This window comes from Mustela lutreola, chromosome 16, assembly GCF_030435805.1.
Source record: "Mustela lutreola isolate mMusLut2 chromosome 16, mMusLut2.pri, whole genome shotgun sequence".
Taxonomy (NCBI): Eukaryota; Metazoa; Chordata; class Mammalia; order Carnivora; family Mustelidae; genus Mustela; species Mustela lutreola.
Window position 1 is genome coordinate 46967987 of NC_081305.1, and position 66705 is coordinate 47034691.

Genomic DNA, 66705 nt, shown 5'->3' on the forward strand with positions numbered 1-66705 from the left:
ATCCCCTCATAAGGTGAGCTGCAGATGCTCTCATTAAACATTCTGTTCTTGGGCTGCTTGGCTGGCTCAGTCAATGGAGTACACAACTCTTGATCTCAAGCATATGACTTTAGGTCCCACATTGAGTGTAAAGAGGACTTAAAAACAAAATCTTGGGATTTTGCCTTCGGCTCAGGTCATGATCCCAGCGTCCTGGGATCAAGTCCCACATCGGGCTCCTTGCTGAGCAGGGAGCCTGCTTCTCTCTCTGCCTCTGCCTGCCATTCTGTCTGCCTGTGCTCACTCTCTCTCCCTCTCAATCTGACAAATAAATAAATAAATCTTTAAAAAAAAAAAAAATCTTTAGGGGTGCCTGGTGGCTCAGTGAGTTAAGCCTCTGCCTTTAGCTAAGGTCATGGTCTCAGGGTCCTGGGATGGAGCCCCGCATCAGGCTCTCTGCTCTGCCGGAGCCTGCTTCCCCGCCCCCTACACACACACCTCTCTCTGCTTGCCTCTCTGCCTTCTTGTGATCTCTCTCTTAGTCAAATAAATAAATAAAATCTTTAAATAAAATAAAATCTTTAGGGACACCTGTGTGGCCCAGTCAGTTAAGTGTCTGCCTTTGGCTCAGGTCATGATCCCTCAGGCTCCCTGCTCAGTGGAGAGCCTGCTTTTCCCTCTCCCTCTGCTGTTCTCTCACTCTGTCAAATAAATAAATAAAATCTTTAAAATATAAAAATAATAAAATCTTTAAAAACAAAATAAAATTCTGTTCTTCATCACTGGGACAAAGTACAGCCCCAAGGTCCATGCACTGGTCCCCTCTACCAAGTCAAAGTTCTGGATGTCCTGGTGGCCCCACTCCATGCTGCCTAGGCTCTGGCTCAGATGGGGCTTCCCAGTCACAGTCATTAATCCACTCCACGTTCCTTTCAACACACCATTCATTACCGTGTCACATTCTCTGCTCAGCGGGGAGGCTGCTTCCCCCTCTCTGTCTGCCTCTCTGCCTACTTGTGACCTGTCAAATAAATAAATAAAATCTTTTAAAAAATAAAACAAAAAGGGGCGCCTGGGTGGCTCAGTGGATTAAGCCGCTGCCTTCGGCTCAGGTCATGATCTCAGTGTCCTGGGATCGAGCCCCGCATCGGGCTCTTTGCTCAGCGGGAGCCTGCTTCCTCCTCTCTCTCTGCCTGACTCTCCGCCTACTTGTGATCTTTCTCTCTGTCAAATAAATTAATAAAATCTTTAAAAAAAAAAATAAATAAAATAAAATAAAATAAAATAAAACAAAAAATAGTGTCAGTCTCTCATCTGATTCAGATTCTACATTAAGTGGTGTAGGTACCTAAATGGGAGAAGCTCCCCAGCAACCCTGGGATCCCAAGATACACCCATGGTAGCCACTCCCAGGAGAACCCAGAGCTGGCCTAAGCACTGGGGCAGAAGAGTTGCCTCAGGTGCAACAGGTCCAGCCAGCAGGTGGCACTCACTTCCTGCCTGTAATCTGAGGTCACGTCTGGGAATACATCAGTCAGGTGTACACAGGTGTGTACAGTAGGCAGATGGGAGATGTGTGGGCATCTGGGTTCCAGAGTAAAACCTTTGGGCCAATTTAAACACTAACAGATCTCCTAGGCTAGCCCTCCCTCTCCCCACTCCTGCAGAAAGAGGGTAGGCTCAGGTAAGGCCTTTCTGCAACAGGAATCCATGGCCACAGACCACTCACCTGAGGAGCTGTGTATCTGGAATTAGGCCAACCCACTCCCCCAAATCCACATCCTTACCCAAATAGGACACATTCCCAAAGGCTGCCTTCTGCAGGGCACTGGGTGGCCCCCAGTCTTCCCTCATAGAATCTGGGGCCTTTTCTCCAAAATGCCACCACTGTCTGGGATAAGCCATGCCCACATAAGCCACTTTCTTCTGAAAGTCAAAGAGGCATGGCAGAAGTCAAATAGAAATGAGTAAACAGAGGGGGTACAAGGCAGAGAGAGCAGGGGAGGAGACAAGAAGAAAGGAAGAGTTGGCACCCAGTTTTGCCCAAGAGAAACCTGCAGCCATGAGGATGCCCCTTGCTAGGAGCTGCGAGGCCTGGTATGCGGCCTCTCCAGTTCATCCACCATGGGCTGAAGTCTCTCTTCTCTCTCCCTAGCCACTCAGTGGGGACACATCATTTCAGAGAACAGGACAGGGTGACAATTAGCATCCAAGGCCCCAGAGGAACAGAGCTGGGAGGTGTGTGGCCAGATACTGCTCCCACCCAAAACTACTCTATCATTGTTTCTCTGAAGGCTCATCTGGGGTCAGCCTTTTCTGCTGCCTTAAGCCCAGCAGAAAGATGAGAGGACCAGAAGCCGAGCAAAACCCCTTTTCCTCACTGAATGTCCACACAGTTCTAAGAGTCCCACACTCAACAGAAGGAGAGCTCATTGTAGTGAGCACAGGCACAGGAACACTCAGGGGCCTGGCTTCCTCAAGGACTTCCACTAAGAAACTTGGTACACTTTCCTCCAAAGGACCCAAAACACAAAAAAATATCACACCTGAGAATTCATCAAGGCTTTTAAAGCCATGTATTTGAGAAGTTCACTGGAAATAATAAATTATTTGCTGACAAAAAACCATTTGAGGAATATAATGAAATGGGAAAATTCAGGCTATTGCAACTTCAACACAAGCAAAGGGAGCCATCAGGAAGCCCTCTCCCCAGCCAAGTGCTGAGTCCCTGGAGCTCCCAACCACCACCCCCACCACCACCCCTTGGGGCCTCTCTTCTCCTTGAAAAGCTCTCGATAGCAGCTGGTGATGTAGACTCTGAGGCTGTACTCCAGGTTGGGGTCACTGTCACTAATGATCTGCAGGCCAGCATCCAAGCATGCCAAAACCACGGCCAAGTGCCTGGCCATGAGCCGCCGAAAGACAGGTGAGATGTCCTCGCCCTCCTCTCCAGCAGTATGCTCCTGCTCCAGTCCCATCAGTTCCTCGCTGGACAGGTCTGTGCTGGGGCTCTGCAGCAGCTCCACCACATCTGCCTGTCACCTGTCTGAAACCCATACTGTGGGCCAGTGCCGTGATGTCCCTTAGGGTCTGCGGTAGAGTGTCCCCGTGCAGCTTGCCGGCATCCCGCCAATGCACTCAGGCCGCGGCTTCCTTCGCCTACCCAGTGTCCATGGCAGACCTGCTCCTAGGACTCAGAGATGTCGTAGACAGTGTCTAGAATGCTGTATTCTTGCCAGATGTCAAGGTCACTGAGTGCTGGTGGTCCCTGCCTCACACCCGCAACACCAACAGGCGGAAGACCCTGCGCAGGCAACAGGCCTTGAAGGTGGCAACAGCGTCCTGGTTCATGGGCCAGACAAGGGCCCTGGTTTTCTTGGGCATGTACCCCACATACACGTGTTCCGAAAGGTCGTCCAGGCTCCCAGGGTGGCCAGGGGCACTGTCCAGGATGAGCAGTGCTTTGTGCGGGAGGCCGTAATGGGCACAGTACCTCTCTATGGCTGGCCGGAAGTGCACAAACCACTCTTGGAAGAGGCTCATGGTCACCCAGACTCCCTTGTGTGAGCGCCATGCCACAGGCAGGTTGGGCTTGGGGCAGCCCTTGAGGGTATGCAGGTTCTCTGAGGGGTACACCAGCAGTGGCTTCGGCTGGAAGTCGCCAGCCACATTGCCAACAAGCAGCAGCATCAGAGCTCGGGCAGCTTTGCATCCCGGATGACTTCTCCTCCAGAGAAAGAAGCATCCTAGCAGGCAGTTGCTTCCAGAGAAGTCCAGTCTTATCCATGCTGAACAACAGCCAGGGTGTGCAGCCGCCCTCCCAGATCACTCTTCGCAACAGGGCGGGCTACCTGCACACAACTGCCACAGTCGTGCCCACAGCCTCGCCACCCACTCCACGTTGTCCATCACCAGACTGCAGCTGCGTGTCAATCTGGGCCGCCTGCAGGTTGGCCGACCAGACACTCACTCGGATCTTCTCCTTGTTGTCAAGAATGGTAGCCACAGTGGAGGTGGACAGTCCCAGCACCTCCCCTATTCTACTAAGCTTCTCTCTGGCTTCAAAGCACTGCCAACACCTCAAGCTGAGGGTTGACAGCCTTGCAGTCCCACTTGGTGCCTTGGCACAGGGTTGCACTGGGTGGCATCTCCAGAGCGATCTTCCAGCCAGAGTGGTCTGAAGACCACCTTGACCAGTGGAGGAGGCTCCATCTGCATCACCCTCTACAAACACAGCTAAAGAATATGCATGTTCCTGCCCTGGGCCTGCCGATTTCAATGCCACTGCTGCCCTGGCTCTGACCTGCTATAAAATGGGGAAAAGACATTGACTGGTGAGAAATGAGACAGGCTTGGATGAAACCTGTTAAAGACCATTGATAAACCTCCCTCATTTGGCCACAGAACTCACGTCCCACTGGATGAATTCCAGCCCCAGTGGACTAAATGAACTTCAGCCTCAGTAATGCAGCAAGCCTCTGAAAACCCACTCCCACTTTACAATACCTCCCAATGGCCATACTGTTTGAAGTCACCTACTTCAGCCCCAGGTCCAACGTAACACAATATACAAGCTGATGTCAGACCAAAGGCAGAAATCAAAAATTCACAGGTTGGGGGAGAAGTGCCTCAAAACATTGTGGCTGGGTACAGGAATTTATAACAATTGCTCATAAAACTGAACTCTGAGTTTTCAGGCAGCCGAGGAGGAAAACAAGAAGCTGTCCAGTTACAAGAAAACACATTTTCATGGCTCTGAGCTTGCAATGACCCTGATCAATGTAATTAAGGATAGCAACTCAGTTTTTTCTTTGTGTTGTTTTGTCTGTTTTGCTAGAGGTAACAGCTGACCTTTCAACAACACAGAATTAGGGGACACTACCCCCCCAACCAAGCAGTTCAAGATCCACTTCTAACTCTTGACTACTAATAACTTACTGATGACTGGAAGGCTTACTGATAACATAAGCAGTCAATTAACACATACTTCATATGTTATATGTATTATATACTGTATTTTTACAATAAAGCTAGAAAAAATAAAATGTTATTAAAAGCACAAAGAAAATACATTACGGGTGCCTGGGTGGCTCGATCCTGGGAACAAGCCCCACACTGGGTTCCCTACTCAGTGGAGAGCCTGCTTCTCCTCCTGCCCTTCACCCCACTCATTCTCTTTTGCTCTCGCTCTCACTCTCTCTCAAATAAATAATCTTTTAAAAGGAAAAAATACATTACAGTATTATATTTATTAAAAAAAAAAAAAATCCAGGGTGCCTGGGTGGCTGTCAGTTAAGTGTCTGCCTTCAGCTCAGGTGATGTTCCCAGGGTCCAGGGTCCTGGGATGGAGTCCCACATCAGGCTCCCTGCTCAGTGGGGAGTCTGCTTCTCCCTTTGCCTCTGACCCTGCTTGGGTGCTCTCTCTCTCTCACTCTCTCTCAAATAAATAAAATCTTCAAAAAAAAAAAATCCATATACAAGTGGACTCATAAAGTTCAAGCCCGTGCTATTTAAGGATCAACCGTACATGGACATGGTGAAATAACCCAGACAGGCCCCTGCAGAACCGGGGAGGGTCCCAGAGGCAGCCAGGGAAGCCTAATTCCTGCATATCCTTCCACAAGGCAGACCATGCACCCTGTTTTAGAAAAAGCATTTCTCGGAGCTCAACTTTGTACTACTTTCTCAATGGAATTTCACAGTGAAGCACCCTGGTTATTCCCCCAAGAGTTCCCAACATACCACTAACTCACAGAAAACATTGCTGAGCCCACCTTGGGTAGATCTGGACAGGGAAACTATAAGAGTTCCCATGCTTTGCAGTCTCTCAGGAAGCTCCAAGAATGACAGTCAAGGGGCAGAGAGGGCCAGGGTGTGGCCCACTCACCTGACAGGAGACCCTGGCCACGCATGCTCCTTGCCTGATCTGCCCTCCTTCCCATGTATGCTCAGTCAACGTCTATAAGCAATTCCCTCTCTCCTCCTGGGGAAGTCCCTGCGTTACCCGCTGGGACCACAAACATTCAAGTACCCTGTGACACAAAGGGGGAGTGGTAGGCAAGATGTGGCATCTATGACTTTGGAGGACTCATAGCTCACCTGAGCTCCATCCGTGAAGGGTTTGGCCAGCTCTGCAGGTCTCCAGACCACTGGTCCTCAGGACAGGCCTCAGCCCGTGCTGAGGGGAAAGGAGAAGGTTAGTGTCCTAAGCCCCACCCTAAGGGCACAGGGGTCAGGCACCCAGGCCAATCAATCAGTCAGGCAGTTAGCATGTACCTCAGTGCTGGTCTGGGCTTCTGGGCTGGATGAGACAAGGGCCTGCCCTCCAAATCCCACAGAACACCCTGCCCTGGCCCGCATGCAGCTCCCACTTTGGTCCACATACACACACATACCTCAGGAGTACACCCAGAGCCCCTGAAACCCAAGTCACTGAAATGCCAAGGAAAGGACCATGAGAACCTTCCTCTGGCTGCAGCAAGAAATTCAGTAAAGGATTGACTCAGCAGGCCTGGGTTGTCCAAACCCTACACGTTCCAAAAGTTTGGTGCTTGACCTGCTCCTAAGAGGTAACCTCTAAGCCCTTGGATATTCTGCCTGTTAAAGGTGTCTTTGTTTACCTCAGGACTTGGGCCAAAGCAGATAGTTCATGCTAACAGTGTGACTTACAGTGGTGACCACGGGTCACAGGGTACCAGTTTGACCTCTGGGAGCAGTTGAGATTTGAGTAACTGAAGTCAGTATGCTCCATGCTTATATGACTGACCCTCAATAAAAACCCTTCCCACCAGAGCTCAGGTAAGCATCCCTGATTGCTACATTGTCACATAGCATTGCTGTGAGAATTAAGCAGTGTCCACACGACTACCCTGGCAAACGACATGGAAGCTCACAGCCACTGTCTCCCAGACTATACACCTTTTCCCACCACTGATTTTAATACGTATCTTTTCACTGTAACCAACCATTATGAGTATAACGACCTTGCTGAAATCTGTAACTCCTTCCAGCAAATCATTAAGTCTAAGGGTGGTCTTGGGGAATCCCCCCACACACACACACACCCTCGAGGCCACTTGCTACTGAGGAAACTGTCCCCACGTCTGGCTGGCTGTAAGCCAGCCTCAACCCCCCTCCCCATCTCTGCCCTCAAGAAAACACCTGGCACTGGGAACTTGGTTAAGAGAAGAGCGAGCCCACCCACACAAGTGTACAGTAACTCAAGCTAGACCGGATAAAGGTAGGAGAGTTGCTCCTGAGGTTAGGGGGCATGGACATGCCACGTTTCAGTGACCTGAGAGAACCCCCCAGCACCCAAGCAGAAGTGCAAGCAGGAACTAGCAGAGGGTGAGTGCCCAGGGAGAGTCTGAGCAAGTGAAGGATGCCATCTGCCAGGCACCAGCAAAAGTGATGGGGTGGGGGGGGAGACTGGAAGGGCAGATGGAAGCTAGGGTCAGCTCTACTGCAGCCAGCCTGGGCCAGGCACAGGGATAGGAATTTTGGAGGCAAGGCCTTCCAGCAACAGCTATCCCTGTAGCTGGAAGGCCTTCCTTCCCCCATGGCAGACTCCTACCAACTTTGAGAGGCTCCGCTCAAACATGATGTGGGAAACAAGAGCAGAAGAAAAATTATTAAATGTCCTTATCCATTCACAAGCCCTTGAAACAGACACAGTGACATTCCTCTAGGGACTCAACTGCCTCCACCTTAACACTTTGCAAAGGGTAAAGGGCAATTATAGCCTGATGAGCCCCCTACCCTCAACCAGGACCCTATAAATCTATTTTAACAATTCCTTTGGAAACTTTACCTCTAACCCCTCCAAGGTACATGTTGACAATCATTCCCAAGCATATGGCCCACTGATACACATCTAAGGGTCTCACAACAAAGGTTTTATTACTGGTAATGAATCACCTTTTTCCCAACAATAACCAGCCCCTCAAGGTCCTGGAAACCTTGCCTCCAAAATTCCTCAGAGACTTAGGCCAACCCTGATCCCCTCCCAACTTGCATGCATATAATGGACCACTCCTCACAACCCCTGGGCAGCAGCTCTTTCTGCCCATGGCTTCTGTGCCCATGGCTTCTGTTCCCGTGCCTTAATAAACCACCATTTTGGGGCGCCTGGGTGGCTCAGGTCATGATCTCCGGGTCCTGAGATCTAGCCCCGCACTGGGCTCTCTGCTCAGCAGGGAGCCTGCTTCCCTTCCTCTCTCTCTGCCTGCCTCCCTGCCTGCTTGTGATCTATCTGTCAAATGGGGGGGGGGGGGGGGGGAACAACTTAAAAATCTTTTTAAAAAAATAAAAAATAAACCACCATTTTGCACCAAAGACATCTCAAGAATTCTTCCTGGGTCATTGGCTCTGGACCTCACCCCACCGAACCTCACCTATATTCTAAGGCTTCACCAAACCAATTAGTCAAGATCAAAAAATGGCAGTGGGAAACAGGAAGTAATCCGCCACAGTCCTCACACAACACGATCCCGCTGTTAATACTTTAGAACAACCCAGGCGCCTGGGTGGCTCGGTGGGTTAAAGCCTCTGCCTTCAGCTGGGGTCATGATCCTGGGATCCTGGGATCCTGGGATCAAGCCCCGCATTGGGCTCTCTGCTCGGCGGGGAGCCTGCCTCCCCCTCTCTCTGTGCCTGCCTCTCTGCCTACTTGTGATTTCTGTCTGTCAAATAAATAAATAAAATCTTAAAAAAAAAAAACAAAACTTTAGAACAACCTCTGCGGAGCATGTGTGCGCGCGCGCAGGGAGAAGCTACAGTTACAAATGTTCAGAAATGGGTCCTGAAACACAAGTTCCCAGTGGGCATGATGTGAGCAATAACTGGAGGACGTCCGCTTTTTCTTCAAGAATCTCCACCTGCGGTCTGACCTTCTTCGGCAACCGCTACTTGCTACCACGGCCTTCACGAACCAACAGGCTGTTTCCACCGCCAGCGCCTGTTCTCAGACGGGGCGGGGCGGCCGGGGCTCCCCAGACACACACACCCAACAGCCCACCACCGGGCTCCGCACCGCGAGGCGCCCCAGGAGGTGATGGCTACAACACAACACTCGGCACAACACTGGGGTGGCCGGAGCGCTCGTTCTGGGCGGACGCACACGGAGTGGCAGCAGGGAGGAAACAGAAGCTGGGGCTGTGGCCATCCTAAGACTCCCCACAGGAAGGGAGCCCAGCTCTGAAGGAGCACCGCGGGCAGGAAGCCCGGGAAACTCGGCTCCGGGGGACAGCGGCGCCCAGCCGCGGCTGGAACCCAGCCTAGAACCAATTCCGGGTGCCGTGCGAGGCCTCCGAGCCGCCCTTCCTCGAGGACTAGAAATGGGCGACGCTCCTCGGCGCCAACGACCCCGCCGCCCTCCACCAGGCGGCACACCCTGCCCAAAGGCGTTTTCAGCTCTTCTGGCTGCCTAGGTCTTAACTCACCAACCCCCCACCAAGCCACACAGGCCGGCCCCGCCGCGCAAGGACCCCGCGCAAGTACCGTGAGACCACCCCGGCTGGGAATCGGAAGTGCCTAGCCCCGCCAATAATTGCTTCGGGCGCCTGTCCCCTTCGCCCCCCGGGTCTAGCTCAGGGAGAGGAGCTGGCTCAGGGAGAGGCTGGGCTGCAGCCAGTGCACTAGGAATTAACCCTGAGGTAATCCAGCTCTTAGAGGAGTGGAGAGTATTTTCCAAAGAGCACCAGAACTGGGAGACCATCACAGTCACAAAAGGCTCAACCTCAAAGGCTAGAGGGAAGCCAAGACAACTAGAGCACAGAAACTCAGGGAGGAAAACATCTCCAAAAAAGGAAGTGATCCCCAGTATCAAAATCTACAGAGAATCAAAGTGCTCAGGCACAGGGAAGGTACCAGAGACCTGGGTCAACAGAGGCCATGAAGATGGCATGTAAAGTGACAAAAGGTCATGTTGAGAGCAGGAAACCCTCACCTACAGTTGGCAAGGAAGGCTCACAATGGTGTAGGGAGTAAGAAGTCAGGTTTGGAAAATGGGAGAGGCAGGTCTCAGTTCTGGCCTCTGACACAGCTGCCCTGGCAGGCTGTGCAGGGCAAAGACCATACTACAGGATGTGTCCCTGTCATGGGTGGGCACTCCCTGGGCCCTGCAGTTCATCTCCCTATCAGAGAACACCATTCTATTCCCCAAGCCTGGCATCACTACACAAAGAATACAACATGAGCTATGAGAACCCTGGGGAAGAAGTAGCAGTATCTGACCTCCAGAAACAAAACATCGTTACAGAGAGATCATGTGAGGTTAAGCCCAAGCCCCAAATCATACAGGACAGCCAGAGGTCTGACCTTCATGACCTGTGCCCTTAGCCACCTCCTCACCCTCTGTGGGCCCCACGTGGGACAAGGGCAGGTTTCCTGCCAAATCCCTTGGTGCCACTGCCATGGGCCCTCCTGAGGATGCACCTGCCCGGGCCTGTCGCCTCTTTTCCCGGTGCAGCTCCCGGAGGCGGGCAAGGGCACAGTGGACATCCCGAGACACCCGGAGGCTGCGTTCCCGGTTTGGATCGTTCTCCAGGAGGACCCGTAAACCAGCAGCAAAGTGTGACAGGGCCTGGCCCAGGTGCTCAGGGCTCAGAGCACCCACATCAGTATCTTCAGTCCCCACACCCACTACAGCCTCTGTGAAATCTGGCTCTCGTTTTCCGGACACCGAGCCTTTCCCTGCCTGCCATGGCAACCCAGAGCCACAAATGTCCCCACCATCATCTGCATCCTGGGGGAGGCCATGGGGTGGGGTCTCCCCATGGGCCTTCAAGAGGTTGGCAACATCGGCCTCGGCTGCATCTCCAAGGCCCACATGGCTGGCTAGTGCGACAATGCTGCGGCGGAGCTGAGGCACAGTCTCCAGCTCAGGAGCGCCAGGAGGCACACACTCGGGCCACAGCTTCCTCCAAGCACTGTTCATGGTGGCGGGCTGCAACTCTGCCCAGGCTCTGGCTATATTGTCTACAGCAGTCACAACAGTATAGCTGCGCCAGAACTCCCGCACGGAGGGTCGGTCTTCACCAGATGTCTCCTGGACCAGCTGGCTAAGCATACGGCGCAGGTAATAGGCCTTGAATGTGGCAATGATACCCTGGTTCATGGGCTGGATCAGGGCTGATGTGTTCTTGGGCAGGAACTCAACTCGCACATGGGGTGAGAGGCCACCCAGGTGAGCAGGGTGGCAGGGTGCGCCGTCCAAGACCAACAGGGCACGGTGTGGGAGGCCGTGGCTGGCACAGTAGCTCTCCACAGCAGGACAGAAGCAGCTAGTAAACCACTCCTGGAAGATGCTGGGTGTCAGCCAGTCGTTGCGGTTAGAGCGCCAGACCACCGGAAGGCTGGCCTTGGAGCAGCCCTTGAGGGCACGTGGGTTCTCTGAGGGGTACACCAGCAGCGGCTTCAGCTTGAAATCACCAGCTGCATTGCCACCAAGCAGCAGGGTCAGGTGGTCCTTAGAGGCCTTGAGGCCAGGCCCAGCTGCCCCTTCCAGGGCCAACAACATGCGCTCTGGGAGCCGCTTCCAGAACAGGCCAGTCTCATCCACATTGAACACCTGGCGTGGTGAGTAGCAGCCCTCCTCTAGAATGGTGCGCAGCACTGGGGGGTAGTGGGCAGCAGCCTGGGTGTCAGCCACAGATGGCTCATCTGTCAAAAGCACATTGTGGCGAGCCTTGAATCGGGCAAACCAGCCATTACTGGCCCCAAAGGTCTCAGCCCGAGTGCCATTACCCTGCTCATGCTGCAGCTGCACGAAGAGCCGTCGGGCCTTGTCCTGGATAAGCAGCGTGCTGATAGGCAGGTTCTGTCGCTTTTGCTCCTCGATCCAGAGGCTCAGCAAGCGTTCCATATGGCCCATCACCACACCCCGGCAGCGGGTCAGCTGTGTGGCACTTACCGGTGTGGCTGCCTGAGAATTGGCCCGGATCTTGTCCTTGTTGACACGGATCGAGGCAACAGTAGAAGTGGCCAGCCCTAAGGCCCGGGCAATCTGAGTCAGCTTCTCACCTTCCTCAAACCTCCGAAGCACCTCTAATTTCACATGCAAGGTGATGGACTTTCGGTCCCGCTTGGCAGTGTGGCAGAGGCCAATCCCACCGAGGGATGCCTTCCCCGATACTTGCAGCCGGGGAGTTGTCTTCATTCCGCCTCCCTGGAACACACACCTTGATGAGGTCTCTCCCCAGTGCCTATCCACAGTTGCTACCAGTGTGCCCACGATGGCAGCCCCTTGGCCTCTCCTGCCATACCTGCCTCTGCCTGTAAGACAAGGACACATTGGCATTAATGTGTAAGTACATGGAAGTGCCAACCACCAGCTGGCCCTCCCATGTTCTGACAAAGAGCACCCAGCCCTGCTGACCACTGCCTCAGAGGCATGCCCAATCCCTTCTTTTCCTACTGCTGAAAACAATGCACACTCAATTCCATCCATTCTTTGCATCTAGAGTAGCCTGTCACTTAGTTTTAGCTTATGAGATCAAGACAAGTCGGCTAGGAGACTTTGCTCTCTTCCCCCAGCAAACCTCCTGCAACCACGATACAGTTTAGAAACCCACTTGCCACACACCGATGAGCAAACAAGCTACCCATTTCCATGCTTCCCACCCAAAGACATCAAACATCAGTGTGGGGCTGAATAATGGCTCCTTAGGACGTCCAAGTACTAATCCTTATGAGTAAATTACCTAATATGGGGGGGGGCACCTGGGTGGCACAGTGGGTTAAGCCTCTGCCTTCAGCTCAGGTCACGATCTCTTATGGGATCCAGCTCCACATCAGGCTCTCTGCTCAGCAAGGAGCCTGCTTCCCCACCCTCTCCCATGAACTCTGCCAAATAAATAAATAAAATCTTTTTAAAAATTACCTAATATGGCAAAAGGGACACTGTGAGTGTGATTAAGACAATAATCTTGAGATCAGGTGATTATCCTGGCTTATTTAAATGGACCCTAAATGTAATCAGAGGGCTCCTTGCAAGAGGAGGCAAAAGATTTCATTCAGAAAGCGGCAATGTGACCACTAAAGCCTAGAGCCTCCAGAAGGAAACAGCCCTGCTGGTAACTTGATTTTAGCCCACTGAGACCCAACTCAGATTTCCGACCTCCAAGATAATACATTTGTGTTTTATTATTATTATTATTATTATTTTATTTGTTTGACAGAGATCACGAGTAGGCAGAGAGGCAGACAGGGGGTGGGGGGGTAGCAGGTTCCCTGCTGAGCAGAGGACCCCGGGATCATGACCCGAGCCGAAGGCAGAGGCTTTAACCCACTGAGCCACCCAGGCGCCCCACATTTGTGTTATTTTATTTTTTTTTTTTTATATTTTATTTATTTATTTGACAGAGAGAGGTCACAGTAGGAGAGAGAAAGGAAAGAGATCACAGAGAGAGAGGAAGGGAAGCAGGCCCCCTGCTGAGCAGAGAGCCCGATGTGGGACTCAATCCCAGGACCCTGAGATCATGACCTGAGCCGAAGGCAGCGGCTTAACCTACTGAGCCACCCAGGCGCCCCATTTGTGTTATTTTCAACCACTCTTTTTTCAGTAATAGGTTACAGCAGTCATAGAAAACTAATACAGGAGGAAACCAATGTAATTCGTGCCACCCCAGAGAATATCTGGGGATAGAGGAGGAAGGTGGTTCTCCACACAGCAGCCACAAAGATTCAGTAAGCACTAAGATCCTGTCCCCACTCTGCTCAGCGCTCTCCCAATTCTGAGTAAAACCCACAATCCTCACCAGATTCCTCAAGCACTTCAACGCCTCCTCCTTTACCTGGCTCGCTCCTACCCACATCCTTGGGGCAGACTAAGGGTGCTCCTGTTTCCTTCCGCCCAGGGCTCAGGCTCTTCACTGTTATCTGCATAGCTTGTTCCCTCTCCTACAAATCTCTGCTCAAATGTAACCTAATCAAAAAGGCCCTCCCTACATACATTTTATTATACATCTGTCACATGCTGCCCGAAGGCAGGAGTTGTGTCGGCTGAGCTCTCTTGTGTCTCCAGGCCCAGGAATAGTGCATTCAGAAGGCGCTTGATGATGAAATTATTAAACTTCAAATACGTTATTATTAATTTTAAAGTACATTGGTGGGAAACAGTTTTCATCTTGTCTCTACTGCATTATGAGCCACGTGAAAGTAGCGCCTGATCAGTTAAAGAAAAAAAAAATTTTTTTTGAAGGCGCGCCTGTCAAAGCATAAACAAATGAGTGAAGGTCTCTTTTCACAGCGCCTACGGCAGCTGTCGGTATCACATCAATTCTTTCAGAGACTCGTGGACCGCGCATCTTGAAACAAGATGGCATAGGCCCAGGACCCTGGAGCCTGGGAGGCAGGGAAAGGTGGGTGGGCATGGGAAAGGCTCCTCTTGCCTGGAAGCCGTCCCCGAATTCTGAAACCCTCACGTTCCTCTGTTCTTCCTCCAACATCCACGCCTTCCTCTGCTCACCCACGATTCTAAATTAATTCACCCGTATGTTCATTCATCCATTCCCTCCCTCCCGCGCTCAAGAGGAAGTCTCCAAGCGGGCAGCCCGGGGAGGCTCGCGGCCCGACATCTGGGTGGGAGAGAGGGTTTGTCCCCGTGAGACTACAATTCCCATAGAGCAGCGGGGCTGCCGGAAGCACCGATTGGCCCCCACCCCGCGCTCGTCCCGGACTGAAAGTGCCAAGGCCTCTCTCCGTTCTCTTCCCGCCGCTCGGGACCAAGAGAAACACACAACCCGCGCACAACCCGCGCCACTGCCACCGAAACCCGGGCCCCCGCGCAGCCGACCGCCCTCACCTCCGGACCGCGACGTGGGCCGGCTGCTTCAGCTGGTCCGCTGGGGGTGCGACTCTTCCCTGTGTCCTGCCTTACAGGGCCCCTTTCCTGAGGCAGCCGAGCTCAACCTCCATGTTCTCGGCGGAGGCGGAAGATTGCCGGGGACTGTCGGGATTGGAGGAGTCGGCGTGGGGCCCGCCCCTGACGGCGCGCGGAACCCTGCGCCAGGCGCTCCCAGGACCGCCGGGAAATGTAGTTCGGAGACGAGGACGCTGCGCCTAGAGGCCAGCAGGGGGCGGCAGAAGCTGCCTCTGCCCAAAGCTGGCTTTCTGCCTCATTTCTCTCTAATTTTTCCCTCCCACGACTTTCTGTGTCTTTCCAACATCCTCCCTACTTCCTTCCATTTCCAGCTCTGTTTTTTCTTTTCTCTTTCTCTTTCCTCGGTTTGTCCCCCATCCTGGAGAATTAATTCTGCTCAGACTGTCAACTTAAAAATAAACTCAGTGCGCATGGAAGAGTTAATTACCTCGGGGAGGAAACTCGCAGGATAGCACAGGCAGTTCCAGGAAGATGAGAAAGAACAAGAAGGGTGAAAGAAATGAGGAGCACTTGGGGGTCGCGGGCCCGGGTGTCTCAGTTCCCGCTCAGTGCCCTGGGGGTAATACAACTCTAACCCCAAGCATGTGCGGCCTGGATCCCAATCAAAAGGTACTTCAGAGGGAAAGAATTCCTTCATTTAGGGAGTCAGATGAGCCCAAGCTGGCTTGGTAGACAATGCTGGGAAACACAGAGAGGGCTCCCAATCACCTTTTTTTGTCCTACTGATAGGGTACGTGATCAAAGAAGCCAGACTGATACAAAGCAAAGGTCAAGCAAAGCTTTATTTCGCGCCAAGCACACAGAATCAAACCGGCCGTTTGGGGCCACCTCTTACAGAGCCTCACAGACTAACCTTTATATAGCAAAGGCCATATGGTTGAGCCTGGCCACACACAGGTAGCCCATGAGATTGTAACACACAGAGAAAGTTGAATAGTCCTGCTAGGTCACACACGGGTGGCCAATTGAATTACAATTCACCCTATAGTAGCTATTTGAACTAGCCTTGGTCAGAATTGGCACCCAAGGGGCGCCTGGGTGGCTCAGTGGGTTAAAGCCTCTGCCTTCGGCTTGGGTCATGATCTCAGGGTCCTGGGATCGAGCCCCACATCGGGCTCTCTCTCAGTGGGGAGCTGCTTCCTCCTCTCTCTCTGCCTACTTGTGATCTGTCAAACAAATAAATAAAATCTTTAAAAAAAAAAAAAAAAGGAATTGACACCCAAAAGACAGGGCCCACATTCTTTCGGGAGATAGTGATTGGATGTCTCCACGTGGCCGGACTCATCCTTGCATTCGGGCTCTGTTATCTCCACCTGACCTGACCTGCCCTTATATTTGAGCTCTGTTATCAGGGACTGGTAGACCATATGTTGTTAGTGCATAAACAAAAAAATGACTATTTAATCCGAGATGGAATCGCTCAGGCTAAGTAGGCCCTTACACTACTGTTCAGTTCGGGTGAGTTTTCCTAAAAGTCGACCTCCAGCTCCCTCCTTGCTGTCCCCCTTCTCTAGGTCTTCGCAAAACTCTCCACCCATCTTTGCTGTCTCTCAAATGCCTGCCCTTTCTCTCCCCTTGCCTCTGTACACCCGTCCCTTGAATCTCGATAGCTGCACATCTTGTCTTTGTGAATCTCCTTCCAGATCGATCCCTTCCTGACCCTCCGCCTTGCTAACTTCTCGGACATCCTGTCCACCCGGCCTGACTCTTGGATCCTCTGGCTTCTTATCTCATTCTCTAGGTCTCTGAGAGTAGAAACCCCTCTCTGTTGATCTTTCCTCTCAGGGTCTCCTTCCCTGGATCTGTTCAGTTGCTTTCACTGTCTCTCCTCCCAGCTCTCTCTGCTCCTGAGCCCTACAGGCTCTGGGCCTCTCCCGCCCCTAAGTCTTTGTGTCAGCCTCTCCTCACCTCTCCTCATCGGCTTTCCTACTCCAGGCGGCACCCCCAGCCCCATCCCACCTCACTTCTCCCTCCGCCCCACCTCAGAAGCCCTCCGCGTCCCCACCCGGTTACCATGGCGCATCCTAGCCCCGCCCCCCTGTTCCCAGGCACAAAGGAACGCCGCGGGGCGCTGGCGCACGCGGAGGGCCCAGCCGACTACACTTCCCAGAAAGCACCCGGCCGAGCCTCTTCGCCATTTACAGTCCGGCTGGGAGCTGCAGGAGGCGCCCCCTTTTTCGGCGAACAGTTGCCATGGAGACATGGGCTGACGGCGTCCTAGTGAGAGCGGTGATTGGTGCAGCCCCCTGCTAATCCCTGGAAGGCCCGTAAAGAACTGAGGAAAACGTGGTGGGGGGCATGCGCGGTTGGGAAGACGGCGATGCTGTCCGTTGCCGCCTGAGAAGCCCGCGCAAGTAGACGGGGCATGGACGCCTGGATCTGAGGGGGCGAGCGAGGGAAGAGACGGCCGGGCGTGTGATCTGGTCGTTGCGAACAACGCTACCCCGGGGAACGGGAGGAGGGTGGGAAAGGAGGCGAGTGTGGGGGAAGGGCAAGGTGGCACTCGGGCTGATGCGTGGAGCATTCTGGGAGACAGAGTCCGGCCGGGGAGGGGGAAGTCAGCGAGTGCGCATGCTTTGTGAGCGCGGAGCGGCCCGCTGAGCGTGGAGGTGAGGGCGGGGACCTCTCAGCGTGGGAGGCTGGGGCGGGGACCCGGGTGGAGACCGCGGACTCTCGGATTCCGGCTGCCCGGCGGGACCCGGAGCGCGGAGCAGACTTCTAGGCGCTCCTCCGGCGAGCCGGGCGCTGTCGCGCGATGCTCTTCAATCGCAGTGCACTGCCACCGCGACAAGGTCTCGGAGCCCCCCCCCCGGTTGCCATGGCAGCAATAAACCAGCCGGGGGAGGGGGAAGGCGGGGGGCTCTCTAAAGTGGAGGTTGCCCTCCAGGATTTCTGGTAAATGTAGTTCAGGAAGCTTCGCAGTGGCTGGCTGGCTTAAAAATGGTCCAACTTTCTCCCAGGGTTGCAGGATGGCCTGGAACCTTGAGGATCGGAATTTTGACCCACGGGATCCGGCGGCCTTGGAAGTCGAATCTACTCACTTAATAAACTCAGATTTCTTCACAAAGTCCGCACATTACTCCCAGCTGCAAAGAGAGCAGCAATGGCGAGGGAAGGGGGGGCAGCCCCACTTACGGGGGACGGTAAAGATGGGGAAACTGAGGTTCACAGAAACTAGCCAAGGTTATGTAACAAATAGGCAAGATCAGAATCTCCGATCTTGCTTGCAGGCATCTGGTCCAATTGTCTTGGGGCCTTTGTGAGCCCCCTGTTAAGATCCCATCACCTCCTAACCCTGCCTAAATCAGGGAGCTGAAGTGATGGTGGGGCATTACATGGTGTGATAACTTGGGCCGGTTCAGAGGATGGGACTGAATGGAGGGAGAGGGATGCTGCCTGGAAGTGTGGCCAGAGTTGACCTTGTCCATGTGTGGGAGTGGGAAAGGCTGCCGTGTGGAACCAAGCTGAGAAGAGAATGGTCAAGAGAGACTAGATGGGAGAGTGGGTGGTGCAATGATGGGGTGGTGTTCTGGATGGTGTGGGGGGAGGGGAGCTGGAGTGTTTCTTATGGCCATGTGGTGAATACTGCAGATGTCATTTACTTGGCAGTGGGAGATCCACACATCAGGGATGGCGTGGTGCATGTAGAAGGGCAGGGGTGGGGTGGGGGGGATGCCTTCATATCCCTAAGAAGCACCCTGTGTTTGGAACAGGGGAATGCCAGGGACTGTGTATAAGTCCCAGCTAGAGACCAGAGAGACAGGTGCCTGGCATGTGACCACCTCTCTGTGCCTCAATTATCATATCTGCCTTCCATTCAGTACAGGTCTGAGGATGGAACAACGAAGCATACAGTAGTCGCTCAATAAGCATTTATTGCCACTGTTTGTCCTCGCAGTAGCCTCATCCTCTTCCTCTCCTAGGGAAAGACATTATCCTCGGAGCCCCAGCCCAGTCTTTCCAATGAGGCCCGCAGCACTGGGCTCCCCAGGTCACACAGCCCTGGAAGATGAGGGGCCTGTCATGGTGAAGCTGGAGGACTCTGAGGAGGAGGGTGAGGCTGCCCCATGGGATCCCGGCCCAGAGGCTGCACGCCAGCGTTTTCGACACTTCCACTATGAGGAGGCACTGGGTCCCCAAGAGGCCCTGGCCCAACTCCGGGAGCTGTGCCGCCAGTGGCTGCAGCCCGAGGTGCACTCCAAGGAGCAGATGCTGGAGCTGCTGGTACTGGAGCAGTTCCTGTGTGCACTGCCCCCCGAGATCCAGGCCCGTGTGGAGGGACAGCGGCCAGGCAGCCCTGAGGAGGCAGCTGCCCTAGTCGAGGGGCTACGCCAAGAGCCAGAAGGCCCCCGGAGATGGGTGAGTCGGTGGCCCTGAGCCAGGATCCAGGCTGGAACAGTATCCAGCTGTGCCTCCCCCTGGCAGGTGCAATGCTCAACCAAACACCTGTTCCTTGTGATTTGAAGTAGTCACTTGCATCAGACCTTGTATGGGAGTAGACAGGCTTCCAGGGCCAGCCTCACCCGCCCACCACTATATCGCCTGGAGTCATGGACATGGGAGGGGATGCAGGGTGGAGAGAGAGGGAGACCACTGAGCATTCATAGGTGTAAGCAACAGGAGAGCAACTGCAGGTGGTTCCTTTACCCCTGACTCAGTGCTGGGGGGAATGTAGGTCCTTAGAGAGCCTAGTGGGTCAGGACCTGGGGTCCTTTGATGAGGTAGATGCCTATGAACCCACTGCTTGTGCCCAGCTAAACTCTCCGCATGGGTCCCTAATGGTGAGGGGCACCTTCCCAGGTCACAGTCCAAGTGCAGGGTCAGGAAGTGCTATCAGAGAAGATGGAGCCCTCCAACTTGCAGCCCCTCCTTCAAACCAAGTCTCAGACTCCAGAACATGGGCCTAGGACACCATCTGAAGCTACGCAGGAGTTACCATTGGGCCTTCGGGTGAAAGAGGATCCCACGGTTACAGATGACCCAGGTGAGGGTGGGCAAGGCATGCATGGCCCAAAGCCTGATGGAGTAGACCAGGGGAGCCTGGCCCCCTAAAGGTCACTGCTGGCTGGAACTATTCATATGCACTGGTGTCCCCCACCGCACCCCCATCCTGCCTAGCCAGTTGACATCACAGGTCCTCTCATGCCAAATCTGACTGCCACAGCTATGTTTCTGTGCTCTCCCTTGACATGAAGTAGGCTGTTGGGGTTCTGGGGTGGGGAGGCATGTGGGGTGCACTCCCAAGGAGATCCATTGGGAAACAATAGCTGGTCTCTGGGGAGCAGGTGGCAGGCTTGAATATAGGTGGTAGTGGCTGAGGGAGGACCCCAGAATGCTGGGAGGCAGCCCCTCTCTGTATTACTTCTTCCAGATCTGTACCAGAGCTGGACACCCACACTCCCTCATTCCTGTGTGGACCCTAGTACAGTGCTCCCATCCACCCTTGCTGGCCATCCTGCCCAGGGCTCATACAGGGGTCTGTGTCCTGAGCCTGTCTCATCCTGCTACAGCTTCTCCTGTGGCCTTCCAGGGGGTTCTGCCTTACTCAAGCCCCCAGTCTGGATTCCAGCATCTGGCATACCACAGAGGAGGGCAGTGGGGTGGGGACACCCTTGGGCCACCTGACCCCAACTTTCCTCTACAGAGCTTCTGGATTCTGGGCCTCTAGCCAATCCCCAGGAGGCCACCTCCACCTTCCTGCCTGAAGAGACCCAGGTGAGCCCATACAGGCCATCCTCCCTGTCTGGGGACCCTCAATGGGTGGGGATCAGGTGGGTCCCTTCCTTAGCCTAGCTGGGCATAGATGAGCAGTGACCACTGTGGTTTCAGGGCTGTGAAATAGTGCTGGACCAGGCCTCTCCTCACAGCGAAACTGGACTTGAGGGGCCTTCATGGAGGAAGCATCCTGGGGTCCTGTGGCAGGAGGAAGCTGGAGGCATCTTCCCTCCAGGTGAGTGAGACTGGGCATGGTGGGGCTGGGCCCTCTGCATGGGCAGCACCACATTTCACCTATCCCACTCCTGGCCCTACTCAGGTTGCTCTCTCAGTCCAACATGTTCAAGCTCCTCCATTCTGTGGACTGTTTCTTGCAGCATATAATCTGTGCTCTCCCCTGGTATGGAGTAGGCTGTTGGGAGTTTCCATCAAACTCTCTGCTGAGTTCAGGTTCCCTCCAGCTGCTGCTTCCCACCATAGTAAAACCTGAGAGCAGGGCCTGTATTCCCCATACTCCCAACCTCTCCCATCCCTGGCATCCTAGATGGCCCACAGAGTCTGGGGTAACAGGGGAGGGAGGGTCTGGATCTGCCAATGACAGCAGGTTAGTAGTCAGTGGGTGGGCAGAGGGATCTTGACACAGGATGTGGATGGAGCAGTACAAAAAGGAGGCCAGAAGCCCCTGCTGTCCACCTCAGCTATACTGCTCTCAGTCAGCCATCATCCAGTCTCTCTGCCTCTTCTTCCTTGTTTGCTGGACTGCTCCTCTTCCTTGGTTTACTCCCTTGTTCTGGTGGACCTTCTTGAGAACCGTGATAAAAAGTTCTTGATAAACCGTGATAAAAAGATAAAAAGTTCTGAGATGCTATATCTCTTAAAACACTTACCTAACATTCTATATTAGGCTAGTGGGGCTACATGAAGAACTCTTTTTACTAATTCAGTTTCAAAGTTTTTTCATCGTCTTTGTTGGTAAACCCTTTCGGTTTGAAATCTATCCCTCTCAATTGTGGGAAACTGGCTTGAATTACTTCTCTGATTTCCTTTCTCTCCACTGTTTTGTTCCCTTGTTTCTGGAATGTGTGTTCTTTGGCTATATTGCTTCCTCAGTGTGGTCTCACAGCCTCAACCCAGCCTTTTGCCAAAATGAGAGAAGAGATCCAGGAATTAAAGCTACATCAATGCCCACTATCTACTCAGAATTCTGTGCTGAGAGTGTCCAGGGCTGGTCCATGCAGTAGTTCTATATAGCCACGCCAGCATGCTTGGTGGCCTCGCCCCTTCATGTCCATGGCCAGAGCTACCTGGTACCTCTAATCCCAAACTTTTCGAGTCTTCTTCAGGGTCAGATTGATTTTATTTCTCAAACAAGGCACGTCAAACCAAAGTGCTGCCGCCTGTCACCTCTGATCCCCATTTCTCTCGTGTTGGCTCCATTTCCAGCCTCCCTCAGACCCACCCACTTGAGTGTATTTGTAGAAACCATCATCACTATTGCAAGGCCACCTGTCCCATATGTGTCCTGCAGCCCTTCCAGAAAGGCAACTTTTGCAAACTTAAGTCAGGCCTGGAAAGCTTATCCCCATCTTCTAAATCTTCCTCATACTAGGTTCTGCCTCACTGGCTAGTTTCAGGTCCCTCTAGTTCACCCTATTTACCATGGGCTGGAATGGGTCCAGGCACAGCTCTCTTGGTATGACTGAGTGGATCCCATTGTGCAATGCAGGGTTTGCCCTCCACATGGACAGCGTCTCTGCTGGCCCAGGCACTGTGAGCCCCCACCTCCACATCCCGTGGGACCTCGGCATGGCCAGCCTCACAGACCAACTCCGGTCACCCTCCCATGAAAGTGGCTTCTCACATGCACTTGTGCTCCCCAGTGGCCCCGGAGGTGAGCAGAACCCCACGAACGAGGGTCCTCACCAGCTCCTGGGCCCCATACTGGCCACTGGCCGCTGGCGTACACCCAGGACGGAAGGCCAGGGACGGGGTCGCCCCAGCACAGGCCCCGGGGTGGCGCGGGGTGGCTGCTGCGACGTGTGTGGGAAGGTGTTCAGCCAACGCAGCAACCTACTGAGGCACCAGAAGATACACACAGGAGAGCGGCCATTCGTGTGCAGCGAGTGCGGCCGAAGCTTCAGCAGAAGCTCGCACCTTCTGCGTCATCAACTCACGCACACTGAGGAGTGGCCGTTTGTGTGCGGCGACTGTGGTCAGGGCTTCGTGCGCAGCGTGCGCCTGGAGGAGCACCGGCGAGTGCACACGGGCGAGCAGCCCTTCCACTGCGCAGAGTGCGGCCAGAGCTTCCGGCAGCGCTCCAACCTGCTGCAGCACCAGCGCATACATGGCGACCCCCCTGGCCCGGGCGCTGCGCCCCCCACGCCTCCCGGTGCCCCGGAGCCCCCAGGCCCCTTCCCCTGCAGCGAGTGCCGTGAGAGCTTCGCGCGGCGAGCCATGCTCCTGGAACACCAGGCAGTGCACACGGGCGACAAATCCTTTGGCTGCGTGGAGTGTGGGGAGCGTTTCGGCCACCGCTCTGTGCTGCTGCAGCACCGGCGAGTCCACAGTGGAGAGCGGCCCTTTGCCTGTGCGGAGTGCGGCCAGAGCTTCCGCCAGCGCTCCAACCTCACGCAGCACCGGCGCATCCACACGGGCGAGCGGCCCTTCGCCTGCACGGAGTGTGGCAAGGCCTTCCGCCAGCGGCCCACGCTCACACAGCACCTGCGCGTGCATACCGGCGAGAAGCCCTTCGCCTGCCCGGAGTGTGGCCAGCGCTTCAGCCAGCGTCTGAAGCTCACGCGCCACCAGCGGACGCACACTGGGGAGAAACCCTACCACTGCACCGAGTGTGGCCTGGGCTTCACGCAGGTGTCACGGCTCACCGAGCACCAGCGGATCCATACCGGGGAGCGGCCCTTCGCCTGCCCTGACTGCGGCCAGAGCTTCCGGCAGCACGCCAACCTCACGCAGCACCGGCGCATCCACACGGGCGAGCGGCCCTACGCATGCCCGGAGTGCGGTAAGGCCTTCCGCCAGCGGCCCACGCTGACGCAGCACTTGCGCACCCACCGGCGGGAGAAGCCCTTTGCCTGCCAGGATTGCGGCCGCCGCTTCCACCAGAGCACCAAGCTCATCCAGCACCAGCGCATCCACAGTGCGGAGTAACAGCACTCACTGTACCCCTTCTCTGCGTCTCCGCTTCTGGCCTCTGGTTGCAGGGGAGGGTCTTCGTCCCGAACACTAACCTCAGAGTGTTGCTGTGAGGCCTCTGATCAAGTCTGGATACAGACGGGCCCACTCAGGACCTGGCGCCTAGTACGTGCTCAATAAATAGTAGATGGACCGTGGGTCTGGAAATCTACACATTCAGTGCCTCCCGACCTGCGCAGGTCCCTCATCCCCCCACCATCTACCACTTCGGCAACCATGCAGTCTCTGAGAGCCATGGACTCCTAAAAGCCCCTCCCAAGGGCTATGGATGTGGCTTGTACCGTGGCTCCTGTAGTTTGCCATGACAGCTTCAACCCGTACAACCATGGGCCAAGCCAACTGCCAGGTGAGAACTGGCCCAGTTTTCCCCTGCCAGCCAAGATCATCAAGAGCAGTACAAGTAGCAAACTGGTGCCCAGAAGGCCAGAGCTGGGGATCTGTCTATAAAACTTTAACCTTAGGAAGCTATTTCTTAGGCATAAAAGCTAGAAGGTTTTATCTGGAAATCTAGATTCTTTCATGCATGTTAACTACTATGCTGAGGTTAGGTTCCCTAGGATACCCCAGCCTGTCCAGAAATCAAAGTCCACTGGAGGTCCCAGGCCAGTTCTCTATCCCCCTAGTGATCATTCACATTCTGTGGGCCACAGCTGCCCCCAACCCTGGCCAGGTGTGCAACCCCCAAGGGCTCCCCAACACTGGGTGGTGGTCCCTATGAAGAATGTGTTCAGCAGCAAGTCACAGGAAGCACAGCTGTCAGCAGCTTACATAAAAGTGTGGATGCTGCCAGTGCAGGTTCGGTGGCTTGCACACTGGGCTGGCATCTCTGGAACCTTCTGGACTTTTCACATGCCATTGCTTCTTGCCCTAATTATCTTTCCCTTCCATCCAAATTGTGCAGACTCTTGACCTAGTGCACCCCCCACAAAACCCCAACCAGTGGGTACCCTGGGGGCCAAAAGTGGGATGAGAAGCAGTGCCAAAGGAAAGATCTTCATGTATCGGGATCTGGCTTGGGACATAAACCCTACTCTGGGCAGGTGTCAGCCTGCCCTTGGAGGGGTTCTAAGAACAACCTTTTGAGGCTCATGTGTCTAAGCTTCTTCCAGGGATACAGCTGGACTTTGCTACAAGACTGGGGTCCTGAAATCAGGGAAAGAAGCCAGCCTCAGTCAGAAGCTTCTAGTAGCTATCCCAAAGAAGGTGTGTTCCCTACCTCTTTTCCTCCCCCACTCCACCCCTCTCTCTACCACCCCCCTGACCAACCCCCAGCCAGGACCAGGGCCACTCTGGCATCTACATCTGGCAAAGTCAACAACTCCCCATGTGGCACCGTTGGGAGGTGGGGGGAGTTGTTGACTTTGCCAGATGCCGCCTGGGCCCTAGGCCAATACTTCTGTCCTCTTAACCACAAACAGAACTCTTAAGGACCATGATCTGGGATATACTAATCAGAGGGGTAGAAAGCAGTCACTGGGTCCCTAGGTGGAGGCTAGGAGTCAGATTAAGGAAGGCGCACAAATACTGAGGTAGCTAGTATTGTGAGGTTGAGTATTGCCGAACTTTATAAATCCTGTAACATGGATTTTTTTTCAAGTCCTGTGTGAATTTTATAATCAGAAACAAAGAGGACAAGAAAGCTCACTCTCGTGTTTTGATCATCTTGGTGTTTGAAGAACATGAAGAAAATCTGCACACATGACTACTTAAGAACCTGAAATTACACACAAGAAAAATTATAACACACTTGAAAGTCATAGCGACAACAGGCCAGGGCCCAGTGCCCAAAGTCATAAGTCCACAGACTTGCCTGCTGAGCCAGTCCTCTAAGAAAGAAACATGAAGTGATGGGAGAGTCGCCCATGAAGGGTCATTTCTGCAGTTGGCTGTGGACAGCCCTGCAAGTCAGGCTGGGGGTTGTGAACCCAAGTGCTACCATACTATCAGCAGGGCTGAGGGCTTGGACAGAATGACCTCTTGGCCTCACTCGGCCAGAACCACAGGAGGAAGGCAGGAGAGGAACCCCTAAGACAACGGGTCACCTGGGGAAGCTACAACAGTGCCCAACCAGCCTGTCCCTGGATCATCTGTACCTGAGCCCATACAATTTGCTCCCAAGCACACCCTCCCCATGCCACATCCATCCAGTTATTCTTACCCCCAACCCCAAGCTTCCCAAATCTGTCCAATTCTCTCCAACCCCCAGCACTGCTCTGATCTCAGCCACCCATCTCCAGCCTGGAGGCCCACAGCACTCAGCCTCCCTTCCCTGCCCACTCCTGCCACTCATTTCCAAAACAGACCCTTGCTTCTCAGTGAACGGTTCCAGAGGCTATGTTGACACACCAGGTGCACTCGCACCCTCACTCTTCACCTGTCATATGCTGCCCAATTCCTCCAGGTGCCAGTCCCAGCGTCCCTCTGGAACTTTGATATGCGGAGCCCTATGCTGTGTCCCAAGAGGATGCAGACCCAAGGGGTACGGCACACTCACCGCTCGACACCTGTACCATGAGAGTAACAAGGAAAACAAGGGTGCACCACTTCCAACCCAAAACCCTGTCTCAGCTCAGCCATCCCCTCCTCCCTGGCCCAGGCCCCATGGCTCTGCATTTTCTTGCATGGCTAAGTCTTCCCCCACTGATGGTGGGAAAGCCATGAGGTCAGAGACCACAAGAGTCTAGCTTTAACTAGTGGAGCAAGCACACCTCTCCAAGAAACCAATACCCTATCCTCAGATGGGCCTTCAACTGATGGCCTCAGAAACAGACCTGAGGATGGACACATGGTTTAGGCTGACCCACAGGCAACACCCTTGAGACTTTGGCTGCAAACTGAATGGTCATCAACCCTCACCTGGCGATGGTCCGTACAAGGGCAGGAAAACCAGAATGGCTGAGAAGAACAGGAAGGGATAGTGGGAGAGGAAGATGGGAGTCCGGAGGGGCCCCCCGAGTCCCATGACCAGCCATGTCTGGAGCCTAAGAACGCTGGGATGATTGCAACGTCAGCCCCAAACTTGGGCTGTTGGCTAAGCGTCCTCGTCCTTGTCCTGGCACCTCACCAGCAACTCGGCGCTCGAGCCAAGAAAGGATGCTGGGAATGTGAGGCTGGGATAACGGAACAACCAGAGGCACAAAAGGGGTGTCTGGGATGGTGGTACTGAGAAGCGAAGGGCCTAAAGAGGGAGCAGTCCGAGGAGCCCAGGGACGTCCACGGTACCCGAAAACCCACAAGGCGGGAACTCTAAGGAAGGAGGCTGGGGCCAGCCCAAGACCCGAAAGGTGGAGGTGGACACCAGGTCGGGTCTGAGGAGGCGCTGGGGGTGAGCGGGCATCAGGGCGACTCCCCTGAGGCGAAGCCGAGAGGAGCCCGGGAGCACCCCTGCCTGACGGGACCGCCAAGACTACTTCCCCAGGGCTCTGGGCGATGACGACAGGTCGCCTCCGAGACCAAAGGGGACGCGCAGCGCGGACCGCACGCGGCGCAGCTCCGACCCAGAGTTCCCACCCACCCGGCCCCCAGCCGCGCAGCTCACCCGCCCGACGGCTTCCGCGGCGACCGCCGGAAGTCCCCGCGCCGGCCCGCTCCGCTTCCTCCCGCCCTCCGAAGCCCGCTACGCAGGGTGTGATTGGAGCGGAGGCGGGCCGCACGGGCGGCGGAAGGTCGCAGGGCGTCCCCGCGGGAACTCGGGCCCGGCTCCGAGAGGGCCCCCGCCCCACGTCCTAGCCAGTGTCCACGCGTGTCAACCCCCGAAGTGCTTACCACTCTCTAGCACGATACACGTTTTATTTGCTAGTTTACCTCAGCCAGAATCTCCGCGCGTGCGTGGCGTTTGCGATGAGACACCGAGGGCGCCCGACCCCGCCCTCTTTGGGCAAAGCCTATGGCCTCGACCGGGCTCCGGCCCGCCATGATCACCCTGCCACTGTGACCTCCTGGGGCAAGGCCTCGTAAGACCCACCTACGCTGCAGTCTGCACAAGCGGACTGCGAACCGAGGGACCTGCACCTGCCCTACTTAAAGATGGCGGCGGCACCGCCCATGCGTGGACCCGCGAGCGTCCCCGGAAATTACCGCGGGACGCCCTGCACGAACGGAAATACCCGAGCCCAGCCGAACAAGTCCGAATATCAAGACCTATCGCGGAGCAACGCTGGGCGGCGGCGGCGGCGGCGGCGGTGGCGGCGGCGGCAGCGGCCGCAGCGGTGGCAGCGGCGACGGCTGCGCAGGCGCACAGCGCAGGCCGGGCGAGAAGAGCCGAAGTGGGCAAGCGGCGGAAATATCCGAAGCGGTGGGGCACCCGAGGCCGTTGCGGACCTCCGCGCCGAAGCTGCTGCTGCCGCGGAAGCCGAGCCTCTTCCAGTACACGGCAGCCGCCACCGCGGCCGCCACCTCCTCCTTCCCCTCGAGCCGCACCCCCTCGCGGTGGGAGCGAGTAAACAGACAGGCGGCGCGGCCACAGCTGAGCCTCAAGGGACCTAAGCGGGCTACAGGGAGGAGGGAGCGGCCGGGTGGGGGCGGGGCCGAGGAGGCCCGAGAACAGCCGAGTCGGCCCGAGCGCCGCCGAGCGAGCCCGAGGCGCCGGGCCAGGCCGGAGCCGGACTACGGGAGCCGACGCGGGCCGCGCGGTGGGCGCGGAGCGGCGCGGCAGGCCGGGCGGGCGGCAGCAGCAGCGGAGGAGGCCGCGAAGGCGGGTTCGAGTCGCGGAGGCGGCGCGGGCGGCGGCAGGGGGCCGGGTGGCCGGGGTCCCGGGCCCCGCAGCGGCGGCAGCGGCGGCGGCGGCAGGATGATCAAGCTGTTCTCGCTGAAGCAGCAGAAGAAGGAGGAGGAGTCGGCGGGCGGCACCAAGGGCAGCAGCAAGAAGGCGTCGGCTGCGCAGCTGCGGATCCAGAAGGGTAGGGGGTCGGAGGATGGGGGTGGGGGTCGGAGGTCAGCGCCTGGGGTGAGGTGATGTAGGAGTCAGGAGTGGGTTAATGCAGTCACCGGGGGTCGGAGGTTAGGGTGGGTGTCGGTGTGATGGAAAATCAGGAGTAATGAAGTCACGGGGGAGGGGGATCAAAGATAGGGGCCGAATGTGGGGCACCCTGGGATACCTAGAAAGCCAGACGCCTTTCATTAGTTACCGAGAATCGGAGAGTTAGGCAGTGGAGAGCGTGCAGGAAGCTGGAGACTCCACAGAGTCTGGGGGTCAGACAGGAACATGGGTGATAGGCAGAGGAGATTGTATGGGAGACTGACGACTGGGGATAGGAATCGGAGAGGATTTAGTGAGGTATGTTGGGGTCTTGGGGACTCTGAAAGTGAGATGGAGTGTAATCAGTTTTGGGCACTGCGATTTGTTGGTCTTGGGGGGGTCACATGGCAAGTTGGGGTTTGGAGTGACACGTGGAGGAAGGAAGAACAGTGTGTGCCAGGGATTGGAGATGGGAGTAGAATTGCATTTAGAGTATTATGCTGGAGGTGCTGGCAATCTTAGAGGCTGCTTAGAGGGGTACAGGAATGGGAACTCATGTGTCTGGGGGTCGGATGGGTCCCTGAATTTAGGGTGACAACCAGAGAAGAGGAGGATCAGTGGGGACAGGATTGGTGAGGAGATGATGGGGGGCAGGGTCCTTGAGTTTGGGTGGACAGGAGGGGACCAGCATTGTCCACTAGAAAATGGAGGTATGGCTGAGGATCTTGGTGTTTAGGGTAGTTGGAGGCTCTTGGGGGCCACACAGGGATGGGGGGCATTTGGAGCTGGGTACCCAGACGTTGGTGCTGAGACTTGAGACTATGGATTCAAAAGAGTTGGAACTTACTCTGGACCAAGAGATACAGCATAGCCACAGTTGAAAATGCATGTTTGAGGCGTGCTGTGAACCTAGAAGAGTCTGCCTGGAGACTAGGAAGCAGAAAGAGCAGGGAGAGGATTGGGGCTGTGGGGCACAGCCAGGACAGATCCTTGAGGATCCTAGAGGAGGCCTGGGTGCTATGCCGGCACCTGCACCTGCTCTGAGTGCTCTCCTCTCTCCCTCTCCTTGTTCTGCTTCTCTGCTTTGCAAACACAGACATAAACGAGCTGAACCTGCCCAAGACGTGTGACATCAGCTTCTCAGATCCAGACGATCTCCTCAACTTCAAGCTGGTTATCTGTCCTGATGAGGTAAGGCCACACTTAGCTGGACTCCTAGGCATGGGCCAGGGGCCTGGGCAGGGGAACACCTGGAATTAGGAGATCTGGTTTATGTGCCAGGCCCTGCAGGATGTTGTCCTAAGACTTTTTCTCTTTCCCCTCACAGGGCTTCTACAAGAGTGGGAAGTTTGTGTTCAGTTTTAAGGTGAGTCCCAGGTGTGCAGGGATAGAGGGATAGAGGCAACAGCTGAGGCTTGCCCCAGCCAGGCACTGCTAGGGCACCTCTCTATCTTGTCTCTCTTCTTGGAGCCAGGTGGGCCAGGGTTACCCACATGATCCCCCCAAGGTGAAGTGTGAAACAATGGTCTATCATCCCAACATTGACCTCGAGGGCAACGTCTGCCTCAACATCCTCAGGTGAGAGCCCTGACTTGAGACTGCACGGGTCTCTGTCCCTTCCCTCCCTCTTGTGGTTTGTGGTTTTCTATCTTTTCATCTCCACATTTTCTTCCTTAAGTCTCGACCTTAGCCTTCTCCCTGGCCTATCCTGCTCTGTGCTCTCCTCCTAGCTTCTCACATCTGCACCATCCTGTCCCCTGGGCCTGACCGGTTCAGTCCCAGCAGGCTCTGTGGTTGGCAATCCACTCACCAGCCCCTGACCCTGATTCTCTGTCCACAGAGAGGACTGGAAGCCAGTCCTTACGATAAACTCCATAATTTATGGCCTGCAGTATCTCTTCTTGGTGAGTAAGGGTGGGTGGGTGAGGCTGGGGAAGGTTGGCCCTCTCTGCTCTAGGGCCTGTTGACCCCCACCCATACCGGCCACAGGAGCCCAACCCCGAAGACCCACTGAACAAGGAGGCCGCTGAGGTCCTGCAGAACAACCGGCGGCTGTTTGAGCAGAACGTGCAGCGCTCCATGCGAGGTGGCTATATCGGCTCCACCTACTTCGAGCGCTGCCTGAAATAGGGTTGGCGCACACCCACCCCTGCCAGGGCCACCAGCCCCGGCGTCCCCTGCAAATATTTATTGGGGGCCACAGGTGGGGGGCATGGGGTGGCTGGTGGGGGAATCCCATGCCCTGGCCTTGCCTCCCCTCCCTGCCACCCGCTCCTAGTTATTATTTTTTAACCACCATGTGATTAAGGTCGGCGCTGCCTCCCCCGACCCGCTCAGCGATGGGAAATGAATTGGCTTGTCTAGCCCCCAGCTGGGTGCTGTCCAGCCCCCCACTCTGGGCTCTGGGGTGGGTGGCTAAGGGGACTGGGTGGCTGGGGCTCGGGCACTCCACCCCTCCACTACTGGAGGTCCCACCAGGCTATTAAAGGGGAATGTTACTGCATGGCCTCTGCCTCTTCCTTCTGTGGGGGTGGGAGGGGCAGGTGATGTCCACCAGAGCTCTTGCAGCAAGAGTGGTGGGAGATATGTGGTTACAAGTGGTACTGGTGCACCCCTCAGCAAGCTCCCAGTGCGTGAAACAGCCTGGGGAGTAATGGGGGGGACAACATCCCAAGCCTCAGGCTATGTGGGATGAATCCCAGTGTGTGACCAGCCAGTGGCAGAACCAGCAACCACTCACTTCGTGTTGGGTAAGGCAGTGTAGAAGAAAGTCCGTGCCATCTCCAGCTCTCCCCCTGAGTGGGCCCACCAAGAACCCTCCCTGGTGCTACCAGGTGCCTGAGACCCAAAAACATTAGGGAAACGGTGTCTGTCGGATGAGCTGGGCCCTCTAGTGGGTGCGGTGGTGGGATGCGGCACCTCTGGGGTGGCCGGACGGAAGACGCCCAGAGATGCATCAACCCAGCAGGACTGGGTCGGCTGGAACCTGTGGAACACCCTCAGGCGGGCCCGAGAGAAACGGAAGGTGGTGCGCATGCGCCTGGGCGACGGCCTGCGCTTGCGCACGCGCGCTCTTATCCCCGCCCATCGTTCCGGGTGCCGGTGGAGCCTGTGACGTCAGACCGTTTCTTCCGGAAACGGCGGCGACGGCAGAAAGAACCGAGGGGGCTATCGTTGGTGGGTGCGCCTGAAACACAGAGAGGAGCGTAACCCGGAAGCGGAAGCGGATTCCGTCCCGGCTCCGGTGAGTGGCCCCTGCCGGGCCGCGGGTCCCGGGTGGGTGCGTGGGCGACGGCATACGAGGGCCTAGAAGCCGAGGTGTCGACTGCCTCGCCCATCCACGGGACCCTAGCCTCATCATCGAGGCACCTTGCTCTCGGTGTGCGGGCCTCCCAACGCCCCCCAGGTTCTATTCTGGATGAACAAGACGCCCCATCGCCCATTATCCTGTTCCAGGTGTACAGGGGTCCCTGAGGACCCCAGATTCTTCCAGATCCTTAGAGCTCCCCAGCATCCATCATGTCCTTAGTGTACCGGGTGCTCCACTGCCCCACAACCATATTATTCGCACCCAGGTTGCCTTCCCACTCAGGCCTCCCCACAGTCCGAATGCTAATTCATACGTTGTCAGCTTCAGAACCCCTATATCCACTTTGTTCTTGGCACTCAGACCCTCCACCTACCTTGCCATCCCGTCGGCCCCTACATTTGCCCTATCCTTGCCATTCAGGTTCCACATGCCCCCAGTGCACCCTCACACAACCATTTCCATTCTTAGTCCATCAGACTCCAGGGCCTTACTATAGTCTAGAGAGGCTGACGCCTTGAACCTCCTTTGGGACACTATGATGAAGGGCTGGGGTGGTGGATGACTTTCAAACTTTGCTGGCCATGTTTGTTTGTTTTTCTTAAAGATTTTATTTATTTGACAGAGATCACCAGTAGGCAGAGAGGCAGGCAGAGAGAAAGAGAAGCAAGGTCCCTGTTTTGCTGAGAGCCCGATGTGGGGCTTCATCCCAGGACCCCAGGATCATGACCGGAGCCAAAGGCAGAGGCTTTAACCCACCGAGCCACCCAGGCGCCCCCACCCTTTTTTTAAAAGATTTTATTTATTTACTTGACAGACAGAAATCACAAGTAGGCAGAGAGAGAGGAAGGGATGCTGGCCCCACTTTTACTTGTGGGGCTACTTTGTGTTCCAGGCTAGGTTTGGGCTTACCATTAATCTTTCCTTTCTCTGCTTACCCCTTCGCATTTTGCAAGTTCCCCCTTCTAGCCCCCCAAATACACATTGTGATCTTGGCTCTGCTTCTTGCCCTTTTTGTGGGCCCCACACCACTTTGCACCTAGGCTTCACACTTGTCACAGGTCCACTGGTGGGCTCCTGCTACCATGGATTTGTTATTTGGGCGCCGGAAGACACCAGAGGAGCTGCTGAGGCAGAATCAGCGAGCCCTGAACCGTGCCATGCGAGAGCTGGACCGTGAGCGACAGAAGCTAGAGACCCAGGAGAAGAAAATTATTGCAGACATCAAGAAGATGGCCAAGCAGGGCCAGATGGTGAGCTCAGTTGGGCACAGGCTGGGACACAGGGTTAGGTGCTGTGGTTTTGTCAGGTACCAGTATAACAATGGAACATGACCGGACACCAACAGGTGCTTTGAGAGAAATTAAGGGTGAACCGGTATTTTGGGTATCCAGAAAGGCTGCCTTCTAGGTGATATTAAGAGAATGGAGCCTGTGAAGATCTAAGCAACCAAAATGTCAAACAGATGAGGCAGCAAATGTTCCATAAGGGAGTGATAGTTGAGTTCAGACTACACAGTAGACCAGACCATTTGAAATCACAGGCTACAATGGGAGCTAAGTCAAAGGGTTTAATGCAAGAAAGATGTGGCCTGGAACTCACTGTGACATGGAAGTTAGTAAAAGAAATAGAGACAGCCTGAATCAGTAAGGAGCAGAGCCTGTGACAGGTGACAAGAGTTTGAATCTAAGGAGGTGGGTTGGGACGCCTGGGTGGCTCAGTTGGTTAAGCAGCTGCCTTCAGCTCAGGTCATGATCCCAGGGTTCTGGGATCGAGTCCCGCATCGGGCTCCTTGATCGGCATGGAGCCTGCTTCTCCCTCTGCCTCTGCCTGCCTCTCTGTCTGCCTGTGCTCACTCGCTCTCTCTCCCTCTGTCTGTCTGACAAATAAATAAATAAAATCTTTAAAAAAAAAAAAAAAAAAAAAAGGAGGTGGGTTGAAGAGGTTCCATTTCCCAGGATAGGCAAGGCAAGAAGGAAGACATTTGGGTTAGTCAAAAGTTAAGCTGCAGATACATTTCTATTTGGAATAAAGTGCTTGCAGTATGAGCCTGTTGAGGTAGAGGGAGAGACAAACTCTTCAGCCAGGATAGAAATTCGGGAATAGGTTCTGTAAGTCAAGGGACTCTAGATATATGGAAGGAAAAGGGTCCCTATATATAGTGAGTCCAGTGTTCCTTCGAGAGTCTGGGTGGTCCGAGAGGTAGTGTACAAAGGGCCCTGTGGAGTGATGACCCAAGAAGCATAAGTATGAGGTTGGGAGGAGGGAGGGGGCAGGGATCATATGTAAATGTCTGAGAGCATCAGCTGGAATGGTGCGTCAGGAGCAAGCATCTTCCCTTGGCTCACTCCAACATCTTTGTCCACTCCTCAGGATGCTGTGCGTATCATGGCAAAAGACCTGGTGCGCACTCGGCGTTACGTGCGTAAATTTGTGTTGATGAGGGCCAACATCCAGGCTGTGTCCCTGAAGATCCAGACACTGAAGTCTAACAACTCAATGGCGCAAGCTATGAAGGGGGTCACCAAAGCCATGGGCACCATGAACAGACAGGTGCGCCTCTCCTAATCCCCCCTCTCCCCCACAACTAACACCCAACTAACCCTCCCCACACCCTACTTCCAGTTGAAGTTGCCTCAGATCCAAAAGATCATGATGGAATTTGAGCGACAGGCTGAGATCATGGACATGAAGGAGGAGATGATGAATGATGCCATTGATGATGCCATGGGTGATGAGGAAGATGAAGAAGAAAGGTTAGGGGGGACACCAGGTATGGGGAGAATGGGGACGGATGTCTGGTCTTCGCACATGCCTGGCCCTCATAAAGTTCTTCTCTCTTCCCAAGTGACGCTGTTGTGTCCCAGGTCCTGGACGAGTTGGGATTGAGCCTGACAGATGAGCTGTCAAGTGAGTGCACCAAACTTTGGGCCCCATCCCACCCAACAGTCCAGACACAACCCCTGACCCCCCTGCTCCCAGCATTATTCCTTTCTACAGGAGCTCTCCTAACCTCCACTCTCTGTAGACCTCCCCTCCACCGGAGGCTCACTCAGTGTGGCTGCCAGTGGGAAGAAAGCAGAGGCCGCAGCCTCAGCCCTAGTAGATGCCGATGCAGACCTGGAGGAGCGGCTCAAGAACCTGCGGAGGGACTGACCTATACCATCCCGGGTGGGAGGTGGGCAGTGGATGCCCAACAGTTTCATTGTACTTCTGTAATAAAAGATTGGACACTAATTCCTAGGCCTGTGTGATTGGCCTGATTTGGGCCAGGCTGGGGTTCCCTTGGCACAGAGCTCACATACAGGGTTTGGTAAAAAGGCAATTGACAAGCATGGCAAAAGCCCAAATGCCAGATGCATTAGGGTGTATGATAAGGAATGCTGGATTGCTTCCCAGTTTGTGGCATTTAACAGGTCAAGTCTCTCTAATCCGGATGTTCAGGGTTTAGGAGCTTCACGGCCTCTAGAGCCTAACACCTCCAAGACACCGGGCTTCCCAGATACCCTGAAGTCTGGGCTTTTCTGCCAGGGATCCTTAGCCCACCCAGCTCTGTGGCGCAGATTGTGAGAAATGGTTACACCATAGTCCAGGAAGCACTTAGGTAGACTGGCCACCACACAGCACATATCTGGGGCTACACCCTGCCTGCCCAGAGCAGCCTAAGCATTAACACCTACAGGGGCTCCCCAAACCCTCCAGCATGTGCCCCATGCAACCCCCTCACCCACCTGAGGCACACTCCACATTTTGGAAGGGCAAGGAGAGGCTCTCCCCTACTCCCTGGACACCAAAAAACGGCTGAAGAAGACTGCCCCAGGACCACTGCCCCCACCAACATAAGCGTGAGGAACTGGTGAAGTTTTTATTAAATCCACATAAGTAAAAACCATATCGTGAAGGGCTGAGGGATGGGGCCACCAAGAAGTAGGAGCCAGGCCACCAGAGGGGGAGGCTGGGGGCAGGGAGAGGGGGGTGCAGATTTGACAGGACAGAGGAACAGAGTCAGGCCAGGTTGGCCTGAGCAGCCACAGGTTCAGGGGCCATCACCAGGACCACTGGATAGCTCCTGGGCACTCAGGCCAGCACCAGGCAGGCTCAGCGGCGGGGGCTCCACCAGCACAGCTGAGAACTTGGTGTCACCAAAGGCCTCATTCATGCGAGTTTCAAAGAAGCGCTGCAGGCCGATGATGGACTGCACGTCTGCCTTGTCCTAAACCGAGGCAGATTGCACGGGATGGGTCCTAGCTCCCCCTCCTCCCACCTCCCCCCCCCCTTACCCCCAACCCCATTCTCCCCAAGCTCACCTCTGTCAGCTTATTGAATTGCTTAAACATGCGGCCCACATCCTGGGCAAATTCCTGGGGGGAACTATAGGGGGGTGACAACTTCTCCTGGAGACGGGCACGGATCAGGGTTAGGTCCAGGGTGCCGCCAGGCTGATCCTGTAGACAAAAGCCATAAGCTAAAGGTGAGACCACAGTTACCCACCCCCGTACCCTCCCTTTAAGTCCCAAGACTCACCAGGGAGAAAGTGGAGTCAGTAGCCAGCTGGTGCAGGGGCCGGCAGGGCTCATGACAGAACAGAGCCAGCAAAACACGCTCACACTTCTGTGGACAGGACAAGAGACATCAGAGCCACAGGTGGGTAGGGTTACTGAACAACTCCCAAGAGAGTAGGCCCCCACCCTCACCTGCTGGTTGGCTGGCGAAAGCTTGGCCACCACACCGGTGCTATCACCACCATCCAGGCTCAGGCTGCCATCTTCCTCTTTCAGATCCGGCAGCACATGGCACAGAGAGCAACTCCACTCCTCCCTGGATGGAAGGAGAATGAGGAGCTGCAAAGAACCTGGCCCAGCCCTCCACCCTGCACAGGCCCCACACCAGCCTCGCACCCTGGCACATCCTGCAGGGCAGGCAGGTGGCAGTCCAGGTGGAAGCAGAACTCGCACTGGTTGCACATGACCAGATCGCCTGGCTTCTGGCAGACACGGCAGATGGTGGCACTGTCGTCCAGGGCACCTGGGCCACCTGCTGGGGCTGAAGTGCCCTCTGGAGCCACCACTTCTAGACCTGAACTGGTGCTACCACTGGGTGAGGCCAGGCGGGGGCCCTCAGCGCCGGGGCCCTCCGCCAGGGCCATCAGCACAGGCTTGGTCTCAGGGCCCTCAGTGGCAGTAGGCGGGGCTCCAATGGCAGCCTCTGTCTCTTCCTCCTGCAAGGAGGTAGTAAGAGGTGTTCGGCAGGGTGCAGACCTAGGTGTTCATCTCCCAGTCACAATCACTTGAGGCAGGCTCACCTTGACTATGGCCATGCCAGGTAGTGGCGGGGCTCCAGGGGCCCCAGGTGGAGCAGTCCCAGGCTGTCCAGCAGCAGCAGCTGCCGCTCCACGCTCAATAACAATGAGATTGTAATCCTCAGTGGTGCTGCCTGGGAAGACCTTGAAAACTGGTGGCTGACTATCAGCTGTGAGATCCAGGTCCAAGCGCTCGAGGCTTACCCGTGGCACCTTGCGCATGAGGCCACTCACCTCACCCTCACCTGAGCGGGACCTGTGGGTGCAGGTGCAGCATGGTGTTAGCACACCCATCCCTATGCCCACCTGGCTAAACCAAAGGACAGCCAACTCACCGCTTCACACCTGACACATGCGGCTCTGCACTTGAGTAAGGATCGTCTGCTCAGAAAAGAAAGATAGAGCAGATTAGGGACAGACCTAAAGCAATGAAGCTCTCCCACCTACAAGGTACTCACCTGAGCCAAAGCCATAGCCTTCCTGCACCTCCATGGGCTGTGGGCAAAGTAGGTAGACCTCAGTGGGCAGGTGTCCCATAGGACCCCATGCCCCTCCCTCCCCTACCAGGATCCCCCACCCAACCCCAACTCACCTGGCTACTGCCAGAGCCCTGTTTGCTCAAGGGCCCTGGAGCCCTAGGGGGGGCCATGGATGTAGGGCCTGTTGAGTTGGTGCCAGGACGCTCAGCCACAATCTTTCCTGCAAAAATGAAATAAAATCAGCGTCAGAACACCCACTTTCTGGAATGGCACCAATATGCAAGAAGTTAACAAAAGAACACACCAAAAGCCTCTGCACTCTTGGTCCAGGCATTAAGGTCCCACTGGAACTTCATCTCGCCATGTGGCTCCACAGGGTCCACAATCATCTTGAGGGCCCGATGCAGCTGGAAGTAGATCTGCAGATGGGGCAGTGCATGAACACACAGCAAACACAGCTTCAGGGTGCTGGGTGGCACCTGCCTGGAACCCACCACCTGAGTGCCCACCAGCACACACCAGCTTCTTGGAGAGCAGCAAGGCCGTGTTGTTGTCACTCTCCAGAGCCCAGGAGGCAAAGCGCAGGATGTGTTCCTGGTGCTTCTGGATCTTGGTCATGGTCCAGTGTTGTCGCTCCAGGCGCTCCTGCTGCCCTTCAGTCACCTTCTGCAGGTAGAGAAGAGAAGCAGTGAAAAAGAGAAGACATCAAAAATGGCATTAACAGCCAACGGAGATGCCAGTCCCCAAGGCCCTCCCATCACAGATGCAGTCGGCAGCCAGCAGATGGGACCCAAAATCCCCTCCCCCGCTCAGACAGGGTGTACCTGGGCATCATTGACCAGCACACGGCCCCGCTTGTTCAGTTCCTTCATGATCTGCAAGATGGCCATCTTAACGTCCACCTGCACACGCTTCTGTACGTCAGACACTTGGCGGATCCTGGAGGGGGCAGGGTGAACCAGTTCAGGAAGATGCTCCCCCAGGCCTGCCCCCAACTGTGGTCCTGGCTTCCACACTTACGAGCTGCGAACCTCCTTGGTATTCTTCTGCAGCGTTGCATGCTTGTCCCCGAGGCGCTTCACCAGCGAGGCCAGGAGCTTGCGCTGGTTCCTCACTGCATCTTCCAGGAACTGGTATCTGAGAGCAGACAAAAGAGAGCTGGGTGCTGAACATAGGAAGAACAAGCAGCACCCACCAGCATTCCCAGTACTCACTGGTGGTCCTTATGGGCATTGAGCTGGCAGTCCCGGCAAGTGAGGGTGTCACAGCTCTCACAGAACAACACAAGGGGCTCGTGCTTGTGCACGTTGCAATATACTGTGCGCTCACCGTCCCGTGACTTGGCTGGCCCTGGGGAATAGAAACCATGACGCTGAACCTCATCCTCAGCTATTGCCATCTTAAACAGTAAATAAAACTTAAGGCCTCACTTCCTGCCTGTCCTGCAACCCTGGGCTGCATTTGGGAAAACTCAAGGGCCCTGTAGCAGTGGCCAGAGAAAAACACAGGCCTATAGGCCCAAATCCTTCCTCTCAAAGCACTCTGCCCCAAGTCTGACCTGGAGAACAACTCCCTCCTCTCAGCTTCTGACCTGGACATCAAAGTCTGAAGACTGGCAGGGACCTCCCACTCGCTATTCTGGCTACTAGAACCTTCCCCAAGTGGACACACTAGAGAGCTCCTCCACCTTGAAAATCCCCACTGGGCTCAATTCCTCCCCCACCTGCAGCACGTTCTGTCTGGCAGAAAAGGGAATTCTGGCTATAAGCACAGGAGACAATGTTTGCTTGATGGCACAGACAGAGAGCAAATCAGGGACTAGAGACACAGTTCAAGTACAGCTCCCTTAAAAACTATGCTTTGGTGACTTCCCCTCTAAGTCCACAGACCTCTTATAACCCAAAGGCCTACAAGGGATCCAGGGCTTGCAAAGCCTTCTCAGGACAGGAGAGCTGAAATGTCAGACCAAAATCCTCACAAAGGCATCGGGTCCCCTCTGCGGGGAGAGTCCTGGTACACACCACCCCACCCCCCAACCTGTCACCATTACAAAGCTGCTTGAGAGCATCTATCCCTCTTTCCTACTCAATCCCAATTACACCCTGGCTATACCATCCCTGCCCAAGATATATGACTGAGACACAAATCAGCCAGACCATGGGTCCTTCAACAATGCCACTTCCTGTACTCTGTCCTTTGCCTGAACCCAGGACCTCCTACAAATTCCTGCCCTTCGTTCCTGATTCCTCACACCCCCACAGCTACCCTCTCCTTCCTTACCATCCAGCCTATGCTATCCTCTAGGACTGGGAAGCAAAAACCTAACTACCAAAAAGCTACTCACAGAAAGTTCTGGAACTAAGAGTAGGATAAACTCAGAAAACTCCTAAGCCCTTTTCTGTCCCAACCCCAGCACTTACAGAAAACTGCGCAAATACCTTCCTCAGCTAAACTTTTAGACCTGTGGGACCCAAAATTAAAACACTTCTCAGACTCACTCTCCGTGATGGTCTTGAGGGCCCTTGCAACCAGAGGCTTCGTTTCCCCTGGAGTCTGAACGGAAGTTGCCAGGGAGGCCAGGCCCACCCCTCCACCACATACATACACATACAGGAGCTCCTTCACATACAGGGGCCTTATCCTCTGTTAAGTCTGCAGGCGGGGAGGTGTCCATGATGAGCTTGCCTGAACCCTCAGTGCACCCCTGCCCTGCGGCCTTTTCCCTTCCCCTTGCACCCAGAGAGAGTGCACACCTGAGCCCCAGACTCCCCATTTCTGAGTTCTGCCCTCAGACCCTTCAAGTGGTACCCTCCAAAAAACCTCCCCAAGACCCATCCATCCTTGATAACCAGCACCATAAACAGCTGAGAACAAACGTAAGATAACCAAGGCTTTCCCCTCTGCCTTGCATACCAGTGGAGCGCACGGTGTGGTCCTTGGTGTACTTCACCCGCTGGTGTGCCTCCACACATGTCTCACACAGCGGCTCAGAGCACTCCACACAGTAGCTGGTGGCAGGAGCATTATCCTCACAGCTAGTGCAGCACTGATGGGCAAAGGCAAAACAAGAGACAAAACCTCCGAACATATCCACAACTGCACCCCAAATAACACAACCTTAAAGCAAAGTGCAGCCTTTACCTAGCCTACACGAGTCTGCCCAGAGCCTTGTAGCAAGAGAATACAGTCTGGAATGTACTGGTACCATGTCCCGAGGCCTCTTTAGGGTTTCTGGGCAGGACATACCTGATTTGCGTCCTGCGAGTCTGCGGCAGCCTTACTGCCACTATCACGCATAAAGTAGTTCTCCACAATGTCTTTGGAGAAGCACTGCTGCTTGCAAACAGGACAGTCCACCACTGCCAAAAACAAACAAAGAGAGACTGTTCCAAGTTCACCCACAAGCTATAACACATCTCCTGACTGGGCCCAACCTGCATCCCAAAGAGGACCAGATCCTCTCCTTGGGAAGTAGGAACCCAACCACTTCTTCCATCGCACTCGAAGCAGACACCCCATCCCTGCGCCCAGCCCAGAACCCACTGCCCGTACCCGATCCGGCCACGCACTATCCGGGTCCCTATCCCTCTCGCTCAGTTGATCCCCCGCCATCGCCATGCTGCGAACGGACCCCCAGTGCCCACGCCGAGTCAGGATCAAAGCCTGCGGGGTGGGGGGATGGGCCGCCGCGGCCCGACCGTACTCACCCGCGCCGTCGCCCGCCGCACCGCCATCCCCGGAGCTGTTTGCGGCAGCGGGCGCCGGAGGCCCGAGGCAGGCACTGCAAGCCGAGTGCAGGCAGGGCAACAAGCGAGGCTCCCTCTCCGGGCGCAGGCGCTCCCGGCACACACCGCAGTGCTCCAGCAGCTCCAGAGCCTCGCCGCCGCCCCCCGCGGGTGACGACGCCGAGGCCGAGGCCGAGGCCGCAGACGCGGCCGACGAGGCGGCGGCGCGCTTTTCGCCGCCAGCCGAGCCCTCGCCTGGGCCTGGGCTGCCGGAGGCGGCCGCCGCCGCCGCCGCCGCCGCCGCCGCCGAGGCCGCCGCCGCCGAGGCCGCCATTCACACGCCGCCGGGGGCGCCCAGGGGGGAAGAGGGGCGCGGAGCTCGCCGCGCAGGCGCAGACGCGCTGGCCGCCAACGGATGGGCTGCCGCCGCCGCGAGGCCGAGCGCCGCCACGCGCCGCCTGGGCTACCGCCCGCCGCGCGCGGGGCGCTCTGGAAGCCCCGCGGGCCGCCGCCTGCTACCCTCCCGCCGCCGACGACCGCGCTTCTCCTCAAAGGCCGCCCAGACACAGCGCCACGCGCCACACGAACAACCGCTCGCCCGCGCGCCCGCTCGCAGAAAGAGCCGCGGCCGGGGGGCGGGACAGAAATAACTGGCGCCGACGCCGCCGCGCAGGCGCGCTGGGCGTCTTGCGCCCAGGGGCGGGGCCCAGGCCAGCTGCCCCGGGCGAGACCGCGAGTACGCACGCGCCTGAGCCGGGTCTTCCTACCTCCGCCCACGGTGCCCAGCGCCGCCTGTGCGGCAGGGGTGGGGCTAGTGACGCCACTGCCCCAACCTCGTACGCGGGCGGGGCGCGCGCACCTTTACGCGCTCTGGCGCCCCCTCCAGCCCTAGCCCCTGGCTGCGGTACTGCGCATGCGATTTAGCCGTCTCCGCCGCCACCTCAGTTCCCGCCCCTTAGGCCAAGGCCGGAGAAGTCTCCTGTCTCCGCGCCCAGCCATGCTGGGGAGAGAGACGGGGTTGAGAGCGAAGGGGGCGGCGGGGTCCCCGTCCCAGGAGAAAGTCCCCTTCTGAGCCAAGTGGATGACTTTTGGGTTTTAACCATTTTATTGTTTAACATGGCAAACACTGAAACCTGCCCAAAGCGGAGATTCCAAGGGGTCCAGAGCAGCGAATCCCGCGGCCCCACAAACGACCCCTTCCCATCTTTTAGGTAGCCGCTTTTCCAGGAGGGCGAACGGAATGAACCCCCCACAGCGGGGCGATTCTACGGCACGAAGCGGGATCAGGTCGAGGGGTGCGGAGCGGGACGAGGAATCCCGCAGGAGGGGAAAGCAGAGTCTGGGTGGTGAGGGTCCTATCCGAGGGAGGAGTCGGGCCTCCCCCGGACACAGGATCAGGGCAGGGGCGGAGGGGTTCAGGCTGAATGTCGCGGGAGAATTCCGTCCGACGCGGAGAGCGAGGCCTGTGAGCCGTGGGGAATCCTGTCAGATAAACAGCCTCGTCGCGGGAATCCCGAGGAGGACGCAGAGTCTGGGGCGAACATCACGGGGGCCAGGCAGGGGCGACGAGAGATGTACGGTCTGAGCCGGTAGGCGCGGCCTACGGTGCAGGCAGAGAGCTCCTGTTCGATCCTGTCTGAGGCGGGAGCAGAGTCAGGGCGGGGAGCTTGTCTAAAGACGCCGGGCCCGAAGGAGGCTCGAGGGGTGCGTGCGTCGGAACCGGTCCAGCGGTGGGCCTAGGCCCCCTATGCGGGGCTCCTCGATGCAGAGTTTAGGACGAGGCTAAAGGAGACGATGGGGAGGAAGGGGGAGGTCAGCTTTTGAGAGGATGCTTAAAGCATGCTGGCCGGCCCCAAGTCTGGCCCCAAGTCCTCCTCCTTGTCTCTGGGTTCAAACGTAAAACCTGTGGGCCGAGCTGCGCGCCCACGCGTGCTGGCGGCGGAGGGATGTCTGGCCGGGCTGGGCGGGGTGTGGCCTTTGTTCCTAAAGGGGGCTGGGTGTCCGTGGGGCTTTGTCTCTGCGCCTGCCTTTGTTCCCGTCCCAACGCAACCCCAAATCCGGGGCCCGCCCCGCCCCTGAGCTGAGTGGTAGCGGGCCTCTCTCCCACCGGGTCCGCGGGGCCACGCCCCACCATGGAGTGGCCCGCCCCCTCCGTGCTGCTCCCCCAAGGCCCTGGCCTCAGATCCTTGCTTCCCTTCTCTGATAAGTGGGAAGGAAAGTTGGCTAGTGTGTGGGGAGAGGTGTGGCAAACAGTAGCGATACTTGCTAAGCATTTTCCACGACCCCACCCCTCCCTGCGCCCCAAAATCACCGATAAGGGGGCATAGGAACTACCCATACCGACCCAAACTTCTGGGGCAGGAACCAAGGTGTCAGGGCCAGTCAAAAATAAGAAGTGGTGGTAGGGCACCTGGGTGGCTCAGTGAGTTAAGCCTCTGCCTTTGGCTCAGGTCATGATCTCAGGGTTGTGCGATGGAGCCCCACATCAGGCTCTCTGCTCAGCAGGGAGCCTGCTTCCTCCTCTCTCTGCCTGCCTCTCTGCCTACTTGTGATATCTCTCTCTCTCTCTCTCTCTCTCTCTCTGTGTCAAATAAATAAATAAAATCTTTTTTAAAATAATAATAAGAAGAAGTGGTGGTAAAGACTGTAGGAGTGGACTCTCCTAGGGGACTACCTCCAAACACCTGTGGGAAGGATGGGTTCCCCGGGGGAAACAACTGTGGGGGTCCTGACAAGGCACTGAGAGAGCAGTGAAGGAGTGGTCAGAGACAGCTGGAGGGAGCCTAGAGGTTGGCTGAATTGGGGGGGGGGGGTCCTCTCGATTGCTCCTAGTATGGGCCCCTCCATAAACTATAGCAACAGGCCCTGCGGTTTCAGTAGCTCATGCTTTTCTCTCTAAACAGGACCTCCTTCCTCCTGGGCCCAGTACTTTCCTTCCCAGTACATGGCAGTCACACAATCAGGGTATAATCAGGTGCCAGCAGCAAGCAGGCCTTGAAGATTCCCTCTATGGTCTTATCAGGTACCAGGCCACTACAGCTCCATTCACCACATGCACAAACCAAGTCTTCTGAAGTGCCAGGACAATCCTGGGGGAGGGGGAATCAACTGGGAACCAGGCTCAGGCAGAGTAAGAGAAGCACAAGGGGGCACCCCAGGGTAGGTGGAGGCAGAGGAGGCATACAGGTGGGCAAGACCAAGGCAGAGGTCCAGATGTATATGGCAGGAAATGGGTACATCTTTGCTCTGTACCCTTAGTAGGCCAGACCAAGTAGTCAGTGGTACCTTATACTCTCATTCTCTGTGCTCATTGCTCACCCTTTCCGCATCTCACCCTTCCCAGTCCTGGAATACTGGAAACTGTCTACAGACAGTCTGTAGACAGTTTCCTGCAGACAGAAATAAAGGGATAAAACAAAGTGTAAGAGTCACTCAGATTGCATCCAGACCAACCACTGCTTCTTTTGAGCACCTAGCTGCAGGCAGCCCTCTCTCTTCCCCCCAGACTCCATACCTGCACCTGGCTCTCCCTGTAAACTTCAGGTGTCACCGCCAAAGCCACTTCCTGGGGAGGTCTGGTAGCTGCATCACTTTAGTCTCTCTCCATCTTCACAGATTTCATTTGGGACTACACAGCCATGAAACTTGCACAACATCAGGAATGTACTTAATGCCACTGAATTATATTTTTGTTCTCGTTTTTTTGGGTTGTTTTTGTTTCTTGTTTGCTTGCTTGTTTTAGAGAGAAAGAGCTTAGGCGGAGAGGGGCAGAGGGAAAAGAAGAGAGAAATCCTAAGCAGGCTTCACGCTCAGCACGGAGCCTGATTCAGGGCCTATACCACAACCCTGAGACCATGACCCAAGCCAGAATCAAGAGTCAGATGCTCACTCAGTCAGATGCTTAACCGGCTGACCACCCAGGAGCCGCTGACCCTTGGGGCACCTGTCTGGCTCAGTTGGTAGAGCATGCTACTTATACCTCCGGGTTGTGAGTTGGAGCCCCAAGCTGGGTATAGAGAATATTTAAAATCTTTATAGGGGCGCTGTGTGGTTCAGTGAGTTAAGTGTCTGCAGTCTACTCAGTTCATGATCCCAGAGTTCTTGGATGGAGCCCAGCCTCAGGCTCCCTGCTCAGCAGGGAGTCAGCTTCTCCCTCTCCTTCTGCCCCTCCCACCAGCTCTTGCGCACGCATGCGCTCTCTCACTCTCTCAAAAGTAAATCAATCTTTAAAAAAAAGAGGTCTTGGGGCACCTGAGTGGCTCAGTGGGTTAAGGCTCTGCCTTCGGCTCAGGTCATGATCTCAGGGTACTGGATTCGAGCCCCACATAGGGCTCTCTGCTCAACAGGGAGCCTGCTTCCCCGCATCCCTCTGCCTGCTGTTCTGCCTACTTGTGATCTGTCAAATGAATAAATAAAATATTTAAAAAAAAAGAGGGCTTATTAAAAAAATAATAAATCTTCAAAAAAATAAAGAAAAATAAGAAAGGACAAATGAATGCATGGAAATGATGACTATCTCGACCCTGCCGGTTTTGTGAGCTACAAGATGAGATTAGGGTTATCTTATTTATTATTTTAAGAAGGCTCCCTGCCGAACATGGGGCTTGACCTCATGACCCCAAGATCAAGAGTCACATGCTCCTTTTTTTTTATTATTTTATTTATTTATTTGACAGAGAGACAGCGAGAGAGGGAATACAATGCAAGGGGAGTCGGAGAGGGAGAAGCAGGCCTCTCACTGAGCAGGGACATGGATGCGGGGCTCGATCCCATGACCCACCTAAGCCGAAGGCAGATGCCTTAGGACCAAGCCATCCAGGTGCCCAAGAGTCACATGTTCTGATTGAATCAGCCATGCACCCCTGGGTTATCTTACTTTTTATTTATTTTTATTTTTATTTTTATTTATTTTTTTAAAGATTTTATTTATTTATTTGACAGAGAGAGAGATCACAAATAGGTAGAGAGACAGACAGAGAGAGAGATGAGGAGAAGCAGGCTCCCTGCTGAGCAGAGAGCCCAATGCGGGACTTGATCCCAGGCCCCTGGGATCATGACCTGAGCCGAAGGCAGAGGCTTAACCCACTGAGCCACCCAGCCGCCCCTATTTATTTATTTTTAAAGATTTTATTTATTTATTTGACAGAGAGAGAGAGAGATCACAAGCAGGCAGAGAGGCAGGCAGAGAGAGGAGAAAGCAGGCTCTCTGCAGAGCAGAGCCCAATGTGGGGCTCGATCCCATGACGCTGGGATCTTGACCTGAGCTGAAGGCAGAGGCTTTAACCGACTGAGCCACCCAGGCACCCCATCTTACTTTTTAAAATCTTTTTAAAAACTGAGTTAAAATCCGTGTAACATCAAATTTATCATTTTTAGCTATATTAATGTGTACATTCATGGTGCACCTGGGTGGCTCAGTTGGTCAAGTGTACGACTTGATTTCAGCTCAGGTCATGATCTCATGGGTGGTGAGGTTAAGCCCAGTATTGGGCTTCTTGCTCAGCAGGGAGTCTGCCTAAATATTCTCGCCCTCAGCCCCTCCCTACACTGGTGCGCATAGACACGTAGGTGCTCTCTCTTTCTCTCTCAAATAAATAAATCTCTCCTTTTTTTTTTTTTTAAGATTTTATTTATTTATTTGACAGAGAGAAATCACAAGTAGATGGAGAGGCAGGCAGAGAGAGAGAGAGGGAAGCAGGCTCTCCGCTGAGCAGAGAGCCCGATGCGGGACTCGATCCCAGGACTCCGAGATCATGACCTGAGCCGAAGGCAGCGGCTTAACCCACTGAGCCACCCAGGCGCCCCTCTCCTTTTTTTTTTAAGATTTTATTTATTTATTTGACGGAGGAAGAGCACAAGTAGGGGGAACACTAGGCAGAGGGAGAAGCAGACTCCGCACTGAGCGGGTAGCCAAACGCAGGACCGATCCCAGGACTCCAGGATTGTGACCTGAGCCAAACGCAGACCCTTAACCGACTGAGCCACTAGGCATCCCGAAATAAATAGATCTTTAAAAATAAAGTGCACAGGGGTGCCTGGGTGGCTCAGTAGGTTAAAGCCTCTGCCTTCCGCTCAGGTCATGATCCCAGCATCCTGGGATGGAGCCCCTCATCAGGCTCTCTGCTCAGCAGGGAGCCTGCTTCCTCCTCTCTCTCTGCCTACTTGTGATCTCTGTCAAATAAATATTCTTAAAAAATAAAAAAGTAAAGTGCACAGGGGCGCCTGAGTGGCTCAGTCAGTTAAGTGTCTACCTTTGGCTCAGGTCATGATCCAGGGTCCTGGGGTGGAGTCCACATTGGGCTCCCTGACCCTCTCCCTACTTGAACTCATTTGCTTTCTCTTGCAAAAATAAATAAATAAAACCTTAAAAAAAAAAAAGTACATTCAGTGGCATTTGATACATTCACCATTCACAATATTGTACAACCATCACCTCTATCTAGTCCTAGAACATGTTTATCACCTGAAAATGAAACCTGGGTGGGGCCACCTGGGCTGCTCAGTTGGTTAAGCGTTTGTGCCACATCGGGCTCTCTGATTAGCAGGGAGCCTGCTTCTCCTTTTTCCTCTGCCTGTGCAATACCTGCCTCCCCACCCCTGCCCCCGTGAAATAAATAAATAAATGATCCTTTAAAAAAAAAAAAAAAGGAAACCCAGAATCTATTAGCACTCACTCCCCATTCACTCTCCCACCAGCTTCTGGCAACCACTAATCCACTTTCTGTTTCTATGAACTGTTTAACCTTTTGATGAAGGCTTGTAATTAGAGAGAAAAGCATACACATCATACCTCCAGTGAGCCCCATGAGTCTCATAGCAAAAACTGGAATGTGTCGGGCTCCCAGAAGTCCTCTGTGTCTCCCAAGCAGCCACTGCTATCTTGACTGCCACCACAGATGAGTTTTGGTGGTTGTATGTAGAACCACACAGGGTTTGCATGTCAGTGTCTTGCTTCTTTTTCTGAGTGCACATCTGTGTGGTTCTATATGGCCTTGGTTCCTTGCATGCCCTTGTTGTGTAGGGCCTTACTACACAAATACCGTACAATCTGTTTACACATTCTCTTTTTGACTACACTTGGGTCTCCCTCCTGTTTGTGCTGTTATAAACACAGACGTTGCCCCATACATGTTTTGTGACCACACGATGATTTTGCAGCCTCCCACAAACCAAGAGAAAAGGCCTAAGAATGACACCTACTTTGCCAGCACCTTTATCTTGGACTTAGCCTTCATAGCTGTGAGAAGCCAATTTTGGGTGTTTAAGCCACCTAACAACAGTACTTTGTAATGGCAGCTTGAGCCAACTAAGTGTCAGGTTTCCCTCTGCCTCACCCTCATAAGGGTTCACGTGACTTTATAATTGGAGCCCACCCCAATAATTCAGGATAATTTCCCCATTTCAAGATCTTTAATTACAACTGGAAAGATCCTTTTTCTTTTTCTTTAAAGATTTTATTTATTTATTTGACAGAGAGACACAGCGAGAGAGGGAACACAAGCGGGGGAGTAGGAGAGAGAGAAGTAGGCTTCCTGCTGAGCAGGGAGCCTGATGTGGGCTCAATCCCAGGACCCTGGGATCAGGACCTGAGCCCAAGGCAGATGCTTAACTACCCCTGATCCTTTTTCTTAATAAGGTAACATGTCAAGGGGCCAGGGATTAGGATGTATACATCTTTGTGAGTCATATTTCAGCCTACTGAAGTCTACATTTCACAGATGGGAAAATCAGTCATCAGAGAACAGAAGTTGTCCACAGCCCCACAGTCTGTAGGAGTCCAACCCAGTCCTGTGCTCAGGGGGTGCCCTCACCCTTTCCATCTGCTTTCTTCCCAAGGGAATCTGCAGCTCCCAGGGAGGGCATGGAGGGAAAGGACAGGAGACCCACAGCCCAGAATTTCATCCCTTTTTCTTCAGAGAGGAACCAGGGCTCCTGGGAGAAAAGACTGATTCCAAGGCTAAACAGGGAGGGTCCCGTGAGCCTGAAACATCTTGTTATGCCACAAAATAAGTGCCCAAAAAATGACAGGAACATGTTAAAAGGACACAGAAACTAAACCTGATGATACAATTCAAGCATCAGAAAAAATTGCAACTGTCATTGGCTGACATACAATGAATTCTTCAGGGTTCTCAAAAAGGAGAGACAGGAAAATAAGCCCATCTGTCACCATTTGATGTCACTTTTAAGCTGACCCCTCATTCTGGGAATTCAGCACTGATCCTGCCTTCCCAAAGGGAACACATGGCCCCAGTGCTTGCTTAGATCATTAAATTCTAGAATTCAGAAAATATCATTTCCCAACCCATAATGAGATTCCTGAGGTCAGGATTATCAGTTGTATACACTCCGAGGGTACTAGCAGGTGAAGTGTGAATATGATCATCTAGGAGGGGGCACGTGAGTGGGGAGCAGCCAGTCAGCCTGTCATTGCCCCCACATTAGGGTCAGCAACACAGAGACTCTTCAGGAGACAAAACAGGACCCATCCACCACTCTGTGAGAGGTTCTAGCCAGTGTTTGGCCAGAAACCCAACAAGCCTTTAGAGCTCATTTCTCATCTACAGGAGCTAAAGGAAATACTAGAGGGAGGGAAAGAAGTAGCCAGTGGGCCCATCCAGAAGTGGGGTATGTCCCACCAGAAACTAAGGACTACTGTCCTTCAACTGTCTTCACAGAAGGGGCTGTATATTTATAGCCAGACACGAGATCAATGACTCCTAGGGTAAGGCAGGGATGGATACAAACTGTGCAAAGGAAGTTTTAAGGGGAAGGATAATGTATTAAAACTGGATTGTGGTGGGGTGCCTGAATTTCTGGGTACAGCATGCCACTCTTGACTTCGGGGTTGTGAGTTCGAGCCCCATGTTGGGTGTACATTAATTAAAAATAAAAATTAAAAACCTTCTAATAAAAATAAAATTTAAAAAATTAATTAGTTAGGGGCGTCTGGGTGGCTCAGACAGGAAAGCCTCTGCCTTCATGATCTTGGGGTCCTGGTATCCAACTCCATGTCAGGCTCTTTGCTCAGTAGGGAGCCTGCTCCCCACCCCCCGCCTCTCTGCCTACTTGAGATCTCTGTCAAATAAAAAAACAAAAATTTAAAAAATTAATTAAATTGGATTGTGGTGATAGCTGCACAATGATGAATATGAATTTGCTAAGAATCCTTGAAGGCTACCTGCAAGGGGTGTATTTTGTGGCATATACACTAACCCTTAATACTTTCATTTTAGGGTTTGTTTTTTTAGATTTTATTTTTTTTAACATTGTATTTATTTATTTGAGAGCAAGCAAGCAAGCACAGAAAAGCAGAATCCCCACTGAGCAGGGAGCCTGTTGCAGGGCTCAGTCCCAGGACCCTGGGATCATGACCTGAGCCGAAGGCAAATACTTAACTGATTGAGCCACCCAGGCACCCATTAATACAACTTTTATACAATATGGCCCGGATAATAAGACCATAAAGAGACATTCCACGTCATTAGTCATGAGGGAACTGCACATCAAACCACCACCTACCAATTCACACCCACTCAGGGGTGCCTGGTTGGCTCAGTCAGTAGTGTGTGCAACTCTTGATCTCAGGGTTGTGAGCTCAAGCCCCATGTCCGATTCCAAGCATGGAGAGTCTGCTCTCCCTCTCAAAAATTTCCCAAAAAATTACTTAATAATCTTTTTTTTTTAATTTTATTTATTTATCAGAGAGAGAGAGGGGGAGAGAGCAAGCACAGGCAGACAGAATGGCAGGCAGAGGCAGAGGGAGAAGCAGGCTCCCCGCTGAGCAAGGAGCCTGATGTGGGACTCGATCCCAGGACGCTGGGATCATGACCTGAGCCGAAGGCAGCTGCTTAACCAACTGAGCCACCCAGGCGTCCCAATAATCTTTATTTTTTAATAGCTTTGTTTTTTTTGTTTGTAATTTTTTAAACCCAGATATTAGGAAGGTTTAAATTCCTTGATGTTCACATATTTCCATTGGACAGCAATGTTTTTGTTGTTGTTGTTTTTTAAAGATTAAATTTATTTATTTGACAGAGAGAGTGGGGGGGAACACGACCAGGGAGAGTGGGAAGGGGAGAAGCAGGCTTCCCCTGAGCAGGGAGTCTGATATGGGACTCGATCCTAGAACCTGAGATCATGACCTGAGCCGAAGGCAGACGCTTAACGACTGACCCACCCAGGCGTCCCAACTTTGTTTGTTTGTTTTTGTTTTTTTTTTAAGATTTTTATATATTTGACAGACCACAAGTAGGCAGAGAGAGAGAGGAGGAAGCAGGCTCCCCACTGAGCAGAGAGCCCGATGTGGGGCTCGATCCCAGGACCCTGAGATCATGACCTGAGCCAAAGGCAGAGGCTTTGACCCACTGAGCCACCCAGGTGCCCCTAATAATCTTTATTTTTTAAGAAAAGGACAATAGCAAATGTTGGTAGGAGTGTGGAGAAATTGGAACCCTCCTTCATTGCTGGTAAGAATGTAAAATAGTGCAGCCACTGATTAAAAAACAGTTTGGCTATTCCTCAAACAGCTACACATAGATTTACCATATGACCCAGCAGTTAACTTAAAGGTATGTACTGGGTGCCTGGGTAACTCAGCTAAATGTAGGACTCTTGGTTTTGTTTTTTTTTTGTTTGTTTGCTTTTTAAACTTTATTTATTTATTTGAGAGAGAGAGACAGTGAGAGAGAGTATGAACGAGGAGAAGGTCAGAGGGAGAAGCAGACTCCCTGTGGAGCTGGGAGCCCGATGTGGGACTCGATCCTGAGACTCCAGGATCATGACCTGAGCTGAAAGCAGTCGCCCAACCAACTGAGTCACCCAGGTGCCCCTTGTTTTGTTTTTTTTTTTAATATTTTATTTATTTATTTGACAGAGAGAGAGAGATCACAAGCAGGTAGAGAGACAGAGAGAAGGGGAAGCAGGGTCCCCGCTGAGCAGAGTCCAATGTGGGGCTTGATCCCAGGACCCTGAGATCATGACCTGAGCCGAAGGCAGAGGCTTTAACCCACTGAGCCACCCAGGCGCCCCTAACTCTTGGTTTTGACTCAGGTCATGATTTCCAGGTTATGGGATCGAGCCGTGTTTCAGGCTCTGTGCTCAGCATGGAGTCTTCTTGAGATTCTCTCCCTCTCCTTCTGCCCCTCCCCCATTCTCTCTCTCAAGTAAAAGAAATAAAATCCTTTTTAAAAATAAGGAGTGCCGGGGTGGCTCAGTGGGTTAAGCCTCTACCTTCAGCTCAGGTCATGATCTCAGGGTCCTGGGATCGAGTCCCGCATCGGGCTCTCTGCTCAGCGGGAGGCCTGCCTCTCTGCCTACTAGTGATCTCGCTCTCTGTCAAATAAATAAATAAAACCTTAAAAAAAATAAAAATAAAAAGTGTAGGTATGGGCGCCTGGGTGGCTCAGTGGGTTAAGCCGCTGCCTTCGGCTCAGGTCATAATCTCAGGGTTCTGGGATCGAGTCCCGCATCCGGCTCTCTGCTCAGCAGGGAGCCTGCTTCCCTCTCTCTCTCTGCCTGCCTCTCCGTCTACTTGTGATTTCTCTCTGTCAAATAAATAAATAAAATCTTTAAAAAAAAAAAAAAGTGTAGGTACATATCCTATTGAAAACAAGTATTCAAACAAATCCTTGTACAGGAACTTATAGCAATACTATTCACAGTAGCCAAACGTGGAAACAACCCAAAGTCCATTAATTGATGACTAGATAAATAAATGTGCTATTTCCATACAATGGAGTCTTATTCAGCCATAAAAAGAAATGAACTGATACATAGTACAACATAGATGAACCCTGAAAATATTACACCAGCTGAAAGAAATCAGACACAAAAGACCATTTATATGAAATATCCAAAACATGCAAACTCATAGAGACAGAAAGTAGATTAGTGGTTGCCAGGGGCTGGGGGAAGAGGGAAATGAGGAATTACTGCCAACGGGTACACACAGTTTTTTTTTTTTAAGATTTTATTTATTTGACAGAGAGAGCACAAGCAAGTGGAGTGGCAAGAAGGAGGAAAGGGAGGGGGAGAAGCAGGCTCCATTAAGCTCCCCTGCTAAGCAGGGCTCAATCTCAGGACCCTAGGATCATGACCCAAGCCGAAGGCAGATGCTTAACTAAGCCACCCAGGCGTCTCCAAGTTTTTATTTTGGATTAAGCAAAATGTTTCTGGATTTGATTGAGTTGGTGGTTACACAACATGGGATCATACTAAAATCCACTGAATTGTTCACTTTACTTTTTAAAAGATTTTATTTATTTATCTATTTTTTTGAGAGAGGGAGGGAGGGGGAGAGGGAGAGGGAAAAAGAATCACGAGCAGAGCCTGATGCGGGACTTGATCCCACAATGCTGAGATCATTACTTGAACTGAAATCAGGAGCTGGATGCCCAACTGGAGAAGCCACCCAGGTGTGCCTGAATTTAAAATGGTGAATTCTGTTTTATCTGACTTTTACCTTAATTTAAAAAGGGTGAGTGCTACTTCTGGATCAACAGGGAGCGAGGAACCTGGGCAGCTCTGAAAGGGTTCCTGGCAGAGACAAATCAGCAGTCAGGGCCCACTTGTGGATAGCTGGTGACCTGGGAACGGGGACCGGTTATGCTAAGGAGGAGCTTCCGAAGACAGGTAACTAGGAAATCATCCTTGGTTTTTTGGGGTTTTGTCTTGGGTGTGGAGCCCAACATGGGGTTCAAACCCACAACCCTGAGATCGAGGCCTGAGCTGAGATCAAGAGTTGGATGCTTAAGTGACTGAGCCACCCAGGTGCCCCATCCTTATTGTTTTCAAAGATCTCTTTATTTGTTTTACAGAGAGCACACAAGCTGGGGGAGGGGCAGAGGAAGAGGGAATCTCAAGGAGACTCCCCACTGAGCACAAGAGCCCAACATGGGGCTCCATCACAACCCTGAGACCATGACCTGAGCAGAAATCAAGAGTCAGACCTCAACCGACTGAGCCACCCAGGCACCCCCATCCTTGCTTTTATTTATTTTTTAAGATTTTATTTATTTAACGGAGAGAGAAATCACAAATAGGCAGAGAGAAAGGGGGAAGCAGGCTCCCTGATGAGCAGAGTCAGATGCAGGGCTCAATCCCAGGACCCTGAGATCATGAACTGAGCCGAAGGCAGAGGCTTTAACCCACTGAGCCACCCAGGTGCCCACCATCCTTGCTTTTAAAAGATGCATTCTGGTGTTAAAAGAGGAGAGCTGAACAGTGTATCAAGCACAAAGAGGGCAGGGTAGAGAACAGACCATGTCATGAAGGAGGGCCGGAGTCCAGCAGGACAGCTGGTAAAGGCAGGATTGGAGAGGCTTCTGCCTCAGTTGCCCACAACGGCAAGGAAATACTTTTTGGACCAGAAGCCATGGGCATAGCACCTGAAGAGAAAACAATGAACAATGTAAACGAATTTAACATCTGGGGCGGTGGCACAGAAGCCTAAGCCAAAGTGACCCAGACCTCATATTGTGTGACTCAATTCAGGTGAAATGTCCAGAAAAGTCTAATCTATAGTGACATTAGATTAGTGGTCTCTGGGGACGCCTGGGTGGCTCAGTGGGTTAAGCCGCTGCCTTCGGCTCAGGTCATGATCTCAGAGTCCTGGGATCGAGCCCCGCATCGGGCTCTCTGCTCAGCGGGGAGCCTGCTTCCTCCCCTCTCTCTGCCTGCCTCTCTACCTGCCTCTCTGCCTGCTTGTAATCTCTGTCTGTCAAATAAATAAATAAAATCTTTAAAAAAAAAGATTAGTGGTCTCTGGGGCGCCTGGGTGGCTCAGTGGGTTAAGCATCTGCCTTTGGCTCAGGTCATGATCTCAGGGTCCTGGAATCCAGCCCTACCCGCATGGGGCTCTCTGCTCTTCAGGGAGCCTGCTTCCGCCCTCCCCCACCCACCTCTGCCTGCCTCTCTGCCTACTTGTTATCTCTCTCTTTTTTTTTTTTTTAAAGATTTTATTTATTATTTATTTGAGAGAGAGACAGTGAGAGAGAGCATGAGCAAGGAGAAAGTCAGAGGGAGAAGCAGACTCCCCATGGAGCTGGGAGCCCGATGTGGGACTCGATCCCGGAACTCCGGGATCATGACCTGAGCCGAAGGCAGTCGTCCAACCAACTGAGCCACCCAGGCATCCCTTACTTGTCATCTCTTGTCTGTCAAATAAGTAAATAAAATCTTTCAAAAAATAAAAAATAAATAAAACAGAGAGGCATCTGGGTGGCTCAGCCGGTTAAGCATCTGACTCTTGACACTTGATTTTGGCTCAGGTCATGTTATCAGCTTAGGTCATGATCTCAAGGTTGTGAGACTGAGCTCCATGTTGCCTCTGCACTCAGTGGGGAGTCTGCTTAAGATTCTCCCTCGCCCTCTGACTCTCCCCGGTCCCCTCTCTCTCTAATAAAAAATTTGAAAAATAAAAAACTTTAAATACAAACATATGGCGCGGCTGGCTGGCTCCGTCAGAGGAACATAGGACTCTTCCTCTCAGGGTGGTGAGTTTGAGCCTCAGGATGGGTGTAGAAATTATTTTAAAAAATTAGTAAACTTTAGGGGCGCCTGGGTGGCTCAGTGGGTTAAGCCGCTGCCTTCGGCTCAGGTCATGATCTCAGGGTCCTGGGATTGAGTCCCACATCAGGCTCTCTGCTCAGCGAGGAGCCTGCTTCCCTCTCTCTCTCTGCCTGCCTTTCCATCTACTTGTGATTTCTCTCTGTCAAATAAATAAATAAAATGTTTAAAAAAAAAATTAGTAAACTTTAACTTTAAAAAAATTATTACATGTGAAAAAAAAAAAAAAAAGACAAAACCAGAAACATACATCTGGCTTCAGAAGAACTGTTAAGGGGCACCTGGGTGGCTCAGTGGGTTAAAGCCTCTGCCTTCAGCTCGGGTCATGATCTCAGGGTCCTGGGATCGAGCCCCGCATCGGGCTCTCTGCTCAGCGGGGAGCCTGCTTCCCTTCCTCTCTCTCTCTCTTGCCTGCCTCTCTGCCTACTTGTGATCTCTGTCTGCCAAATAAATAAATAAAATATTTTTAAAAAAAAAAAAAAAAAAAAAAAAAAAAAAAAGAAGAACTGTTAAACCAGGGTAGGACCAAGAAGCCTTGAAGGTACAGAAGTACGCAGGTGTGCCACCTCCCTCCCGGGGCTTTCTCTTTCGCCTACAAGCTTTGCTTAAAAAAAATTAAAAAATAATAACTTTGTGTGTGTGTGTGTGTGTGTGTGTGTACTAAAAGCAGGACAAAGAAAAAAAGGACAGGGAGGCTGGAAGGATCTGTGGGTTAAACCTCTGCCTTTGGCTCAGGTCATGGTCTCGGGGTGCTGGGATCCAGCCCCACATCAGGCTCTCTGCTTGGAAGGGAGCCTGCTTCCCCCCCCCACCCCGTCCGTCTGCCTACTTGTGATCTCTGTCAAATAAATAAATAAAATCTCTAAAAAAAAATAAGTGTCTGACTCGACATGAGATTGAGCCCCACGTCTGGCTCCACACTCACTGAGAAGTCCACTGGACATTCACTCCATCTACTCCTATCCTGGTTTGTGCACTCACTATCGCAAATAAATAAATCTTTCAAGGGGAAAAAAAATGGACAAAACAAGAACATTTGGTAATTTGGGGATGTGAGCACTCCAGTGTGTGCTATATTGCACTTCGTGTTTCTTGGGGGTTTTTTCACTTTTCAAAATTAAATCAAGAGCCCCATGTAGGACCTGGTGCAGGGACCCAGGAGAAGTGACCATGGTAGTTGTGTTATGGTTATTTCAGTTTAGGTCTCTTACTTCCCTGATGTCCCCACCTCTCTGTCCACAGACTAGCAGGTACTCTTGTCTTTTACATATGAAAGCAAATTAAACCTTTTCTCTCTATGTTGCAAATACTCCTCACCCATTTCCACCCCCATCCCAACAGTCCCTGAGGTTTCTGTTTTGCTAAGTCCCGTAGGTACCTTGCTTTATCTGACCCACTACTTCTACCACCTTCATGCACTCCCCCTGGGGCTGGGCCTGGGTTCCCTCCAGCCCTCACCCCAGCTTCCTAACCCTCATCGATACAGAAATGGAACCTGTTACTGCCCTTCCCCCACCCCAAAGGGATCCTCATTGCTTCTGTCTTCTCGGGAGAACCAAACTCTCCACTGCCATAGCTGCCTTGGCTGGGACCTCCCTCAGTCCCTCCCCTATCTGCCTTGTATCGGGAAGCACTCTTCCAGAGAGGTGCTTTGTACCTAACCCCTGGGCCAAGGGGAAGCTCCTGGCTGCCTGAGGTGAGTACTTGAATCTTGGAACCTGTACCCTACACTTGGCACTATCCAGCCCCAGGAAGGTAGCGCTAGGCTGGGAGACAGTGGGACCTCATCGATACTTTATCCGTGGGCAGTGGCAGCCACAGGAGACCCTGTTTGAGAAGCTGGCTAGAGAGGGAGGTTAGGAACAGACTGGGCGGGAAGCAGGACTGAGTCTTCTGACCTAAGCTGTGCCTCTGGTTGTGAGGGGTGTGGGGGTGTCGGGTACAGTGCTGAGGTCCTGTCGGGTCCTACTGCTGAGGAGGCCCAGTCAATGAGTAGTTTAATTTCTTCTCCTTTCACGTGTCTGTGACCATTACAACCTCACAGGTTCTTCCCTGGATGGTCCATCAGCTGGTGCCATCTGCCTCTTACCACCCTGCCTCTAAGACTCTAGGACCTGGCCCAGAAGGTCTGGTATTTGCAGGCCACATTGACCCCCTCCTTGGCTTATTAAACCTGTATCCTTGGATATACTATTTATTCCTCAAAACGCACAACCCACAACCCCTGTGATAAGGTCTTTAGAAGGGAAAGTAAAATCCATGTCTCCTCCAGGCTTGTGACACGGGAGGCTGCAGCTCCCACCACCACTGCTGCTGAACTGCACCTCTCCCTCCTGCCTCCCACTGGGTCAGGTCCTCCACCTCATCCTCATCCATGAAGACCTTCTCTTAAGCCACCCATGTCCTCTCCTTCCTGTTGAGGTATGAGCTGCCATTGCTGCCTTTTAGGCCCCGTGTTTGCTGCCCCACAAGACCCACCACCCATGGGTCCTTAAAACATGCAGTTGGGACTGTGGTCCTCCCCCTCTCCTCCCACAGCTCCACAATCCCCATAGCAGCTCGGCCCACAATTCGCTCACTTTCCTCACTTTAGGGAGGGCCACCCGCCCTCCTCAAAGCCCTCATGCATGCCTTTCCACCTGCCTGATGTTACAGCCATGTGTCTGGATCATTCCCTCTCTTTCTCACTCCTGAGTCTCTCTGCTTATAGCACAGAGTAATGAGACCACCAACGTCACTGATAAAGCCTTGTAAAGCAGAAACAAAGCAGCACTCAGCAAGGGAGAGGCAAGGAGAAGGAATCTGTCAGATGGGAAACAGCAGTGTTTAGCAGAAACGCACTGCGTGCAGGCCCTGACCCTCTGGCAGCTAGATTCGTTCCCTGTTGTTACTTAACAAAGTACCACAAACTCAGTAGCTTAACACAACACTATCTATTAGCTCCCTGTTTTACCTGTCAGAAACCCAGGCATCGTCCTCTGCTCCAGGTCTCACGAAGGCTGCAATCAAGTTCTGGGCAGGGCTCGGGGCTCTTCTGGGAAGCTCTGCGGGAACATCTGCTTCCCAGCCCCTTCAGGTCATCAGCAGATTCCAGTTCCATGCATTTGTAGACTGAAGGCCCTATTTCCTCGCTGGATGTCATGTGGGCCTCGTAGACTCTTGACTCCCCCCTGTATTTCTTATCACATGGGCTCTTCCAGCTTCAAAGCTGGTGGAATCCCTCTACTTCTACTTCTCTCTGCTTTCCTCCTCTGTTTTTTTTTTTTTTTTTTTTAAGATTTTATTTATTTGACAGACAGAGATCACAAGTAGGCAGAGAGGCAGGCAGAGAGAGGGGGGAAATAGGCTCCCCGCAGAGCATAGAGCCCAATGTGGGACTCAATCCCAGGACCCTGAGATCATGACCCAAGCCCAAGGCAGAGGCTTAACCCACTGAGTCCCCCGGCACCCCCCTCGTCTGCTTTTAAACAACCTATGATGACCTCTGGCCGAGCCAAGCAATCAAGAATCATCTCATCTCCAGGCCAGCGGGCTGTCAACCTTAATTATATCTGCCAGGTACTGTAACTATACGTAAGTCCTGCACGCGGAAATCTTGGAGGGGGGCATTTTTAGAATTCTGCCTCCCTCCAGGAGATGACTTACAATGTCTCAGAATCCTGTGGAATCAGGCCCCCAACAGGATGAAGCTGCTGTTAGCTTCTCTCTTTCTGCTGAGGTAGTAGCAGTTGTTGTCTGTCAAGGTGAGGGACACAGACGACCCCCACCTCTACAGGTCCTGGGACGGAAGACAGGGAGGCCCTGAAGTCAGGGAGAGTCCCTAGAGGCATGGACAGGGCCGATCCATGTGAGCAAGTGCTACAAAAAGAGGGAACAGCACAGGCCACCCTCAAGGTAGGCAGAACCACAGACCTGAGGAATGAGGAGTGATAGGACCGGAGAGCAGCCACTGAGGTTGAATGGAGAAGACCCAGGGGGCAGGGCAGGCCATTCTGAGGGGCCCAGATTCTGAAGAAGGACACTGAGGTCATTAGACTTGGGGTTTAACAAGGTTCCTCGGGGCATGGGCCACAGGATTGGCTGCCAGTGGGGACAGTGGTTCCCCTCCTGACCTTCAGCGCGTCTACAGCACAGGTGATCAAGGCGGGAGGCTGGTACTCGGATCTTGCCCTCATCCCGGAGGCTGAGTCCACAACCCTAGCCCCAAGCTGGATTCGACACGCGCTGCAGGAGGCACGGGGTCCACCGAGGTCTCCGGGAATCTTCCGACCCTTCTGTCCTCCCGACTGCCTCTAGCCCCCACGAGCAAAGTATAAAGCGAGGCCAGCCCACCACTCTAGCCCCCCGCCTGGCTCACTGTGTCCTGGATAGCCAGCCCCATCTCAAGGTCCTCGAAAACCATGGCTGTTTCCTCCGCCCGCAGACTGTCTCCAAAAGAGACTGCTAGAGCCCCCCGTCCTGGCAGACGCACCACCCATCTCTCCCCTGCCCTCCCCTTACTCCGACGCGTGTCCCAAGTGCTGCGTGGCGAAGGGAACCGTCGTTCACCGCTCGCCCTGGGGCGGATGCGCCCAGTGTGTGTGGGACGGGGCAGGGGCACAGAGACCGGCCGCCTCCACCGTCCACCAGTGACCCAGGCTCGGGGGCGGACGATGGGAGCCGGAGCCTGGGGGTGGTGTCTGCCCCTCGCTCCGCTGCTCTCCCCGCAGGGCTGGAGTCCGGGGTACCTACGGCTGGTTCCACTCTTGCTACGGGCAGAAGGCCGTCCCCTGGGGTCGCAGTGCAGTCGAAGCCGGCTGAGACCTACCTGGGGCTCCGGGCCGCCTTCCCGACCTCCGCGGCCGCGCCCCAGTGCCAGCCCCGCTGGGAGCTCGCGGGAGCGCGGCCCAGAGATTGACAGCGCAGGCCCCGCCTCATCCCCGCGCCTCGGGCCACGCCGGAAGCGTGCTCCGGCTCCGACCTCCCTCACTGCCCCGCCGCCCGAGCCTAGGCGACTTTAGTTCCCCCTCCGGCTAGAGCCGGAAGAGCGGCCTGGCCGCGGCGGCCGATCGCCATAGAAACACCGGAAACGTGCTCTGACCGAGCGCTCCCCGGCCCCACGGCGGCCGCAGACTTGAGTTCCGTCGGCGTCGCACCCCGAAAGTGCGGCCTTGTCGGTGCTGAGCGGGAGAAAGCCACGTCCCGGCCGAGCGCCGCGGAGGAGCCGAAGGTGCGGGGTGGCGGGCATCCGCCGCCGCAGGGCCGGCGGGCGGGCCGGGGGAGGGGCGACGGCGCTGGGCGTGGCGCGCAAGCCGCGGCCGTGAGGGGGCGCTGCTGATGGGGACCTGGCCCCGGCGATCGTGCGGAGGCGGGAAATCCGGGCTGGCCGGGGTCCGCCACTGGCGTCGCCGGGGCGTGTGCGAGGGGACCCCCCGCGTTCGGGCTGGGGCGCGGGCAGCCGAGCCGAGCATGGGGGAAGGTGCTCCGAGCGCGGCGCACGGCGAGGGCTGCGGCGCGGCAGCCCCCACGCGGCGCCACACCCGGGAGGACGGGCCTTTGTTCTGCGGCACGGAGAAGGCCCTGCTGCGCCGGGGCTGAGCCGAGGCCGGGAGCCGGGCGGCGGAGGGCCGGAGGCGGCCGGCGGCGCGGGCGCGGGTCGGTGCGCAGGCCCCCGCCGCCCGCGCGCGGATCTGAAGGTCTCTGGACGGTGCGTGAATAGAGACGGGGAAGGGGCTGGGGCACAGGTAACGCACGCGCACACACCGGGCGCGTTTGAAGAAGCGCCAGGAATTTTGTCGTGGCCGTGGAGGGCGCGGAGTCCGGGAGGGTCCCTAGCTGTCGGGTCTGCTCAGGCTCCCTCTGCCTGTGGCGCGGGGAATAGGTTGGGAGGCGGGGAACCCAAGGGGAAGACTCCATCGGCCTGGGTAGTGCAGGTGTGCGAAGTGGTCCGTGATGGAGTGAGATGTGGAGCTTGCAAGGGGCGGGGGGCTGACCCGCAAAGAGGAAAGGGGACCTGGGGGTGAGGAACCGGAGGGGGGTGAGTCCGAGACCCCGTTAGACCCGGAAGGTTAAGAGAGGCTGCACTCCAGGGCTGTGGGACCCGGCCTGCGCCGGACTGATGGAGAGGGGGTGAGTGTCAGGGTGCGTCCTGTGTCCCAGCCGTTCTCTGATGGGGTGCGCGGGGCCGGGTGCAAGATGAGCCAGGTATCCCATCTTTGTTTGATACACGGAAGACTGAGCCCTACTCAGCATGGGACCTGCTTGACCCGTGAAGTAGCAGAGCTTCTCAGATTTCTGGGGTTTCCTGGGGAATAGTGTCCCTTCCCCCTTCCAGTGTCTGACGGTGGGCAAATCAGGTAGAATTAGGAGGCCACAGTTTTGACAAGAATCATCCTGATCTGGAGGCCGCTGCTGCACCACCTTTGCCCTCCCAACCACACACCCTGCACAGTCCACACAAGCCCCTGCTTTATGCCACCCCCACACCTGTGCCCTGCAAGCCATATCAAGAGTCCAAGAACTAGGCCGCAAGAGGTTCCTCCCTACCTGCTGTGGGGGTTGGCAGAGACCATGTATTCTTCTCTTATACGGCACTTGTCAGGCTGATGCCCAACTTACTCTCAATCCTCTGTGACTCTGCATACCCTCAATTGCTTAGCCCAGGACCCAGGTCATGCCACCCCACCCGTGAGAAGACCTCTGTATACCCTAGTTAATATAACCCAATTCCAAGCCAACAGACTTGGGTCTCCACAGGGCCTTGGATGCTCCAAGGAGGGGGGATGTGGCAAAGGAAGATCAAAAAGCTGCTTGGGGAGGAATCACAGCCGGCCAGGAAGGGGAGTGGGTAAGGTGTGGCAGCCAGTTCTGTGTAGGGTCCCCTGCGGTCTCCTCCACAGAGCTGTGCCATTGGAGGGGGACTTTGGGAAGGTTTATGGATTTGGAGTTAGGGGAAGGGTGGGTGGACCAATATAGGGGAATTTGAGCTCTTCGACCCTTCTCTGAGAAGCAAGCAAGACTGGGAGGGAGGCAGGTCTGGGGTATTCCCAGCCTTCCTGCAGGGGATGTGCTGGGTGCTTCCAAGGTAGAGCTGCGGAGGCCCTAGAGACTGCGGGGTGGGGTTAGGTGAGGCCGGTGTGGTGTCTGTGGGACAGAACTGTCATGCCTTTTTGGGAGGGCTGAGGTTCACAAAGCCTGGGGTTGTGGTGTGCCTGTGGGCCTTGTCCTGCAATAAGAGCTTGAGGGACAGGGACAGTTGGGGGGGCGTCCCCCACTGACCTCCCTCCCCCATCCCCTCATGCGGTGCAGATGGCGGCGGCAGAGGCAGTGCACCACATACACCTGCAGAACTTCTCCCGCTCGCTACTTGAGACACTCAACGGGCAGCGGCTGGGCGGTCACTTCTGTGACGTAACAGTGAGGATCCGCGAGGCTTCGCTGCGTGCACACCGCTGTGTGTTGGCTGCTGGCTCGCCCTTCTTCCAGGACAAGCTGCTTCTCGGCCACTCCGAGATCCGCGTGCCACCGGTGGTGCCGGCGCAGACTGTGCGCCAGCTCGTCGAGTTCCTCTATAGCGGCTCGCTCGTGGTGGCACAGGGCGAAGCCCTGCAGGTGCTCACGGCGGCGTCAGTGCTGCGCATCCAGACGGTCATAGACGAATGCACGCAGATCATTGCCCGCGCCCGCGCCCCGGTCCCAGGCGCACCCGCGCCCCTCCCCACACCCGTGCCCCCACCTCTTGCACCTGCGCAGCTACGCCACCGTCTGCGCCACTTGCTTGCGGCGCGCCCTCCGGGCCACCCAGGCGCGGCGCATAGCCGCAAGCAGCGCCAGCCAGCGCGCCTGCAGCTGCCCGCGCCCACCGCGCCCACCAAGGCCGAGGGGTCAGAGGACCCCGCCCTGCCAGCGGCCCCAGACGACGGCGGCGGCGGCGACTGCGACGAGGAGACCGACGATGAAACCGACGGTGAGGACGGTGAAGGCGGCGGCCCGGGAGAGGGCCAGGCGCCCCCTTCCTTCCCTGACTGCGCCGCCGGCTTCCTCACCTCTGCCCCTGACAGCGCCTGCGAGGAGCCGCCCGCACCCACCGGCCTCTCGGACTACGGCGGCGCCGGGAGGGACTTCCTTAGGGGGGCCTCGGCGGCCGAGGACGTGTTCCCGGAGAGTTACGTGTCCGCTTGGCAAGATGAGGATGGCACTGCCGCGGAAGCCTGCCCCCCCGATACCCCGGCTCCGCCTGACTGCGTCCTGTCCGGATCCCGCGTCCCCAGCGTGAAGACCCCGGGCCCCCCAGTCTCGATTTTCCCTTTTCATCTGGGCGCTCCTGGGCCGCCTGCGCAGCCTTCTCCCGCACCCTCCGGGCCGGCTCCTGCACTCTCCTCCGCCTTCTACCCAGCGCTCCAGCCAGATGCGGCCCCAAGTGCGCCTCTGGGGGAGGCACCGGCCCCACCGCCTGCTGCTCCTGCTGCGGCCCCCTCGGCCACCCCTGCCCGAGCCCCAGGTGCTGCCGAGTCACCTGCCTATGAATGCAGTCACTGCCGCAAGACGTTCAGCTCACGGAAAAACTACACCAAGCACATGTTCATCCACTCCGGTGAGCCAGGATGGATCTCTGAGCCCCTTGGTCATTAGAGATTCAAGCCTGAGAGAGGATTGGGCACTGGGCAAGCGGGTGGAGGCACTCATGCTGTTTTTTTTTTTTTTTTTTTTTTAAAGATTTTTATTTATTTATTTGACAGAGAGAAATCACAAGTAGATGGAGAGGCAGGCAGAGAGAGAGAGAGGGAAGCAGGCTCTCTGCTCAGCAGACAGCCCGATGCGGGACCCGATCCCAGGACCCCGAGATCATGACCTGAGCCGAAGGCAGCGGCCCAACCCACTGAGCCACCCAGGCGCCCCCACTCATGCTGTTTTGATGCTCTTTCGTGACCCCAGGGGAGCCTGGAAATTGAGTCCCAAGTGTGACATGTAGGGGGGAGGGGAAGCCCCTCCACTGGAGAAGGAGGAGCTCCTGCAAGTCCCCTACCTCGACTTATTGGTGCAGGAGGAATCCTAAGGCTGGGTAAAGGAGCAAGAACTTGCCCAGAGCTTTTGGAAAGCTGGCAGTGAAGCCTTTACTCACCGTGATCTGGGCTGATCTGGAGGAACAGAGCCTTGGCAGGGATAAATAACCAGGCTGGGAAGCAGTGCTGCAGGGAGCCTCCTGGGTCTTCTGGCTGTCCCTGGGTTCATTGACAGACTGGATGGAGAGAGGATGAGTTCGCTGGCCTAGGGAAAGCATGCAGAGTAGGCAGAGAGGTGCCCTGATCAAGGCTGGGGGTGGCAGATGGGGCTGCATTGTAGGGACCCTACAGCTGCAGAGGGAGGAAAGGGAAGCTCCTTGAAGACCATGGGGCGGTCCCCTAAAACCTCAGCTCATCTGGGAGGTGCTCTGCAGTGGCTGGGGGAGAGACAGGGAGTATGCTAGGGTGAGCAAGTGGAGACTGTGGCACTAGAGGCTGAGGTGGTGGCTGGCAAGTCCTGGGTGTGTCCCCCCCCAAGGGGGGATTCCCTAGGGGCTCAGGTGGAGGACAGGGGTATGGAGAGTCAAAGACTGCCTGCGGGGCTGAACTGGATGTTAGGAAAAGCAAAGATTTGGCTGGGAGTTCTGTGGGAGTGGAGTGGGGAGTTCTGCAGGGCCGGGAATTTGGGATTTCACTGTGAATGGATGGGAGGGCATCAGTGTTCTGAGGTAAGTAGTGACTGAGATGTGGTTTACACCATCATCCCCACCTGGCTGTCTTGAGATGAAGGGGAGAGGATACAGATCTAGGTATTTAGCCTGTGGAGAGCTGCCAGGGGCCCCAAGGTAGTGCCAGCCAAGATTTGGAGCTTTGTGTCACCTTAGCCAGGTGCCAGGCCTGGTTGGTCTGGGGGAACCCCTTGCCCAGGCACTGCCCTACAGTCCCTCTGCCACTGAGATGGGTTTTTTATTAATACCTGATGATTTAAGAGCTAACACCGTCTGCGCCACCCCAGGAACATTATAGCTGCCAGCAGACAAAGGTTCTGGGCAACAGGGGCTTCCAGTAGGGGTGGGGGGCAGGTATGCCTGCGTCTCTCCCAGTGTAAGCCTACTGGGCCTGGCAAGACTGTCCTCAGAATGGTGGCCAGCAAGCAGAGTACAGAATGCTCCATGGGCATAGCAGGAGTGGGGGGAGGGGAAGTCCCTAGAGGTGGGGGACTAGTGATCAGTCACGAGGGGCAGCGTTATCTCAGACCAGCAGGAGTCCCTGTTTGGAGGGTACCTGTTAGAGTTGGGGGCCCCTGACAGTGGTATCCCGGTATGATGGTAAGGGTCTGGGAAAGAGGTGTCCCCGCTGAGTGGGGAGACATACTGGGTCATGTTGGGGGAGGGTCCCTGTTGAGCTGGAAGGTCCGGGGGATGAGGGGGGTGAGGGGTGGTCCCGGGAGGGAGTGTCCCTAACGGGAGAGGGGGATTCTGGGAGGAAAGGGGAGAGCCCCTTCCCAGCTGACATACCCTGTCGCCCATAGGGGAGAAGCCCCACCAGTGCGCCGTGTGCTGGCGATCTTTCTCGCTGCGCGACTACCTGCTGAAGCACATGGT

The 66705-nt window shown here is 54.7% G+C and overlaps 6 protein-coding genes across 25 annotated transcripts in view; 4 read left to right on the forward strand and 2 right to left on the reverse strand.

The window, feature by feature from the left end:
- Positions 1–2532: 2532 nt before the first annotated feature.
- On the reverse strand, positions 2533–27944 carry LOC131818150 (tigger transposable element-derived protein 1-like). Of its 7 annotated transcripts, none has more exons than XM_059152327.1 (4): positions 27590–27944; positions 10297–12252; positions 6079–6157; positions 2533–4285 (listed from the first exon to the last, which is right to left on the reverse strand). In XM_059152327.1, exons 2-4 carry the CDS (start codon positions 12134–12136, stop codon positions 4255–4257), a joined length of 1950 nt encoding a protein of 649 aa, XP_059008310.1. In that variant the 5' UTR covers positions 12137–12252; positions 27590–27944; the 3' UTR covers positions 2533–4254. The 7 variants fall into 7 exon arrangements, with proteins under 7 accessions (XP_059008310.1, XP_059008316.1, XP_059008315.1 ...); XM_059152333.1 differs by lacking the exon at positions 27590–27944 and adding an exon at positions 14783–14934 and having other exon boundaries at positions 2533–4282; positions 10711–12252; XM_059152332.1 differs by lacking the exon at positions 27590–27944 and adding an exon at positions 14783–14934 and having other exon boundaries at positions 10711–12252.
- Positions 16965–23922, forward strand: MZF1 (myeloid zinc finger 1). Of its 7 annotated transcripts, none has more exons than XM_059152273.1 (6): positions 16965–18003; positions 18784–19219; positions 19661–19844; positions 20505–20575; positions 20690–20810; positions 22302–23922. In XM_059152273.1, the coding sequence occupies exons 2-6, from the start codon at positions 18824–18826 to the stop codon at positions 23738–23740; spliced, it is 2211 nt and encodes a 736-aa protein (XP_059008256.1). In that variant the 5' UTR covers positions 16965–18003; positions 18784–18823; the 3' UTR covers positions 23741–23922. The 7 variants fall into 7 exon arrangements, with proteins under 7 accessions (XP_059008256.1, XP_059008259.1, XP_059008258.1 ...); XM_059152276.1 differs by having other exon boundaries at positions 16965–17652; XM_059152275.1 differs by having other exon boundaries at positions 16965–17469.
- A 16-nt stretch (positions 27945–27960) lies between the features above and the next one.
- Positions 27961–31245, forward strand: UBE2M (ubiquitin conjugating enzyme E2 M). The gene is made up of 6 exons (XM_059152458.1): positions 27961–28683; positions 29839–29933; positions 30070–30108; positions 30217–30320; positions 30583–30646; positions 30732–31245. Exons 1-6 carry the CDS (start codon positions 28575–28577, stop codon positions 30870–30872), a joined length of 552 nt encoding a protein of 183 aa, XP_059008441.1. The 5' UTR covers positions 27961–28574; the 3' UTR covers positions 30873–31245.
- A 582-nt stretch (positions 31246–31827) lies between these two features.
- Positions 31828–35318, forward strand: CHMP2A (charged multivesicular body protein 2A). Of its 5 annotated transcripts, none has more exons than XM_059152447.1 (6): positions 31828–31986; positions 33093–33302; positions 34423–34602; positions 34675–34805; positions 34898–34959; positions 35032–35318. In XM_059152447.1, exons 2-6 carry the CDS (start codon positions 33135–33137, stop codon positions 35301–35303), a joined length of 813 nt encoding a protein of 270 aa, XP_059008430.1. In that variant the 5' UTR covers positions 31828–31986; positions 33093–33134; the 3' UTR covers positions 35304–35318. The 5 variants fall into 5 exon arrangements, with proteins under 5 accessions (XP_059008430.1, XP_059008433.1, XP_059008434.1 ...); XM_059152450.1 differs by having other exon boundaries at positions 35050–35318; XM_059152451.1 differs by having other exon boundaries at positions 35078–35286.
- A 582-nt stretch (positions 35319–35900) lies between these two features.
- Positions 35901–42191, reverse strand: TRIM28 (tripartite motif containing 28). 2 transcript variants are annotated; one of them, XM_059152257.1, is made up of 17 exons: positions 41535–42191; positions 41074–41186; positions 40741–40873; positions 39042–39177; positions 38848–38964; positions 38652–38766; positions 38347–38493; positions 38132–38246; positions 37941–38047; positions 37807–37864; positions 37684–37729; positions 37352–37604; positions 36948–37267; positions 36744–36867; positions 36574–36660; positions 36357–36494; positions 35901–36262 (listed from the first exon to the last, which is right to left on the reverse strand). In XM_059152257.1, the coding sequence occupies exons 1-17, from the start codon at positions 41884–41886 to the stop codon at positions 36086–36088; spliced, it is 2538 nt and encodes an 845-aa protein (XP_059008240.1). In that variant the 5' UTR covers positions 41887–42191; the 3' UTR covers positions 35901–36085. The 2 variants fall into 2 exon arrangements, with proteins under 2 accessions (XP_059008240.1, XP_059008241.1); XM_059152258.1 differs by having other exon boundaries at positions 37807–37843; positions 41535–42190.
- A 19010-nt stretch (positions 42192–61201) lies between these two features.
- Positions 61202–66705, forward strand: part of ZBTB45 (zinc finger and BTB domain containing 45) — a 6222-nt gene continuing 718 nt past the window's right edge. Inside the window, exons 1-3 of one of the 3 annotated variants that reach the window (XM_059152386.1) lie at positions 61202–61329; positions 63408–64692; positions 66633–66705. The exon at positions 66633–66705 is cut by the window's right edge and continues 718 nt beyond it. In XM_059152386.1, the coding sequence (XP_059008369.1) occupies positions 63408–64692; positions 66633–66705 (1358 nt within the window). In that variant the 5' untranslated portion in view covers positions 61202–61329. Of the gene's footprint in view, positions 61330–61703; positions 61807–61826; positions 62947–63407; positions 64693–66632 lie in introns of those variants that run through there. The other 2 variants (XM_059152385.1, XM_059152387.1) reach the window with 2 other exon arrangements.

Coding starts and splice junctions, on each gene's coding strand:
- LOC131818150 (XM_059152327.1), bottom strand. CDS start 12,136: ATGAAGACAACTCCCCGGCTGCAAGTATCGGGGAAGGCATCCCTCGGT. Junction 6,158..10,296: donor TAAGGGCACAGGTCATGAAG/GTCAGACCTCTG, acceptor CTTTCCCCTCAG/CACGGGCTGAGGCCTGTCCT. Junction 4,286..6,078: donor CCTTCACGGATGGAGCTCAG/GTGAGCTATGAG, acceptor CCCATTTTATAG/CAGGTCAGAGCCAGGGCAGC.
- UBE2M (XM_059152458.1), top strand. CDS start 28,575: ATGATCAAGCTGTTCTCGCTGAAGCAGCAGAAGAAGGAGGAGGAGTCG. Junction 30,321..30,582: donor GTCTGCCTCAACATCCTCAG/GTGAGAGCCCTG, acceptor CTCTGTCCACAG/AGAGGACTGGAAGCCAGTCC. Junction 30,647..30,731: donor GCCTGCAGTATCTCTTCTTG/GTGAGTAAGGGT, acceptor TACCGGCCACAG/GAGCCCAACCCCGAAGACCC.
- MZF1 (XM_059152272.1), top strand. Junction 19,220..19,660: donor CAGAAGGCCCCCGGAGATGG/GTGAGTCGGTGG, acceptor GCACCTTCCCAG/GTCACAGTCCAAGTGCAGGG. Junction 20,576..20,689: donor TCCTGCCTGAAGAGACCCAG/GTGAGCCCATAC, acceptor CTGTGGTTTCAG/GGCTGTGAAATAGTGCTGGA.
- TRIM28 (XM_059152257.1), bottom strand. CDS start 41,886: ATGGCGGCCTCGGCGGCGGCGGCCTCGGCGGCGGCGGCGGCGGCGGCG. Junction 37,730..37,806: donor AGGCTATGGCTTTGGCTCAG/GTGAGTACCTTG, acceptor TTTTCTGAGCAG/ACGATCCTTACTCAAGTGCA. Junction 37,268..37,351: donor CTGGCATGGCCATAGTCAAG/GTGAGCCTGCCT, acceptor ACCTCCTTGCAG/GAGGAAGAGACAGAGGCTGC.
- CHMP2A (XM_059152447.1), top strand. CDS start 33,135: ATGGATTTGTTATTTGGGCGCCGGAAGACACCAGAGGAGCTGCTGAGG. Junction 34,603..34,674: donor TGGGCACCATGAACAGACAG/GTGCGCCTCTCC, acceptor CCCTACTTCCAG/TTGAAGTTGCCTCAGATCCA. Junction 34,960..35,031: donor CCTGACAGATGAGCTGTCAA/GTGAGTGCACCA, acceptor CCCTGCTCCCAG/CATTATTCCTTTCTACAGGA.